Source organism: Anomalospiza imberbis, chromosome 11 (assembly GCF_031753505.1).
Source record: "Anomalospiza imberbis isolate Cuckoo-Finch-1a 21T00152 chromosome 11, ASM3175350v1, whole genome shotgun sequence".
Classification (NCBI taxonomy): Eukaryota; Metazoa; Chordata; class Aves; order Passeriformes; family Viduidae; genus Anomalospiza; species Anomalospiza imberbis.
This window is the reverse complement of record NC_089691.1, coordinates 1,338,344-1,408,653: the sequence shown is the minus strand read 5'-3', so window position 1 is coordinate 1,408,653 and position 70,310 is coordinate 1,338,344. Positions and strand designations below refer to the sequence as shown.

General features: G+C 55.0%; 1 long non-coding RNA gene across 1 annotated transcript; it reads right to left on the bottom strand.

The window, feature by feature from the left end:
* Window positions 1-16,173: 16,173 nt before the first annotated feature.
* On the bottom strand, window positions 16,174-30,303 carry LOC137480369 (uncharacterized). Its single transcript, XR_011002849.1, has 3 exons — window positions 30,103-30,303; window positions 29,238-29,309; window positions 16,174-16,315 (listed from the first exon to the last, which is right to left on the bottom strand). It is a non-coding gene; the product is annotated as an uncharacterized lncRNA (long non-coding RNA).
* Between the last annotated feature and the right edge of the window lie 40,007 nt (window positions 30,304-70,310).

The following is a 70,310-nucleotide window of genomic DNA, read 5'->3' as shown; positions in this document are numbered from 1 at the left end:
TGCCGCAACAGTTGTGCTCAGGGACTGATTGCCCGGTCGTTGTGTCAAACTCTATCCTTCCAACAAGTCGTCTAACTATGATCTAGCATTTATTTTCATTTGATTTGTCAAATCTCTCAGTTTCTGAAGTTGTTTGTGGATGGACACTGAATGGTCAGATAAGTTTATATACCACAGTCTTTCAAAATCTTCACAACTATGTCTATATGCTCGTACAAGAAAATTGATGGTGGTTCTGTTTTGTAAGGTTGTATGTTTAACAGCACTAACATCTGTCATGATGTCACTAATTGTAATGGAAGTAAGTACTGACTTCTTGACTAACGCCCTAACTGGTAGAATAGTTGTAATGCTTTACTTGAGGCAATTTGAGGTAGAAATAAAGCTGCTGTAATTCGTTTTGCAGGGCCCCAGGGACTGAAATTGTTATTACAGTTTTCTTTATAATGATGGGTAAATCTTTTTTTTTCTATGTTTTCTCTTGATAATTTTTTTGCCATTAGGTAGGTGCAATTTCAGTGAGCTGTCTGATGCTACATGGGTACGTGGGCTGCCTTTAACTTTTCAGGGAATGCCCTGTTAGGCTCGATTTCTATAAATGAGCCAATGTCTTTTTGGCAGTTGCTGTGGGGACTCATACCCTTAGAGGGCACTGGGGTAGTGCAATTGCACCACAAACTTGAGCTGCTGTGTATCCAGGATGATGGGGCGTAACACTTAATTGTGGATCTCCCTGGTACTGAAACTCAGCACAAAATTCTATTGCTAAAGAAGCAAGAACTTCGAATACTTGAGGTTCAGGGGGTGCTTTAAGAAGATCAGGGGCCTAAGGATGTTAATTGATTATGTGCTTTGTCGCGTTGGTAGCTTCACATTAATATTTGTCACAATCAGCTACTGGCCACTCTTAACTGGTATCGGTACACTGACTAAACGGGTCGCAAAGGGTTTGTCTGGGTTCCAATTGGTCAGACGTGGTGTCCGAGCCTGCTGACTTGGCTAAAGCAACCTAAACATTCATTTTTAGCTGATCTACAGACATAGCTGCACTGTAAAAGTAAGTAAGTAAAACAAATAAGTGCCAGTATATCATTTGATCAAACTCTATGTTCTTGTTCAGCTGCTTTTTGGTAAAAGCTTTCTCATATGGTTCTCACACAAATCTTTTAGCATTTGTTTAGGGACTGGCTAACTCTAAGGCTCTAAACTGACCCTCTAACAGTCAATTTTTAGAAATTTGGATATAGTTGAATTCTTTTTAACATGACGCACACCACGCTTCTGCCAAAAGAGCTCTGTGATATTAACAATTTTCACAGTCCAAGCATCCACATAAAACTCAAGATTTGTAGTTTTTGTGTGTTGAACAGGGAATGTCTGGCATGAACCACAGTCTCTGTGCGGCTCACGTCGGTGTGCTCGTTTCCCTGCTCGTGGAATTGTCGGTGAGCTCTTGTGTGTGATATGGTTTCACGTTTCTTGCTGGGACCCACTTAGGTCCGGCACCTGTGGAAACACAAGCATAGCCTTTGCCCCAGGTTGCTAGTGGCAATGGTCCTTCAATTTGTCCTGTCTCAGGGTTTCTGATTAAAACTGGAGGATTTACTTCCAATTTTGCCTGTGTGCTATTTGAAAAGTGCCTAAAAACTGGAGGATTAGGTTCTGCAAATGAGCTATTCAAAAAATGGAAGCCATATAAAGCTTTGCTCAACCTCATCTGAGGTGTTGCTTGGGCCTCTCCCCCTCTCTGTTGATCTCGAGTGCATTTTAGTGTGTGGTATCTTTTTAATAATTGCCTGACTTGTGGGGGACTGGGCAATTCTCATCCTTCAAAAATGTGGCCAATTTTGGAGCTATGTATGTGGGGCCATTGTCCGGTTTTACTTCTTGGGGTTCATCCGATGAAGCAAATGATTGCAGAAAATGTTGGCAAGCATGATTGGCTGTTTCCCCTGTGTGTGCAGAAGCAAAAACTGCACCTGAAAAAGCATCAGCAGACACACGAGTAGTTTTGAATTTTCCGGAAGATGGGCGTTTGGTTCTATCTATGGTTTGCCATAGCTGCAAACTTGGCAATCCTTGAGGGTTAACAGCTCCCGTAGAAACAGGAGGTTGTAGAAGTTGACAGTCAGGGCAAGCACCAATAACGGCTTTTGCTTGGCCCTTGGAGATGCGAAACATTTGCAAAAGTTCCTTCAGGGGGAGAGGACCTTGTTTGGGTGGTGGCAGCATCTGCACAGCAACAAGCTGGTAAAGCAGCTGTGACAGGGACTTTGCGCATGGACACGGAGATGGGAAATGTCTGGTACAGGTGTCCCAGACTGAGGTGTTTGGCCGTTCCTGTGAAGCTGCAGAGGGACGCCGTTTGAGAGAGGAGGAGGCTGAGGCTCCAGTTGCAGCTGGAACAGAGAGACCCTCCTGCACAGCAGGAGATTCCCGCTGTGCTCAAAGTTTGCCTCTGAAGACTGAGAGGTGAGCTTGTCAGAAATCCCTGAAAACAACTGGGAAAAGGTTTTAAGTTGGTTGCTGCCACAAGGTACAAATCTCCAGTGGGAAATGAGCCTCTCCAGTATGCTGGGTGTCTTGGGATGAATTAGTTCATCTAAGAGTAAAGATGACCAATTAAATGTAATTTTAGTTTTTATTCTAGAAGTTTAAAAGTGTTCTAAATTTTTCTGAATTCTAAATCTACTTTGAAGAATACTGAGATTTGTGGAAAAAAAGGAAGAACTATTTAAGGATTTTTTCCTACAAAAAAATATTTCTGAATATTTCTAAAAATTTCTAATGTGTAAAAATGAAAAACAAGGACAAAATGGGGTCCCTATTTCTCAGGAGCCCCATGTGGGGCTGCTGCCTGCCCAACCCGGCCGTGCCCAGACAAGCAGCTCTGCCAGTGCTGGTGGCAGCACACAGACACCTGAGCTGAAGCACAAAGACGTTGCGGAACTCAGGCCCTTCCCTGTCAGGAGGGCTGCGCCTCCTGTCCTGGCTGGTGAACAGGGCCAGCGCAATCGGGGACAGAGGGTCTTGTTCTGGGTGGTGGTGGTGGCAGCATGTCCTGAGCAATAATAATACACATGTGGCAGGGACAATGGACATGGGCTTCGAGATGCAGGATGACAGGTACAGTTTGCCCTGACTGAAGGTTTTGGCCGGTTTTGTGAAGCTGCAGAGGCGCTCCTGTGCAGAGAGAAGCGGCTGAGGCCCCCGGCTGCCAGCGGCACACTGGGACCCTCCTGCACAGCAGGGCCCAGAGCTGGCAAGGCTCCCCAGCACGGCTGGAGCTGCTGGCACAGCTTGGCCCAGCTGGACAGCTGCCCCTCAAGGCCCCGGCGAGCAGGGGACGGCTCTGGGCAGGCTCCCTGGCCAGGAGCGGGCCCCAGAGCGCGTCTGCCTTTCGAGGGCGATCTCGTCCCCGCTCTTTCTCCTCCCCACCTTGCCTTGCCTCTGCCCTGTGCCCCTGGGGCTGCTCTTGGCCAGAATTAATAATCCGTGATTGTTCTGTCAGGAAAGGGACATGGAGAAGTTGCTCCAGCATGCACCATGATCTTCACACTGTGACCAGCCAGCACTTTCAGTCAATCCATATCTCGATCCCAGTGTAGACGGGAACGCGGTCCAGAACCGTTTTCATGCTGTGCTGGGTTCCCGGCGTGCTTTAGGGAACTGGGCAATGCAAGGAGCTCCTTCGTCAGTGCGAGAAGGCACGGCCTGACTTGTAGCCTCCTGTGCCCCAGAGAACCGCCGTGGCTGTAAAGGTGTTTGGCTGCAGCACAAGGCCAGGGCGTAGCGAGGCCCTTGTCGTGCCCCCGGCGTTGCTCAGCAGCCCCATCGGAGCCCGGGGCCGCGGCCGTTCACCGCCGGGGCCGGAGCTGGCCCGACAAGGGCGCGGCGGATACCGGAAACCCCGCCCGGCCCCCAAGGATGGGCTCTGGCCGCCCGCCGGACCCGCAGGCTGGGCCCAAGGCTTTGCAGGAAGCTTCCTGCTGACTTTGCAGCACCTCGACCGGGAGTGTCCCTTTGCTGTGCTGAGAAAACTGGAAAACCCCCTCTAGTTTAACCCCGGTGCACACCTCCTGAGGGATCCCTGCACAGCGTAGCAGAGACTATCAATACTCCTTTGTGCCTCAGGAGGCACACCAAAGCAGAGACCCCAAAAGAGCCCTGTGTGCCTCATGAGGGATTCCTGCACCCCTCAGCAGAGACCCCAAAAGAGCCCTGTGTGCCTCACGAGGAATCCGTGCACACCAATGCAGAAACCCCAAGCCAGCCTTGTGTGCCTCACAGAAGAACCCAGCCTCCTGCCCACCTTCGGAAGGACTCAGCTCCTCTCCAGGCCTTGACGGCAAGCACTAACCCGCCACGTTAATGACGAGGAACTCAAGGCCCTGCCAGCCTTACAGAGGTCTCCAGTCACCTGTATGCCACAGCAGAGATCCCAAATCGCCTAAGAACCTCATGAGGAACCCCTGCCACGTGCACTGCTTACAAAGGACCCAAAGCCCCGCATGTCTTACTGCAAAACCCTGCACCCACAACACCCCCCCCACCTCGTGGGCCCCATGACGGAGCCCGGTCGTCTGCCAGCCTTACAGGGGTCCCCCCATCACCTGCATGCCATAGAAAAGCCAGGCCTGCCATTAACCCTAGCCAGCAGCGTGTTCCCTGACAGAAACCAATTCCCTCCTGGGCATCCCCCAGTGTTGTGGGGCCGGCAGCATCTGTGGGAGCAGTGGGGAGCGTGAGCCCGCGCTGTGCTGCGCTGCTGAGCTGGCAGCACGGTGGATACGGCCAGGACGTTCTCTGCTTCCCCCAGAGCTGGGGCCTGCAGGCACCTTGCCGCCCCTCGGCACAGGCTGTGCCACCCAGCAAAGCCCAGCCGGCCGGGAGGAGAGCCCGGGGCCAGCGCAGCTGCTTGGGCAGTCGCTGCTTGGAGGGACCCGGGCCAAACCCATCCCTGAGCAGCCCCTGCCAGCCCTGGCCCTTCCTGCCCCGTGACAGCTCCCCCAGCCCCAGGGGACAGAGTCAGGCCCTGTCAGGAGCCAGTGCAGCCCCTGCCCAGTCAGGAGCCAGGGCTGGCTCTGGCCCTGGGCTCGCAGCAGGGCTCCCGCTCGGGGCTGCTCCTGTGCCTTGGGCCTCTGGGCGCTCAGGGCCAGCTGCGGGAGCTGGCCTCCCTGCAGACACACCTTTAACTCAACAGCCACAGAAGCTCCTGTCATCTCTGCAGATCTGCGCGGGCAGCACGGAGCCGCAGGAGCGCTGAGGGGATGGCGCAGGGTGAGGGCACACACGTGCATGGTTCTGTCCTGGCACCTGCAGCCATGGCCCCCTGGCCGAGCTTTGGGCTCTGAGCTGGCGGCTCTCCCAGGGGGAAAGGCCTTGACCTACCCTCACCATATCCCAAAGGCTCAGTCCTGAACATGGGTTAGGAAGCCAGATCACTTTCACCAACAGCTTCAGCTGCAAAGAAAGGCAGGACAGAACAGCTCCTGTGACTCTGCTGAAGATTCTCCTTCAGGCCAGAGTGGCAGTGAGTGCCCCTGGGTGATTGGTGCCCTCCAAGGCACTCCCTCAGCTCTGCCTTCCACTCAGGAGCAGGGGCAGGGGGGACCATGTGCCTGCGGTGGCCCCACACTGGGATGGAAGGAGCCCCTTGCAGGGCAGTCAGGGGAGAAAGGACTCCCTGGAGCTGCCAGCAGCTCTAAACCCAGCCCCAGCCTGGGCCAGGGCTTGGCAGCAGCAGCAGGAGCAGCTCAGGCTCCCTGGGGCCAGCAAAGGAGCTGCGAAAGGCACAGCCCCGGGGCACAGCCCTGGACCCGGCCCCTTCCCTCTCTGCTCTTCTCCGTGGCTGCACAGAGCACCCGGAAGGACACACTGGCATTGCACCTGGGTGGAAGATGGAGAGCTAAATGCTCCTTCCTCCCACTGACAGCGATCCTGTGGGATCCCTCAGGGCTCTAGAAAGGAGCAAGGCATGTTTTCCAGATTCCTTCAGCCATGTGATTATGTTAAAGGAAATGGCTCCTGAATTAGCTGTTGCCACATTTACACTGGTTTTTCTCTCAGGAAAGGCACAGGGTGAACTTGCCTGCAGCATTCTCCAACATTTTCAAGCTCTCATCCAGCAGGGCATCCAGACATTGCAAGTTACCATCCCAATCTAGAAGGGAGCACAGATCAGAACCATTTCCATGAGGTGCTGGGGTTTCCTTCTGCCTTTGGCAACTGGGCACTGCAAGGGGCTCGGGTAAGGCCAAGGCAGCCAGATGTGAATGGACATGGCCAAAGCTGCACAGCGGCCTGGGGAGCTCTGGGCTGGCTCCTGGCCATTCCCCACCCTCTTTCCCTGCCCTATGTAACATTTCTGGGGAGGAAAATGGGGCTGCCCAGGGTCCCCGGGGTCTCTCTTCCTCCCACAGCAGAAACCCTCCCTAAAGCCCTGGGGAAAAGCATCCCCCAGCGCTTCCCGGGGAGCAGGGAGCGCTATCCCAGGAAAGGGGAGCCAGGCTTCCGGCTCACCTGCTTCCCACGGAGCAGCCTGGGCAGCCCTGGCAGGCAGGGCCACGGCCAGGAGGAGCAGGAGGAAGAGGCGCAGAGCAAGGGCCATGCTGCCTTGCCCTCTGCCAGTCCCGCAGCTCTTGCTGCCACCGCTGTCCTCACACCGCTGTCCCAGTGTCGGCACCACTGCTGCCAGCGCCGCTGCTGCCGCAACAGTTGTGCTCAAGGACTGATTGCCCGGTCGTTGTGTCAAACTCTATCCTTCCAACAAGTCGTCTAACTATGATCTAGCATTTATTTTCATTTGATTTGTCAAATCTCTCAGTTTCTGAAGTTGTTTGTGGATGGACACTGAATGGTCAGATAAGTTTATATACCACAGTCTTTCAAAATCTTCACAACTATGTCTATATGCTCGTACAAGAAAATTGATGGTGGTTCTGTTTTGTAAGGTTGTATGTTTGATAGCACTAACATCTGTCATGATGTCACTAATTGTAATGGAAGTAAGTACTGACTTCTTGACTAACGCCCTAACTGGTAGAATAGTTGTAATGCTTTACTTGAGGCAATTTGAGGTAGAAATAAAGCTGCTGTAATTCGTTTTGCAGGGCCCCAGGGACTGAAATTGTTATTACAGTTTTCTTTATAATGATGGGTAAATCTTTTTTTTTCTATGTTTTCTCTTGATAATTTTTTGCCATTAGGTAGGTGCAATTTCAGTGAGCTGTCTGATGCTACATGGGTACGTGGGCTGCCTTTAACTTTTCAGGGAATGCCCTGTTAGGCTCGATTTCTATAAATGAGCCAATGTCTTTTTGGCAGTTGCTGTGGGGACTCATACCCTTAGAGGGCACTGGGGTAGTGCAATTGCACCACAAACTTGAGCTGCTGTGTATCCAGGATGATGGGGCGTAACACTTAATTGTGGATCTCCCTGGTACTGAAACTCAGCACAAAATTCTATTGCTAAAGAAGCAAGAACTTCGAATACTTGAGGTTCAGGGGGTGCTTTAAGAAGATCAGGGGCCTAAGGATGTTAATTGATTATGTGCTTTGTCGCGTTGGTAGCTTCACATTAATATTTGTCACAATCAGCTACTGGCCACTCTTAACTGGTATCGGTACACTGACTAAACGGGTCGCAAAGGGTTTGTCTGGGTTCCAATTGGTCAGACGTGGTGTCTGAGCCTGCTGACTTGGCTAAAGCAACCTAAACATTCATTTTTAGCTGATCTACAGACATAGCTGCACTGTAAAAGTAAGTAAGTAAAACAAATAAGTGCCAGTATATCATTTGATCAAACTCTATGTTCTTGTTCAGCTGCTTTTTGGTAAAAGCTTTCTCATATGGTTCTCACACAAATCTTTTAGCATTTGTTTAGGGACTGGCTAACTCTAAGGCTCTAAACTGACCCTCTAACAGTCAATTTTTACAAATTTGGATATAGTTGAATTCTTTTTAACACGACGCACACCACGCTTCTGCCAAAAGAGCTCTGTGATATTAACAATTTTCACAGTCCAAGCATCCACATAAAACTCAAGATTTGTAGTTTTTGTGTGTTGAACAGGGAATGTTTGGCATGAACCACAGTCTCTGTGCGGCTCACGTCGGTGTGCTCGTTTCCCTGCTCGTGGAATTGTCGGTGAGCTCTTGTGTGTGATATGGTTTCACGTTTCTTGCTGGGACCCACTTAGGTCCGGCACCTGTGGAAACACAAGCATAGCCTTTGCCCCAGGTTGCTAGTGGCAATGGTCCTTCAATTTGTCCTGTCTCAGGGTTTCTGATTAAAACTGGAGGATTTTCTTCCAATTTTGCCTGTGTGCTATTTGAAAAGTGCCTAAAAACTGGAGGATTAGGTTCTGCAAATGAGCTATTCAAAAAATGGAAGCCAGATAAAGCTTTGCTCAACCTCATCTGAGGTGTTGCTTGGGCCTCTCCCCCTCTCTGTTGATCTCGAGTGCATTTTAGTGTGTGGTATCTTTTTAATAATTGCCTGACTTGTGGGGGACTGGGCAATTCTCATCCTTCAAAAATGTGGCCAATTTTGGAGCTGTGTATGTGGGGCCATTGTCCGGTTTTACTTCTTGGGGTTCATCCGATGAAGCAAATGATTGCAGAAAATGTTGGCAAGCATGATTGGCTGTTTCCCCTGTGTGTGCAGAAGCAAAAACTGCACCTGAAAAAGCATCAGCAGACACACGAGTAGTTTTGAATTTTCCGGAAGATGGGCCTTTGGTTCTATCTATGGTTTGCCATAGCTGCAAACTTGGCAATCCTTGAGGGTTAACAGCTCCCGTAGAAACAGGAGGTTGTAGAAGTTGACAGGGCAAGCACCAAAAACGGCTTTTGCTTGGCCCTTGGAGATGCAAAACATTTGCAAAAGTTCCTTCAGGGGGAGAGGACCTTGTTTGGGTGGTGGCAGCATCTGCACAGCAACAAGCTGGTAAAGCAGCTGTGACAGGGACTTTGCGCATGGACACGGAGATGGGAAATGTCTGGTACAGGTGTCCCAGACTGAGGTGTTTGGCCGTTCCTGTGAAGCTGCAGAGGGATGCCGTTTGAGAGAGGAGGAGGCTGAGGCTCCAGTTGCAGCTGGAACACAGAGACCCTCCTGCACAGCAGGAGATTCCCGCTGTGCTCAAAGTTTGCCTCTGAAGACTGAGAGGTGAGCTTGTCAGAAATCCCTGAAAACAACTGGGAAAAGGTTTTAAGTTGGTTGCTGCCACAAGGTACAAATCTCCAGTGGGAAATGAGCCTCTCCAGTATGCTGGGTGTCTTGGGATGAATTAGTTCATCTAAGAGTAAAGATGACCAATTAAATGTAATTTTAGTTTTTATTCTAGAAGTTTAAAAGTGTTCTAAATTTTTCTGAATTCTAAATCTACTTTGAAGAATACTGAGATTTGTGGAAAAAAAGGAAGAACTATTTAAGGATTTTTTCCTACAAAAAAATATTTCTGAATATTTCTAAAAATTTCTAATGTGTAAAAATGAAAAACAAGGACAAAATGGGGTCCCTATTTCTCAGGAGCCCCATGTGGGGCTGCTGCCTGCCCAACCCGGCCGTGCCCAGACAAGCAGCTCTGCCAGTGCTGGTGGCAGCACACAGACACCTGAGCTGAAGCACAAAGACGTTGCGGAACTCAGGCCCTTCCCTGTCAGGAGGGCTGCGCCTCCTGTCCTGGCTGGTGAACAGGGCCAGCGCAATCGGGGACAGAGGGTCTTGTTCTGGGTGGTGGTGGTGGCAGCATGTCCTGAGCAATAATAATACACATGTGGCAGTGACAATGGACACGTGCTTCGAGATGCAGGATGACAGGTACAGTTCTCCCAGACTGAGGTGTTTGGCCGGTCTTGTGAAGCTGCAGAGGCGCTCCTGTGCAGAGAGGAGCGGCTGAGGCCCCCGGCTGCCAGCGGCACACTGGGACCCTCCTGCACAGCAGGGCCCAGAGCTGGCAAGGCTCCCCAGCACGGCTGGAGCTGTTGGCACAGCTTTGCCCAGATGGACAGCTGCCCCTCAAGGCCCCGGCGAGCAGGGGACGGCTCTGGGCAGCCTCCGCGGCCAGGAGCGGGCCCCAGAGCGCGTCTGCCTTTCGAGGGCGATCTCGTCCCCGCTCTTTCTCCTCCCCACCTTGCCTTGCCTCTGCCCTGTGCCCCTGGGGCTGCTCTTGGCCAGAATTAATAATCCGTGATTGTTCTGTCAGGAAAGGGACATGGAGAAGTTGCTCCAGCATGCACCATGATCTTCACACTGTGACCAGCCAGCACTTTCAGTCAATCCATATCTCGATCCCAGTGTAGACGGGAGCGCAGTCCAGAACCGTTTTCATGCTGTGCTGGGTTCCCTGCGTGCTTTAGGGAACTGGGCAATGCAAGGAGCTCCTTCGTCCGTGCGAGAAGGCACGGCCTGACTTGTAGCCTCCAGTGCCCCAGAGAACCGCCGTGGCTGTAAAGGTGTTTGGCTGCAGCACAAGGCCAGGGCGTAGCGAGGCCCTTGTCGTGCCCCCGGCGTTGCTCAGCAGCCCCATCGGAGCCCGGGGCCGTGGCCATTCACCGCCGGGGCCGGAGCTGGCCCGACAAGGGCGCGGCGGATACCGGAAACCCCGCCCGGCCCCCAAGGATGGGCTCTGGCCGCCCGCCGGACCCGCAGGCTGGGCCCAAGGCTTTGCAGGAAGCTTCCTGCTGACTTTGCAGCACCTCGACCGGGAGTGTCCCTTTGCTGTGCTGAGAAAACTGGAAAACCCCCTCTAGTTTAACCCCGGTGCACACCTCCTGAGGGATCCCTGCACAGCGTAGCAGAGACTATCAATACTCCTTTGTGCCTCAGGAGGCACACCAAAGCAGAGACCCCAAAAGAGCCCTGTGTGCCTCACGAGGAATCCGTGCACACCAATGCAGAAACCCCAAGCCAGCCTTGTGTGCCTCACAAAAGAACCCAGCCTCCTGCCCACCTTCGGAAGGACTCAGCTCCTCTCCAGGCCCTGACGGCAAGCACTAACCCGCCACGTTAATGACGAGGAACTCAAGGCCCTGCCAGCCTTACAGAGGTCTCCAGTCACCTGTATGCCACAGCAGAGATCCCAAATTGCCTAAGAACCTCATGAGGAACCCCTGCCACGTGCACTGCTTACAAAGGACCCAAAGCCCCGCATGTCTTACTGCAAAACCCTGCACCCACAACACCCCCCGCCACCTCGTGGGCCCCATGACGGAGCCCGGTCATCTGCCAGCCTTACAGGGGTCCCCTCATCACCTGCATGCCATAGAAAAGCCAGGCCTGCCATTAACCCTAGCCAGCAGCGTGTTCCCTGACAGAAACCAATTCCCTCCTGGGCATCCCCCAGTGTTGTGGGGCCGGCAGCATCTGTGGGAGCAGTGGGGAGCGTGAGCCCGCGCTGTGCTGCGCTGCTGAGCTGGCAGCACGGTGGATACGGCCAGGACATTCTCTGCTTCCCCCAGAGCTGGGGCCAGCAGGCACCTATGGGGAGAGAACTGGCAGAGGGATCTACAGGGTCATAATAGGTTTCTTCATAGATGTGTTAAAAACAGGCGAATCAGAGCCAGAGTATTTTAAAAAGCCTGGGCCTGTTTATTAAAAACAAAGACAACCAAGGACGAGGCCCCAGGATAAGCCCAGGACCTCAGCGGCAAGTCAGAATCACAAAAAGCAACAAGTGTCTGTGCACAGGGCACAGGGTGTTTCTTTAGATACAAAGTCCACAGAAAGACCCCGGGTGGCCAGCACCTGGGGCTGTTAAAGTCTCTGGACGCTGACGATTGGTGCGTTCTTGATCCCTTTGCTGATTGGCCCTCTTTCTGCTCGCTGGTTGGTCCATAAGGTGGTGCATTCCTGGCCAATCATTTTGGAATTTCGAGGCACTATTGGCTGGTCAATCCCTCCAATCGCAGGCTGAACTGGTGATATCACTCTTCGATGCACCTCGTCTCCTCCCCCTGGTTGGCAACCATGCACATCCACTTAACTCACAGTACATATTTAACTTTGTGGAACTGTTCACTACATTAACAATTCATTACATTAGCTGGCAATTCCTTATGACTCATTTGAAACAATTACCCATCATCAACCCCACCTACTAAAGCAAGTTTATTTATAATAGATGGATGTTCTGGGCTCCTCTACTCAGAACTCTAGAAAGGGCTGACCAGGCCCTTATTACTGCTGGAGGTGCTGCTCAGGCTGTCTGGAGTGAGGTGCAGCCAGTGACGTAAATAAACTGGCCAGGAGACCTTGTGCTCCTTTCTTGATAAGGCCTTTATTAAAAGATAGCCTAAGGGGTGGGGTACGGGGTTCGCGACGCCCTAGAGGAGGGATAGGCGATCCTGTCAATTACGGCAGGATCGGAGTCTTCACCCTCAGGGGATACGTCCAGAGACTCGCTTATAGCTCATTGGTCTAAGGGGGTGAGTCCGTTCAGACCTCTCTCAATTCATGGCGACCGGCTCCAGGGGTGCTGAAGGCCAGCTCCGATTCCCTGACATCTCCCTGTCCTGGAGATGTTGATTGTTGGGCTGTCCTTGCTTTTGTTTGCGGTCTGGGTCCAGTTCTAGTCCTTGGCTGGAGTCTGGCCATTAACATGCAGCACATGCTAAGCCTTCTGGGAACCAGGAAGTCACCTCAGGGAGCAGCGGCCGAACTACCCGACGCCATGAAGGGGATACAGAGGGCCCAACCCGTCAGGCACAAAGGGGTTTCAACAAAAAAGGGGGGGGCTAACCCCAGGGCATATACATACAGTGAAGCTAGAGGGATACAGCCGGAGTGGGGACTGGGCACAAGGGCAGACACACCAAGTAGGAGAAACATGAACAGGGGTGAAATTAGTAAACACATTCAAGCGAACTGTGGAACAAGCAGACGAATGATTTTAAACTGTGGAATAAACAGAACAATGGTCCAACGGTTAAACATACAACCCAACGGTCAAATCCCGAATGTATTCCTAACAGCCACCATCTTCCATCTCCTGTCCAGAGGGGTGACTGTGGAAAGAGAGGAGCGGCTGAGGCCCCCGGCTGCCAGTGGCACACTGGGACCCTCCTGCACAGCAGGGCCCAGAGCTGGCAAGGCTCCCCAGCACGGCTGGAGCGGCTGGCACAGCTTGGCCCAGCTGGACAGCTGCCCCTCAAGGCCCCGGCGAGCAGGGGACGGCTCTGGGCAGGCTCCCTGGCCAGGAGCGGGCCCCAGAGCGCGTCTGCCTTTCGAGGGCAATCTCGTCCCCGCTCTTTCTCCTCCCCACCTTGCCTTGCCTCTGCCCTGTGCCCCTGGGGCTGCTCTTGGCCAGGCAGCCTCAGTGGGAGCCAGCACTGGCTGCAGCCCCAGCGGGCCCCCCAGGACAAGGCCCAGCAATGAAGAGGCCAATGAAAGCACTGGGCAGCAGCAGAACCCTCAGCAGAGCTCTTTGGACAACCATGGACCGGCCACAACTCCACTGCAGCTTCACTGGAAATGTTTCCCATCCATATTAGACTTTTAAAGAAGCTGTTTGAGAGAAAGGTGATATAAACACTCACCATTTTCTCTTCCAGCAACACCAGATTCCAACACAGCACAACAATAAGATAAGCTCCAAAAAAAGTAGACCTGCCATTAACGGTAGCAAACAGTGTGTTTCCCAATAGCAGCCTTGTCTGAGGCCGTTCTGGGAATCGGGAACACGTGTTGTGGTGCCGGCTGCATCTGTGGGAGCAATGGGGAGCGTGAGCCCGCGCTGTGCTGCGCTGCTGAGCTGGCAGCACGGTGGATACGGCCAGGACGTTCTCTGCTTCCCCCAGAGCTGGGGCCTGCAGGCACCGTGCCGCCCCTCGGCACAGGCTGTGCCACCCAGCAAAGCCCAGCCGGCCGGGAGGAGAGCCCGGGGCCAGCGCAGCTGCTTGGGCAGTCGCTGCTTGGAGGGACCCGGGCCAAACCCATCCCTGAGCAGCCCCTGCCAGCCCTGGCCCTCCCTGCCCCGTGACAGCTCCCCCAGCCCCAGGGGACAGAGTCAGGCCCTGTCAGGAGCCAGTGCAGCCCCTGCCCAGTCAGGAGCCAGGGCTGGCTCTGGCCCTGGGCTCGCAGCAGGGCTCCCGCTCGGGGCTGCTCCTGTGCCTTGGGCCTCTGGGCGCTCAGGGCCAGCTGCGGGAGCAGCTGCCGCGGGAGGGGCGTTGGTGCCCGAGTCCCGATTCCCCGGGGCTGGGAATGAGCTCCAGAGGCCTCGAAGCCGAGGCGCCTCCAGCTTTGGCTGCTGCCGGGCCGTGCAAGGGCAGGGCCTGGGGGAAGAGCTGCTGCCACACAGCCCTGCCGAGGGCTGAGCCCGGCTGAGCCCGGCACAGCAATTACCTCCTGTGCCTGTGCCCGTGCCTGTGCCCGTGCCTGGCATCGCCTTCCTTCCTCCAGCAGAGGTGGGCACTGAGCCACTGCTTCCTCCGGGATGCGCCTCCTTCTGCAGAGATGTTGTGTCCTTCCCTTGAGAAAGGAAAAAGGACAGCAGGATCAGATGGAAGAGATCCTGATTTGGATGCTGGCATTTTCAGGACGTCATGCTTGTCAAATATGTGCAGAACGTTCAGAAAATGTCTTCGCTTTTGGGGCAGGGCCAGGGCTGGCCCTTTCCCAAACAGGCCTGAGCCGCAGGAGCGCTTAGTGGATGGCGCAGGGCGAGGGCACACACGTGCATGGTTCTGTCCTGGCACCTGCAGTGATGCTAGGGCATTGACACTGTTTGGAAAAGCACATGGAGATCTTGCCTTCAGCATTCTCCAAGAGTTTCCGGGCATCATCCAGCAGGGCATCCAGATAATGCAATCTGCGATCCCAATCTAGAAAGGAGCACAGATCAGAACCATTTCCATGGTGTGCACGGGTCTCCTTCAGCCTTCGGGAACTGGGCACTGCAAGGCAGTTGGGTACGGCCGTGGGAGCCCGGTGGCAATAGACACGGCCAGAGGTGCACAGGGGCCTGGGGAGCTCTGGGCTGGCTCCTGGTCACTCTCCATCCTCTTTGTAGGCCCAGTGCAACATCCCTGGAGGGGTGGCTGGACCAGCCCAGGGGGCACTGGGGCTCACTCACTCCCACAGCTGAAAGTCTTGCTAAAGCACCAGTGAAAAAATGCAGCAGGCAGCATCATATTCATCCCTGCCTCCCTCCTGCCATCTCTCTCTCCATCCTGAACTTCCTCTCTGTCTCTATTCCTCTTTCCCCGGGAATTGCTCCCCCGACCCAACAGGACAAAGCCAGTCCCTCTCAGGACACACTGGAGCCTTGCTCTCGCCCTCTGCCCTTTCCCCACCATGGGCACCCCGTGCAGTCTCTCCCAGGTTTAGGGACATCTCTCCCACGGAGGGACCCCAGCAGGACTGCTCAGTACCCGAGTGCCCTGAGCATAACAATTCCTCTGGGCTGTGCCGGTCTTGTCCCAGCTGTGCCCGCACTGCCAAACAGCAGAGAGGGCAGCTCAAGCCTCAGCAGGGCTCAGCAGGCCCAGAGGCACAGCAATTACCTCCTGTGCCTGTGCCTGGCATCGCCTCCCTTCCTGCAGCAGAGGCTGCCAATGAGCCACTGCTTCCTCCGGGAAACTCAGCCTTCAGCACAGCCTCTCCATCCACTTCTGGAGAAAGGAAGAGGGACAGCTGGATCAGGTGGGGCTGTTCCCCACTGGGAAGGTGGCAACTTCAGGAGCCAAGGCTTGCCAAAGACATGGTTAAGAATTAGGAAATCCCTATAACTTTTTGGGTGGGCCAGGTCCCTCCCTTCTCCGTACAGGCACCCCTCCTAATCTGCCTGGAGACTGGGAAATTGCAGGGGATCTCAGGCCCATGCTGCAGTTTGGGCTCCCTGTCATCTGGTGCCAAATGCCTTCCTGCAGAGGCTGGGGAGAAGCTGCAGCCAGGCCAGGCTGGCAAACAGCCCTGCAGGCCGTGAAAGCAGCAGCAGGGCAGCCAGTCTGCCATGGATCCCTTCCCGCTGTGCCGGGCACGGCGTGTCCAGATGTGCAGGGAAAGCCCCCAGCTGCTGAGTCCCAGGGGAAGGCCCAGGGACATAGACACACCTTGTCCGTTCCGCAGTTCCTTCAGCATTTGCCTCATGTGTTGGGATGGCTCATGGGGTTTCTTGTGTCCTGTAGCTTTGTTCTTTCCCGTTGGTGGACCTTAGAGGAACATAGTTCCGTTTCCCAGGAATGGATCCCACAAAGCCAGTGCTCAGCCTGTGGGGTCAGCAGGGACACACTACTCACCCCTGTGACGGGAGCTGGGCTTGCGTGCAACATCCACCAAAGGACCTGGGAAATTCCTCCCTGCAGACACACCTGTAACTCAACAGCCACAGAAGCTCCTGTCATCTCTGCAGATCTGCACGGGCAGCACGGAGCCGCAGGAGCGCTGAGGGCATGGCGCAGGGCGAGGGCACACACGTGCATGGTTCTGTCCTGGCACCTGCAGCCATGGCCCCCTGGTCGAGCTCTGGGCTCTGAGCTGGCGGCTCTCCCCGGGGGAAAGGCCTTGACCTACCCTCACCATATCCCAAAGGCTCAATCCTGAACGTGGGTTGGGAAGCCAGATCACTTTCACCAACAGGGTTATCTGCAAAGAAAGGCAGGACAGAACAGCTCCCGTGGCACTGTAGGAGATCCTCAGGCTGCACCAAGGCTCAGCCCTGGGGCACAGCCCTGGGCCCGGCCCCTTCCCTCTCTGCTCTACTCTGTGGCTGCACAGAGCACACGGAAGCACACACTGGCAATGCACACGGGAGGAAGATGGACAGCTAAATGCTCCTTCCTCCCACTGACAGCGATCCTGTGGGATCACTCAGGGCTTGAGAAGGGAGCAGGGCAGGTTTTCCCAATCTCAACAACCTTCAGACTGTTAAGGTAAATGGCACATGAGTGAGGTGCTGCCACACTGACACTGATTATTCTCTCAGGAAAAGGACATTGAGAACTTGCCTGCAGAATTTTCCATGGATTTCACACTGTCTTGTGCTAGGCCTCCCAGATAAGCCATGTCACGATCCCAATCTAGAGAGGAGCAGAGATCCGAACCATTTCCATGGTGTGCTGGAGTCCCCCTCTGCCTCAGGGAAATGGGCACTGCGAGGGGGTCGGGTAAGGCCATGGGAGCCAGATGTGAATGGCCATGGCCAAAGATGCACAGGGGCCTGGGGAGCTCTGAACTGGCTCCTGGCAACTCTCCACCCTCTTTGCAGGCCCTGTGCCACATCCCTGGAGGAGTGGCTGGACCTGCCCGGGGCCCATGGTGGTTCTGTCCCTCCCACAGGGGAAACCGCCACTAAATCCCTGAGGTAATCTGCAGCAGGCAGTGCCACAACTCTCCCTTCTTGCCTATCTCTGCTTGGTCAGCTCAGGCAGGCCAAGGAACAGTCAGACCCTCTCACACAGGTCAGGGCCTTGGGGAAGAGCTTCTGCCACACAGCCTCACCAAGGGCTGAGCCCAGCACAGCAATTACCTCCCGTGACTGTGCCCATGCCTGGAATCGCCTCCCTCCCTTCAGGAAATGCTGCCTTCCATAAAGCCTCTCTGTCCATCCCTTGAGAAAGGAAGAGGCACAGCTGGATCAGATGGAGCCATTACACATCGGGAAGGTGGAAACTTCAGGAGGCAATACTTGTCAAAGACATGGAAAAGGATCAGGATAAGGCCCGGGCACTTGGGGCTGTGACAGGGCTCTCTCTTTTCCAAACCACCACCCCTCCTGATCTTCCTGGGCACTGGGAAATTGCAGGGGATCTCAGGGAGTGCATGGCCCATGGTGCAGTTTGGGCTCCCTGTCAGCTGGTGCCAAATGCCTTCCTGAAGAGGCCGGGGAGAAGCTGCAGCCAGGCCAGGCTGGCAAACAGCCCTGCAGGCCGTGAAAGCAGCAGCAGGGCAGCCAGGCTGCCCTGGATCCCTTCCCGCTGTGCCGGGCACGGCGTGTCCAGATGTGCAGGGAAAGCCCCCGGCTGCTGAGTCCCAGGGGAAGGCTGAGGAAAATGCTCTCACCATTTCCTCCCTGCAGCAATCCTTTCAGCATTTGCCTCATGTATTCGGATGGCCCATGGGGTTTCTTGTGTCCTGTAGCTTTGTTCTTTCCCGTTGGAGGACCTTAGGGCAACATAGTTCCGTTTCCCAGGAATGGATCCCACAAAGCCAGTGCTCAGCCTGTGGGGTCATCAGGGAAACACTACTCACCCCTGCGACGGGAGCTGGGCTTGCGTGCAGTAACCAGCAAAGGACCTGGGACAGCCCTCCCTCCCTGCAGACACACCTGTAACTCAACAGCCACAGAAGCTCCTGTCATCTCTGCAGATCTGCACGGGCAGCACGGAGCCGCTGGAGAACTCGTGAGGGGATGGCGCAGGGCGAGGGCACACACGTGCATGGTTCTGTCCTGGCACCTGCAGCCATGGCCCCCTGGCCGAGCTTTGGGCTCTGAGCTGGCAGCTCTCCCAGGGGGAAAGGCCTTGACCTACCCTCACCATATCCCAAAGGCTCAATCCTGAAAGTGGGTTGGGAAGCCAGATCACTTTCACCAACAGGGGAATCTGCAAAGAAAGGCAGGACAGAACAGCTCCTGTGACTCTGCTAAAGTTTCTCCTTCAGGCCAGAGTGGCAGTGAGTGTCCCTGGGTGATTGGTACCCTCCAAGGCACTCCCTCAGCTCTGCCTTCCACTCAGCAGCAGGGGCAGGGGGACCATGTGCCTGCGGTGGCCCCACACTGGGATGGAAGGAGCCCCTTGCAGGGCAGTCAGGGGAGAAAGGACTCCCTGGAGCTGCCAGCAGCTCTAAACCCAGCCCCAGCCTGGGCCAGGGCTTGGCAGCAGCAGCAGGAGCAGCTCAGGCTCCCTGGGGCCAGCAAAGGAGCTGTGAAAGGCACAGCCCCGGGGAACAGCCCTGGACCCGGCCCCTTCCCTCTCTGCTCTTCTCCGTGGCTGCACAGAGCACCCGGAAGGACACACTGGCATGGCACCTGGGTGGAAGATGGAGAGCTAAATGCTCCTTCCGCCCACTGATAGCGATCCTGTGGGATCCCTCAGGGCTCTAGAAAGGAGCAAGGCATGTTTTCCAGATTCCTTCAGCCATGTGATTATGTTAAAGGAAAGGGCTCTTGAGTTAGCTGTTGCCACATTTACACTGGTTTTTCTCTCAGGAAAGGCACAGGGTGAACTTGCCTGCAGCATTCTCCAACATTTTCAAGCTCTCATCCAGCAGGGCATCCAGACATTGCAAGTTACCATCCCAATCTAGAAGGGAGCACAGATCAGAACCATTTCCATGAGGTGCTGGGGTTTCCTTCTGCCTTTGGCAACTGGGCACTGCAAGGGGCTCGGGTAAGGCCAAGGCAGCCAGATGTGAATGGACATGGCCAAAGCTGCACAGCGGCCTGGGGAGCTCTGGGCTGGCTCCTGGCCATTCCCCACCCTCTTTCCCTGCCCTATGTAACATTTCTGGGGAGGAAAATGGGGCTGCCCAGGGTCCCCGGGGTCTCTCTTCCTCCCACAGCAGAAACCCTCCCTAAAGCCCTGGGGAAAAGCATCCCCCAGCGCTTCCCGGGGAGCAGGGAGCGCTATCCCAGGAAAGGGGAGCCAGGCTTCCGGCTCACCTGCTTCCCACGGAGCAGCCTGGGCAGCCCTGGCAGGCAGGGCCACGGCCAGGAGGAGCAGGAGGAAGAGGCGCAGAGCAAGGGCCATGCTGCCTTGCCCTCTGCCAGTCCCGCAGCTCTTGCTGCCACCGCTGTCCTGACACCGCTGTCCCAGTGTCGGCACCACTGCTGCCAGCGCCGCTGCTGCCGCAACAGTTGTGCTCAGGGACTGACTGCCCGGTCGTTGTGTCAAACTCTATCCTTCCAACAAGTCGTCTAACTATGATCTAGCATTTATTTTCATTTGATTTGTCAAATCTCTCAGTTTCTGAAGTTGTTTGTGGATGGACACTGAATGGTCAGATAAGTTTATATACCACAGTCTTTCAAAATCTTCACAACTATGTCTATATGCTCGTACAAGAAAATTGATGGTGGTTCTGTTTTGTAAGGTTGTATGTTTGACAGCACTAACATCTGTCATGATGTCACTAATTGTAATGGAAGTAAGTACTGACTTCTTGACTAACGCCCTAACTGGTAGAATAGTTGTAATGCTTTACTTGAGGCAATTTGAGGTAGAAATAAAGCTGCTGTAATTCGTTTTGCAGGGCCCCAGGGACTGAAATTGTTATTACAGTTTTCTTTATAATGATGGGTAAATCTTTTTTTTTCTATGTTTTCTCTTGATAATTTTTTGCCATTAGGTAGGTGCCATTTCAGTGAGCTGTCTGATGCTACATGGGTACGTGGGCTGCCTTTAACTTTTCAGGGAATGCCCTGTTAGGCTCGATTTCTATAAATGAGCCAATGTCTTTTTGGCAGTTGCTGTGGGGACTCATACCCTTAGAGGGCACTGGGGTAGTGCAATTGCACCACAAACTTGAGCTGCTGTGTATCCAGGATGATGGGGCGTGACACTTAATTGTGGATCTCCCTGGTACTGAAACTCAGCACAAAATTCTATTGCTAAAGAAGCAAGAACTTCGAATACTTGAGGTTCAGGGGGTGCTTTAAGAAGATCAGGGGCCTAAGGATGTTAATTGATTATGTGCTTTGTCGCGTTGGTAGCTTCACATTAATATTTGTCACAATCAGCTACTGGCCACTCTTAACTGGTATCGGTACACTGACTAAACGGGTCGCAAAGGGTTTGTCTGGGTTCCAATTGGTCAGACGTGGTGTCTGAGCCTGCTGACTTGGCTAAAGCAACCTAAACATTCATTTTTAGCTGATCTACAGACATAGCTGCACTGTAAAAGTAAGTAAGTAAAACAAATAAGTGCCAGTATATCATTTGATCAAACTCTATGTTCTTGTTCAGCTGCTTTTTGGTAAAAGCTTTCTCATATGGTTCTCACACAAATCTTTTAGCATTTGTTTAGGGACTGGCTAATTCTAAGGCTCTAAACTGACCCTCTAACAGTCAATTTTTACAAATTTGGATATAGTTGGATTCTTTTTAACACGACACACACCACACTTTTGCAACAAGAGCTCTGTGATATTAACAATTTTCACAGTCCAAGCATCCACATAAAACTCAAGATTTGTAGTTTTTGTGTGTTGAACAGGGAATGTCTGGCATGAACCACAGTCTCTGTGCGGCTCACGTCGGTGTGCTCGTTTCCCTGCTCGTGGAATTGTCGGTGAGCTCTTGTGTGTGATATGGTTTCACGTTTCTTGCTGGGACCCACTTAGGTCCGGCACCTGTGGAAACACAAGCATAGCCTTTGCCCCAGGTTGCTAGTGGCAATGGTCCTTCAATTTGTCCTGTCTCAGGGTTTCTGATTAAAACTGGAGGATTTTCTTCCATTTTTGCCTGTGTGCTATTTGAAAAGTGCCTAAAAACTGGAGGATTAGGTTCTGCAAATGAGCTATTCAAAAAATGGAAGCCATATAAAGCTTTGCTCAACCTCATCTGAGGTGTTGCTTGGGCCTCTCCCCCTCTCTGTTGATCTCGAGTGCATTTTTGTGTGTGTGGTATCTTTTTAATAATTGCCTGACTTGTGGGGGACTGGGCAATTCTCATCCTTCAAAAATGTGGCCAATTTTGGAGCTATGTATGTGGGGCCATTGTCCGGTTTTACTTCTTGGGGTTCATCCGATGAAGCAAATGATTGCAGAAAATGTTGGCAAGCATGATTGGCTGTTTCCCCTGTGTGTGCAGAAGCAAAAACTGCACCTGAAAAAGCATCAGCAGACACACGAGTAGTTTTGAATTTTCCGGAAGATGGGCCTTTGGTTCTATCTATGGTTTGCCATAGCTGCAAACTTGGCAATCCTTGAGGGTTAACAGCTCCCGTAGAAACAGGAGGTTGTAGAAGTTGACAGTCAGGGCAAGCACCAATAACGGCTTTTGCTTGGCCCTTGGAGATGCAAAACATTTGCAAAAGTTCCTTCAGGGGGAGAGGACCTTGTTTGGGTGGTGGCAGCATCTGCACAGCAACAAGCTGGTAAAGCAGCTGTGACAGGGACTTTGCGCATGGACACGGAGATGGGAAATGTCTGGTACAGGTGTCCCAGACTGAGGTGTTTGGCCGATCCTGTGAAGCTGCAGAGGGACGCCGTTTGAGAGAGGAGGAGGCTGAGGCCCCAGTTGCAGCTGGAACAGAGAGACCCTCCTGCACAGCAGGAGATTCCCGCTGTGCTCAAAGTTTGCCTCTGAAGACTGAGAGGTGAGCTTGTCAGAAATCCCTGAAAACAACTGGGAAAAGGTTTTAAGTTGGTTGCTGCCACAAGGTACAAATCTCCAGTGGGAAATGAGCCTCTCCAGTATGCTGGGTGTCTTGGGATGAATTAGTTCTTCTAAGAGTAAAGATGACCAATTAAATGTAATTTTAGTCTTTATTCTAGAAGTTTAAAAGTGTTCTAAATTATTCTGAATTCTAAATCTACTTTGAAGAATACTGAGCTTCTGTGGAATAAAGGAAGAACTATTTGAGGATTTTTTTCCTACAAAAAAATATTTCTGAATATTTCTAAAAATTTCTAATGTGTAAAAATGAAAAACAAGGACAAAATGGGGTCCCTATTTCTCAGGAGCCCCATGTGGGGCTGCTGCCTGCCCAACCCGGCCGTGCCCAGACAAGCAGCTCTGCCAGTGCTGGTGGCAGCACACAGACACCTGAGCTGAAGCACAAAGACGTTGCTGGACTCAGGCCCTTCCCTGTCAGGAGGGCTGCGCCTCCTGTCCTGGCTGGTGAACAGGGCCAGCGCAATCGGGGACAGAGGGTCTTGTTCTGGGTGGTGGTGGTGGCAGCATGTCCTGAGCAATAATAATACACATGTGGCAGTGACAATGGACACGTGCTTCGAGATGCAGGATGACAGGTACAGTTCTCCCAGACTGAGGTGTTTGGCCGGTCTTGTGAAGCTGCAGAGGCGCTCCTGTGCAGAGAGGAGCGGCTGAGGCCCCCGGCTGCCAGTGGCACACTGGGACCCTCCTGCACAGCAGGGCCCAGAGCTGGCAAGGCTCCCCAGCACGGCTGGAGCGGCTGGCACAGCTTGGCCCAGCTGGACAGCTGCCCCTCAAGGCCCCGGCGAGCAGGGGACGGCTCTGGGCAGGCTCCCTGGCCAGGAGCGGGCCCCAGAGCGTGTCTGCCTTTCGAGGGCGATCTCGTCCCCGCTCTTTCTCCTCCCCACCTTTCCTTGCCTCTGCCCTGTGCCCCTGGGGCTGCTCTTGGCCAGAATTAATAATCCGTGATTGTTCTGTCAGGAAAGGGACATGGAGAAGTTGCTCCAGCATGCACCATGGTCTTCACACTGTGACCAGCCAGCACTTTCAGTCAATCCATATCTCGATCCCAGTGTAGACGGGAGCGCAGTCCAGAACCGTTTTCATGCTGTGCTGGGTTCCCGGCGTGCTTTAGGGAACTGGGCAATGCAAGGAGCTCCTTCGTCAGTGCGAGAAGGCACGGCCTGACTTGTAGCCTCCAGTGCCCCAGAGAACCGCCGTGGCTGTAAAGGTGTTTGGCTGCAGCACAAGGCCAGGGCGTAGCGAGGCCCTTGTCGTGCCCCCGGCGTTGCTCAGCAGCCCCATCGGAGCCCGGGGCCGCGGCCATTCACCGCCGGAGCCGGAGAGCCCGGGGCCAGCGCAGCTGCTTGGGCAGTCGCTGCTTGGAGGGACACGGGCCAAACCCATCCCTGAGCAGCCCCTGCCAGCCCTGGCCCTCCCTGCCCTGTGACAGCTCCTCCAGCTCAAGAACACATAGCCAGGCCCTCTCAGGACACACTGGAGCCTTGCTCATGCCCTCTGCCCTTTCCGCACCATGGGCACCCCGTGCAATCTCTCCCAGGTTTTGGGACATCTCTCCCACGAAGGTTCCCCTGCAGGACTGCTCAGTACCCAAGTGCCAGGAACATAACAATTCCCGTGGGCTGGGCTGAGCTGGTCTTGTCCCGGCTGGGCAAGAGTAAACATTATGAATTAAAAACAATTTTTTTTTTTGTTTGTATTGCCAAAGTGTCAGAAGATTCTAGGTATCTGCAACTGTAAAACTCCTTTGACAAACACAGAACTCTTGAAGTAAAGTGGAACAAATATCTGGGGTCTCCATTCTATGAAAAACTTTTATTAGATGCTACAAATGAAACACTTATATAACTTTTTCAAAATGCAAAACAAAGATAACATGAGGTTGCTGTTAGCCCCAGGAGCCCCATGCCTGGCTGCTGCCTGTCCACCAGACAAGCAGCTGCGCCAGTGCTGGAGGTAGCACACAGACACATGAGCTGAAGCCCAAATATGTTGCTGGAATCAAGCCTGTGACAGATGAGTAATGTGATAGTTGACTCTCACAATTAAAAGACAAATATAATGTATGTATGTAAAGAGAAGTTTTACAGAGTTCTGTTTTACCCCCCTTTGTGTTGTTCTCATGGAGCGACCTGAGTTCGGGACATTGAAGAGGGTCACCTTGTTACAAGAGCAGCACCTGAGCTCCAATTGAGATGTAAGGAAGTAAACTCCACCGCTGGACAGCAAAAAAGGAGTTGATGGACAGAACTTTAAGAAGGGCAAAAGAATTAAAAGGCAAAACCTCCATTGTGTGGATGAGCACATGGACAGGGAAAATCCACTACGCCGGGCACTCTAATATTTTATGTATTCAGTCTCCGGTTGTATTTTTAATAAATTTTTAATAAACCTCCTACATTTTTAGCAGTCAGTATAACTTTTCTAACAAACCATTCCCTGGTTGGAGGGCTGCACCTCTTGCCCTGGCAGGACAGCAGGGCCAGTCCCTTCTGGGAGAGAGGGTCCTGTTCTGGGCGGTAGTTGCAGTGTACTTCCATCAAAAGGCTCGTAATGGAGCGGTGGAAGGGACAATAGACACTGGTAAGGAGGTGCAGGATGACAGGTCCAGTTCTCCCAGACTGAGGTGTTTGGCCGGTCTTGTGAAGCTGCAGAGGCGCTCCTGTGCAGAGAGGAGCGGCTGAGGCCCCCGGCTGCCAGCGGCACACTGGGACCCTCCTGCACAGCAGGGCCCAGAGCTGGCAAGGCTCCCCAGCACGGCTGGAGCGGCTGGCACAGCTTGGCCCAGCTGGACAGCTGCCCCTCAAGGCCCCGGCGAGCAGGGGACGGCTCTGGGCAGGCTCCCTGGCCAGGAGCGGGCCCCAGAGCGCGTCTGCCTTTCGAGGGCGAACCCGTCCCCGCTCTTTCTCCTCCCCACCTTGCCTTGCCTCCGCCCTGTGCCCCTGGGGCTGCTCTTGGCCAGGCAGCCTCAGTGGGAGCCAGCACTGGCTGCAGCCCCAGCGGGCCCCCCAGGCCAAGGCCCAGCAATGAAGAGGCCAATGAAAGCCCTGGGCAGCAGCAGAACCCTCAGCAGAGCTCTTTGGACAACCACGGACCGGCCACAACTCCACTGCAGCCTCACTGGGAACGTTCCCTGTCTACATTAGGCTTTCAAAAGAAACTATTTGAAAGAATGATGAACAAAACACCCACCATTTTCTCTTCCAGCAACACCAGATTCCAACACAGCATAAAATAAAGACCAGCTCCAAAAGAAACAGGCCTGCCATTAACCCTAGCCAGCAGCCTGTTCCCTTACAGACACCCGTTCCAATGTCCTTCTGGGAATCGGGAACCCGTGTTGTGGGGCCGGCTGCATCTGTGGGAGCAATGGGGAGCATGAGTCCGTGCTGTGCTGCACTGCTGAGCTGGCAGCACGGTGGATACGGCCAGGACGTCCTCTGCTTCCCCCAGAGCTGGGGCCTGCAGGCACCTTGCCGCCCCTCGGCACAGGCTGTGCCACCCAGCAAAGCCCAGCCGGCCGGGAGGAGAGCCCGGGGCCAGCGCAGCTGCTTGGGCAGTCGCTGCTTGGAGGGACCCAGGCCAAACCCATCCCTGAGCAGCCCCTGCCAGCCCTGGCCCTCCCTGCCCCGTGACAGCTCCCCCAGCCCCAGGGGGCAGAGTCAGGCCCTGTCAGGAGCCAGTGCAGCCCCTGCCCAGTCAGGAGCCAGGGCTGGCTCTGGCCCTGGGCTCGCAGCAGGGCTCCCGCTCGGGGCTGCTCCTGTGCCTTGGGCCTCTGGGCGCTCAGGGCCAGCTGCGGGAGCAGCTGCCGCGGGAGGGGCCTTGGTGCCCGAGTCCCGATTCCCCGGGGCTGGGAACGAGCTCCAGAGGCCTCGAAGCCGAGGCGCCTCCAGCTTTGGCTGCTGCCGGGCCGTGCAAGGGCAGGGCCTGGGGGAAGAGCTGCTGCCACACAGCCCCGCTGAGGGCTGAGCCCGGCTGAGCCCGGCACAGCAATTACCTCCTGTGCCTGTGCCCGTGCCTGTGTCCGTGCCTGGCATTGCCTTCCTTCCCCCAGCAGAGGTGGGCACTGAGCCACTGCTTCCTCCGGGATGCGCCTCCTTCTGCAGAGATGTTGTGTCCACCACTTGAGAAAGGAAAAAGGACAGCAGGATCAGATGGAATCATCCACCATTCAGGGAGGGGGCATCTTCAGGAGGCAAAGCTTTTCAAAGTCATAGTTAAGGATCAGAAAAACATCGGGGTTTTTGAGACTGGGCCAGTACCCTCCCACCTCCAAACAGCTGCTGTGACTGAGCAGAACTCCTGAGGGGATGGCGCAGGGCGAGGGCACACACGTGCATGGTTCTGTCCTGGCACCTGCAGCCCAGCTTTGGGCTCTGAGCTGGCAGCTCTCCCAGGGGGAAAGGCCTTGACCTACCCTCACCATATCCCAGAGGCTCAGTCCTGAACGTGGGTTGGGAAGCCAGATCACTTTTAGCAACAGGTTCAGCTGCAAAGAAAGGCAGGACAGAACAGCTCCTGTGACTCTGCTGAAGATTCTCCTTCGGGCCAGAGTGGCAGTGAGTGCCCCTGGGTGATTGGTGCCCTCCAAGGCACTCCCTCAGCTCTGCCTTCCACTCAGCAGCAGGGGCAGGGGGACCATGTGCCTGCGGTGGCCCCACACTGGGATGGAAGGAGCCCCTTGCAGGACAGACAGGGGAGAAAGGACTCCCTGGAGCTGCCAGCAGCTCTAAACCCAGCCCCAGCCTGGGCCAGGGCTTGGCAGCAGCAGCAGGAGCAGCTCAGGCTCCCTGGGGCCAGCAAAGGAGCTGCGAAAGGCACAGCCCCGGGGAACAGCCCTGGGCCCGGCCCCTTCCCTCTCTGCTCTTCTCTGTGGCTGCACAGAGCACACGGAAGCACACACTGGCATTGCACACGGGAGGAAGTTGGACAGCTAAATGCTCCTTCCTCCCACTGACAGTGATCCTGTGGGATCCCTCAGGGCTTGAGAAGGGAGCCGGGCAAATTTTCCTGAATCCATCTGCCCTGAGAGTGCCTTAAGGGAAAGGGCAAATGTGTGAGCTCTGGCCTCCTTGTCTCTGCTTATTCTGACAAGATGGTACATTGAGAACTTGCCTCCAGCATTTCCCAAGAGTCTCAAGCCATAATCCAGCAGGGCTTCCAGATAATCCGTGTCCTGATCCCAGTCTAGAAGGGAGCTAAGATCAGAGCCATTTCCATGGTGTGTTGGGATCCCCTACTCACTCACAGAACTGGGCACTGCAAGGGGGTCAGGTAAGTCTGTGGGAGCCAGATGAGAATGGAGATGGCCAAAACTGCACAGGGGCCTGGGGAGCTCAGGGCTGGCTGCTGGTCAACCCCCATCCTCTTTGCAGGCCCAGTGCAGCATCCCTGGAGAGGAAACTGGAGCAGCCCACGGCCCATGGGGATTCTCTCACTTGTACAAAGGAAACTTTCTTTTAATCCCTTGGGAAAACTGCAGCAGGCAGTGCCGCAAATATCCCTCCCCAACGCCCTCCCTCCCTCCCTCCCTCCTGTCCTACCAACCACCCGCCCTCCTTCTGCTGGCACACCTGCCCCAGCCCAAGGGCACATAGCCAGGCCCTCTCAGGACACACTGGAGCCGTGCTCTCGCCCTCTGCCCTTTCCCCACCATGGGCACCCCGTGCAGTCTCTCCCAGGTTTAGGGACGTGTCTCCCACGGAGGGACCCCAGCAGGACTGCTCAGTACCCGAGTGCCCTGAGCATAACAATTCCTCTGGGCTGTGCCGGTCTTGTCCGGGCTGTTCCCGCACTGCCAAGCAGCAGAGAGGGCAGCTCAAGCCTCAGCAGGGCTCAGCAGGCCCAGAGGCACAGCAATTACCTCCTGTGCCTGTGCCTGGCATCGCCTCCCTTCCTGCAGCAGAGGCTGCCAATGAGCCACTGCTTCCTCCGGGAAACTCAGCCTTCAGCACAGCCTCTCCATCCACTTCTGGAGAAAGGAAGAGGGACAGCTGGATCAGGTGGGACTGCTGCCCATTGTGGAGGTGGCATCTTCAGGAGGCAATGCTTGTGAAAGGCAAGCATGGTTAAGGATCAGGAAATCCCTATAAAATTTCTGGGTAGGCTACGACCCACTCCCTCCTCCAAACCACTGCTCCTCCTAATCTGCCTGGGGACTGGGAAATTGCAGGGGATCTCAGGGAGTGCATGGTCCATGCTGCAGTTTGCGCTCCCTGTCAGCTGGTGCCAAATGCCTTCCTGCAGAGGCTGGGGAGAAGCTGCAGCCAGGCCAGGCTGGCAAACAGCCCTGCAGGCCGTGAAAGCAGCAGCAGGGCAGCCAGGCTGCCCTGGATCCCTTCCCGCTGTGCCGGGCACGGCGTGTCCAGATGTGCAGGGAAAGGCCCCGGCTGCTGAGTCCCAGGGGAAGGCTGAGGAAAATGCTCTCACCATTTCCTCCCTGCAGCAATCCTTTCAGCATTTGCCTCATGTATTCGGATGGCCCATGGGGTTTCTTGTGTCCTGTAGCTTTGTTCTTTCCCGTCGGAGGACCTTCAAGCAACATAGTTCCGTTTCCCAGGAATGGATCCCACAAAATCATTGTTTAGCCTGTGGGGTCACCAGGGACACGCTACTAACCCCTGCGACGGGAGCTGGGCTTGCTTGCAACATCCACCAAAGGACCTGGGAAAGTCCTCCCTGCAGACACACCTGTAACACAACAGCCACAGAAGCTCCTGTCATCTCTGCAGATCTGCACGGGCAGCACGGAGCCGCAGGAGAACTCGTGAGGGGATGGCGCAGGGCGAGGGCACACACGTGCATGGTTCTGTCCTGGCACCTGCAGCCATGGCCCCTTGGCCGAGCTTTGGGCTCTGAGCTGGCAGCTCTCCCAGGGGGAAAGGCCTTGACCTACCCTCACCACCTCCCAGAGGCTCAGTAATGGGTATGGGTTGGGAAGCTGCACCACCTTCACCAACAGCTTCAGCTGCAAAGAAAGGCAGGACAGAACAGCTCCCGTGGCGCTGTAGGAGATCCTCAGGCTGCACCAAGGCTCAGCCCCGGGGCACAGCCCTGGGCCCGGCCCCTTCCCTCTCTGCTCTTCCCCGTGGAGGAAGAGCTCATGGAAGCACACACAGGCAATGCATACGGGAGGAAGGTGGACAGCTAAATGCTCCTTCCTCCCACTGACAGCGATCCTGTGGGATCACTCAGGGCTCCAGAAAGGAGCAGGCCAAGGCTTCCAGAATCCTTCAACCCCGACTTAACCCTAATGAAAATGGCAGATGAGTGAACTCTTGCCTCCTTGACTCTGATTATTCTGTCAGTAAAAAGAGAAAGTTAGAACTTCTCTCCAGCATTCTCCATGATCTTTAAAGTGTCCTTCATCAGCACTTGGAAATAATTCAATTTGCGATCCAAATCTAGAGGGAAGCAGCGACCAGACCCATTTCCACGGTGTGCTGGGATCCCTTCTGCATTGGGGAACTGGGCACTGCAAGGGGGTCAGGTATGGCTATGGGATCCAGATTTGAATGGACATGGCCAAAGCTGCATAGGGGCTTGGGAAACTCTGGGCTGGCTCCTGGTCACACCCCACCCTCTTTCCCTGCCCTGTGTGACATTTCTGGAGAGGAAAATGGGGCTGCCCAGGGTCCCCGGGGTCTCTCTCCCTCCCACAGCAGAAACCCTCCCTAAAGCCCAGGGAAAAGCATCCCCCAGTGCTTCCCGGGGAGCAGGGAGCGCTGTCCCGGGAAAGGGGAGCCAGGCTGCCGGCTCACCTGCTCCCCGCGCTTGCAGCGGAGCAGCCTGGGCAGCCCTGGCAGGCAGGGCCACGGCCAGGAGGAGCAGGAGGAAGAGGCGCAGAGCAAGGGCCATGCTGCCTTGCCCTCTGCCAGTCCCGCAGCTCTTGCTGCCACCGCTGTCCTGACACCGCTGTCCCAATGTCAGCACCACTGCTGCCAGCGCCGCTGCTGCCACAGCAGTTGTGCTCAAGGACTGACTGCTCGGACGTTGTGGTGCTGTGCAACCACGGGGCTCTGGCACCTCTGTGACCTCAGAGCCTGCTGTGACCTCAGCCTGCTGTGACCCCAGAGCCTGCTGTGACCTCATGGCCTTGGCTGTACCCCCAGAGTGTACCCCCATCTATATAAACGGACTGCCCTGACTGTAAATGTTTTGTTTCATCAAAGGGCCATTTCTCAGCAAAACCTTTGTTTTGCCAGCTGACATTGCTGGCCAGGCTGTGTGCCTGAAGCTGCTCAGAATTCACAGAATTCATACAAAATTCACAGAATGACCATGTTGGAAGAGACCTTCAAGATCATCGAGTCCAACCCATGTCCCAGTACTTGAACTAAATCATGGCACCGAGTGCCACGTCCAGTGTTTTTTTAAACACGTCCAGGGACGGTGACTCCACCACCTCCCCGGGCAGGCCATGCCTGTACTTTATCACTCTTTCCGTGAAAAACCTTTTCCTAACGTCCAATCTACATTTCCCTTGGTGCAGCTTGAGGCTGTGTCCTCTGGTTCTGTCAGTTGCTGCTTGGAGAAAGAGCCCAACCCCACCTGAGCACAGCCACCTTTCAGGAAGTTGTAGAGTGATAAGGCCACCCTTGAGTCTCCTTTTCTCCAGGCTGGACACCGCCAGCTCCCTCAGCTGCTCCTCACAGGGCTTGTGTTCCTGGCCCCTCACCAGCCTCGTTGCCTCCTCTGGATGTGCTCGAGTGTGTCAATGTCCGTCCCAAACGGAGGGCCCAGAACCGGACACGGCACTCAAGGTGTGCCCTGACCAGCGCCAAGCACAGGGGCAGAATGATCTCCCTGCTCCTGCTGATCCAGGCCAGGAGCCATTGGCCTTCTTGGCCACCAGGGCACACTGCTGGCTCATGTTCAGCCGGCTGTCGACCAGTTCCCCCCAGGTCCCTTTCTGCCTGGGCACTGCCCAGCCACACCGTCCCCAGCCTATAACGCCGCAGGGGGTTATTGTGGCCAAAATGCAGGAGTGGGTACTTGGACTTACTAAACTTCATCCTACTGGACTCTGCCCATCCATCCAGCCGTTCCAGGTCTCCCTGCAGAGCCCTCCTGCCTTCCAACAGATCGACACACACTCCCAGCTTGGTGTTGTCTGCAGATTTACTGATGAAAGACTCAATCCCCTCATCCATGGGGTCAATAGAAACATTGAACAGAGCTGGCCCCAGCACAGAGCCCTGGAGGACACCAGTGCTGGCTGGCTGCCAGCTGGAATGCAGCACCGCTCCCCACCACTCTCTGGGCCCGGCCATCCAGCCAGTTCTGAACCCAGCTCAGAGTGCTCCTGTCCCAGCCGTGGGCTGCAGCTCTTCCAGGAGTGTGCTGTGGGAGACAGTGTCAAAGGCCGTGCTGGAGTCCAAACAGACAACATCCACAGCCTTTCCTGCATCCAGCAGGTGGGTCACTTGGTCATAAAAGGAGATCAGGTTGGTCAGACATGACCTACCCCTCCTAAACCCTTGCTGGCTGGGTCTGATACCCTGGCCATCCTGTAGATGCTGTGTGATGACACTCGGTATAAACTGTTCCATGACCTTACCGGGTACTGAGGTCAGGCTGAGTGGCCTGTAATTACCAGGATCCTCCTTCCTGCCCTTGTTGTGAATGGGTGTGACACTGTGCAGCTTCCAGCCATCTGAAACCTCACCAGTGAGCCAGGACTGCTGGTAAATGATGGAGAGTGGCTTTGCAAGCTCATCTGCCAACTCCCTCATCACCCTGGGCTGCATCCTATCTGTTCCCATGGATTTATGAACGTCTAAACAGCTCAGCAGTTCTGACTGCCTCCTCCTGGATAACAGGGGGCCCATTCTGCTCCCTGGCTCCATCAACCAACCCAGGAGGACAGCTGTCCTGGGGACAAGTCATTCCCACTAAGGACTGAGGCAAAGAAGGCGTTAAGCACCTCTGCCTTCTCCTGATCTGCAGTTACTAAGTTCCCTCCCACATCTAATAAAGAACAAAGGTTGGTCTTACCCTTCCTTTTACCAGTGATGCATTTGCGAAAACAGTTTTATTACCCTTTACAGAAGTTGTCATTTTAAGTTCAAACTGAGCTTTGGCCTCCCTAATTTTTTTTTCCTACATGCTTTAGCAACCCCCTTAAATTCTTCCGGAGAGACCCGACCCTCCTTCCAAAGATGATACATCCTCCTTTTATTCCTAAATTCCTCCAAAACCTCCTTGCCCATCCAGGCTGGGCATTTGCCTCGTCGACTCATCTTTCGGCACCCAGGGGCGCCCTGCTCCTGTGCCCTCAAGATCTCTGTTTGGAAGCATGCCCACTTTTCCTGGACTCCTTTGTTTTTAAGGGCTGCTTCCCAAGGAACTCTCTGAACAAGTCTCCGAAACAGGCCAAAGTCTGCCCTCTGGAAGTCCAATGTAAAAGTCTTATTGACGTTCCTCCTGATTTCACAAAATAGCAAGACATCTTGATACCACGGTGTTCCCATGTCTGAGACGTAACATAAGGCAGACCACTCGTGTTTCCTCAGAAAAACAGCCTTGTTTATTGTCCGGAGCTTTCTTTTATAGCCCATTCAAAGCTCCCAGGTCGAGACAGCTCATTGGTCTATCTGTGTGCCCCGAGACTCTGAACCTATACAATGCCTGCATCCTAGGAGAGCTCCCACTGGCTGTGTGCTTCTGTCAGTCAAACACAGAGGCCGGTACACGGAGCTGAGCTGGACTGCTTATTATAACTTGATTAATGCTGACTACAGATCAGCTTGCCATGCAACAAATTCTATCATTTCATGATCACTGTGGCCCAAGCAGCCTCCAACCACCACATCTCTCCCCAGTCCACCTCCATTTGCAAACAGCAGATCTAACATAGTTCCTCCCCTGGGGGGCTCGCCCACCAGCTGCAACAAGCAGTTGTCCTCCACACACTCTACAGATTTCCTGGGCTGCTTTTTTTCTGCTGTATTGAGTTCCCAGCAGATGTCTGGCAAGTTGAAGTCGCCTACAAGAACAAGGGCTGATGATCCTGAAACATTCTCTAGCTGCTTATAGAATGAGTTGTCCACCTCTTCTTCCTGCCTGGGTGGATGATAACAGACTCTCAGTAGGATGTCAGCCTTGTTGGCCTTCCCCCTAATTCTTACCATAGGCATTCAACATTCTGCCAATTAGTTCCAATATCCATGGTGTCCAAAGCCTCCCTTTTTTATTCTTTAAATAAAGGGCCACCCCTCCACCTCTTCTCCCTCTCGTGTCTCTCCTGAAGAGCTTGTAGCTATCCAGGGCAGTGCTCCAGCCATGTGAGTCATCCCACCCTGTTTCTGTGATGGCAATCATAGCATAGCTCTGCAGCTCTGCTGCTGCACCATGGCCTCCAGCTCTTCTTGTTTGTTGCCCATGCTGTGTGCATTGGTGTGCATGCACCTCAGCTGGGCTGCTGATTCCATCCCTAACTCAGGCTTACCATCCTTGGGCCTGCTTCCAGAGAGCCCAGCTATATCCCCTTCCCCCTTGAAACCTAGTTTAAAGCCCTCTCAACAAGGTCTGCTAGCTCATCAGCTAAAAGCCTTCTGCCTTTAACAGAGAGATGGAGAGCATCTGGTTGCAGCAGGCCAGGTGCCATAAAAGTTGCCCCATGATCAAAGAATCCAAAATTCTGCTGCTGACACCAACCCTTGCAACACTCATTGATAGTTTGAGCTCTCCTGTTCCTTTCACCGTTTTTCCCAGCCACCAAAGGGTCTGAGGAAAGGACTACCTGTGCCCCCGTCCCATCAACCACTTGTCCCAGTGCCCTAAAGTCCCTTTTAATTGTCCTGACACTCCTCTTTTCAATCTCATCGCTGCCAGCCTGGAGTATCAGCAGTGGGTAATAATCAGAGGACTGAATCAGCCCAGGCAGTGTCTCAGTGATCTTTCGTCCCCGGGCCCCAGGGAGGCAGCAGACCTCCCTGTGGGGTGGGTTCGGTCGACGTACGGGGCCCCCTGCTCCCCTCAGAAGGGAATCAGCCACTACAATTACCCTTCTTATCTTTTGATATTAGAGGTAGTGATCCATCTTATAGGTTAATGATAACTGGGAGGCTCACTGGGCAGATAAGCTTCTTCTAAATCATCTGGCTGAGTCTCTAGATCCAGGGGCGCATACCTATTTTGAAGTGGCACCTGGCAAGAGGATGGGGGTCGGGAGGAATTTTTATCATACCCTCCCTGGGCAGGGACCCATTTCCACTCTCCTTCATCTACCAGGTGCCCCTCTATTGCCTGACAGTGAGAGGCATGGGAGTCCTCTGACTCTTGCTGGGCCTCCCTTAAGGATGGAAGGGCTGAACTCCACCAATCTATTTCCCTTTCTCTTTCGCTGATACTCCTGAGTCTTTCAACTTGCTCCCTAAGCTCGGCCACCAGTGAAAGGAGATTGTTCACCTGTTCACACCGCAGGCAGGTTTTCTCCACAACTCCCCCTGAATCCACCGCTGAGCTCAAACACTCTGCACAGGAATGGGTCTGGACAGATGCATCCTTTTTGGAGGGTTCCATCTGATTACATACACTCGTATTATCTACACTTTTCAATCACGTAAAAACCATTACTACCAGTAACCCCAAAACCAATCAACCAACAGAAACGCTGCAAACAACACACAGTAAACCTGACTAGAAAGAAAAGCTGCAACCCTTCCTGCTTGCCCTGCCTGTGCCAACTGCCTCGCGAACTGCCCTTCAGAGGCGAGCCACAGCCCTGTTTGCCCGCTCCTGTTCGCCGCGCTCCCTAGAGGCCTCTTTTAACCAGCCCGCTACCCAAGGAGGGAGGAAGCCACACCCCGTCCCTGTGACTCACAGGCTCTTGATGGCTTCCCTCTTTTCCTGGGCATGCCACTGGAGGAGCTGCAGGCCCAGATGATCCCACTGAAGGAAATGGGCCCTCAGCCCAGGGACGCTCAGCATGGGTTCGCCCAGCCCCTCGGGGCCCCGCTGCTGCTCACAGCAGCCCCTGCCTGGCTCCTGCCTGCCCTCACCGTGGGCATCCACGGCTGCTCCTGGGCATGGAGCTCAGCCAGAGCTGGTGCCGGCTGGGCTTTGCTGGTGGTACCACCCGGACACTGGGGTGACAGCTCCATGTCTTTATGGTAACAGAGGAGTTGGGCCAAGCCCTACTCACCTTCAGTAAGGGCCTGAGAGCGGGGCCAGTGCCTTCAGGGGTAGAGGACCTTGTTTGGGTGGTGGCAGCATCCGCACAGCAGCAAGTTGATAAAGCAGCTGTGACAGGGACATTACGCATGGGCATGGCGATGTGCGATTAGAGGTCCAGTTCTCCCTTAGGTGTTTGGCAGGACATGTGAAGGGGGAAGGATATGACTGTGAAAGAGGCCATGGCAAGTGACACAGTGAACAGAGTCTATGCTGTACCTATCATGCACTGCTTGTGTCCATGCTGCGAGCAGAAAATCCTTGAGACTCATCAAAGTGGATTCAGGGCATGTGTTCCTGTCTTGCTTTGAAGCTCTACAGGTTCGGTGGGGACCGTGAGCCCGCGCTGTGCTGTACTGCTGAGCTGGTAGCACGGTGGATACGGCCAGGACGTTCTCTGCTTCCCCCAGAGCTGGGGCCTGCAGGCACCTTGCCGCCCCTCGGCACAGGCTGTGCCACCCAGCAAAGCCCAGCCGGCCGGGAGGAGAGCCCGGGGCCAGCGCAGCTGCTTGGGCAGTCGCTGCTTGGAGGGACCCGGGCCAAACCCATCCCTGAGCAGCCCCTGCCAGCCCTGGCCCTCCCTGCCCTGTGACAGCTCCTCCAGCCCAAGGACACATAGCCACGCCCTCTCAGGACACACTGGAGCCTTGCTCTCGCCCTCTGCCCTTTCCCCACCATGGGCACCCCGTGCAGTCTCTCCCAGGTTTTGGGACATCTCTCCCACGGAGGTTCCCCAGCAGGACTGCTCAGTACCCAAGTGCCCGGAGCATAACAATTCCCGTGGGCTGGGCTGGTCTTGTCCCGGCTGGGCAAGAGTAAACATTATGAATTAAAAACAATTTTTTTTTTTTGTTTGTATTGCCAAAGTGTCAGAAGATTCTAGGTATCTGCAACTGTAAAACTCCTTTGACAAACACAGAACTCTTGAAGTAAAGTGGAACAAATATCTGGGGTCTCCATTCTATGAAAAACTTTTATTAGATGCTACAAATGAAACACTTATATAACTTTTTCAAAATGCAAAACAAAGATAACATGAGGTTGCTGTTAGCCCCAGGAGCCCCATGCCTGGCTGCTGCCTGTCCACCAGACAAGCAGCTGCGCCAGTGCTGGAGGTAGCACACAGACACATGAGCTGAAGCCCAAATATGTTGCTGGAATCAAGCCTGTGACAGATGAGTAATGTGATAGTTGACTCTCACAAGTAAAAGACAAATATAATGTATGTATGTAAAGAGAAGTTTTACAGAGTTCTGTTTTACCCCCCTTTGTGTTGTTCTCATGGAGCGACCTGAGTTCGGGACATTGAAGAGGGTCACCTTGTTACAAGAGCAGCACCTGAGCTCCAATTGAGATGTAAGGAAGTAAACTCCACCGCTGGACAGCAAAAAAGGAGTTGATGGACAGAACTTTAAGAAGGGCAAAAGAATTAAAAGGCAAAACCTCCATTGTGTGGATGAGCACATGGACAGGGAAAATCCACTACGCCGGGCACTCTAATATTTTATGTATTCAGTCTCCGGTTGTATTTTTAATAAATTTTTAATAAACCTCCTACATTTTTAGCAGTCAGTATAACTTTTCTAACAAACCATTCCCTGGTTGGAGGGCTGCACCTCTTGCCCTGGCAGGACAGCAGGGCCAGTCCCTTCTGGGAGAGAGGGTCCTGTTCTGGGTGGTAGTTGCAGTGTACTTCCATCAATAGGCTCGCAATGCAGCGGTGGAAGGGACAATAGACACTGGTAAGGAGGTGCAGGATGACAGGTCCAGTTCTCCCAGAATGAGGTGTTTGGCTGGTCTTGTGAAGCTGCAGAGGCGCTCCTGTGCAGAGAGGAGCGGCTGAGGCCCCCGGCTGCCAGCGGCACACTGGGACCCTCCTGCACAGCAGGGCCCAGAGCTGGCAAGGCTCCCCAGCACGGCTGGAGCGGCTGGCACAGCTTGGCCCAGCTGGACAGCTGCCCCTCAAGGCCCCGGCGAGCAGGGGACGGCTCTGGGCAGGCTCCCTGGCCAGGAGCGGGCCCCAGAGCGCGTCTGCCTTTCGAGGGCGAACCCGTCCCCGCTCTTTCTCCTCCCCACCTTGCCTTGCCTCCGCCCTGTGCCCCTGGGGTTGCTCTTGGCCAGGCAGCCTCAGTGGGAGCCAGCACTGGCTGCAGCCCCAGCGGGCCCCCCAGGCCAAGGCCCAGCAATGAAGAGGCCAATGAAAGCCCTGGGCAGCAGCAGAACCCTCAGCAGAGCTCTTTGGACAACCACGGACCGGCCACAACTCCACTGCAGCCTCACTGGGAACGTTCCCTGTCTACATTAGGCTTTCAAAAGAAACTATTTGAAAGAATGATGAACAAAACACCCACCATTTTCTCTTCCAGCAACACCAGATTCCAACACAGCATAAAATAAAGACCAGCTCCAAAAGAAACAGGCCTGCCGTTAACCCTAGCCAGCAGCCTGTTCCCTTACAGACACCCGTTCTGATGTCCTTCTGGGAATCGGGAACCCGTGTTGTGGTGCCGGCTGCATCTGTGAGACCAATGGGGAGCGTGAGCCCGCGCTGTGCTGCGCTGCTGAGCTGGCAGCATGGTGGATACGGCCAGGACGTCCTCTGCTTCCCCCAGAGCTGGGGCCTGCAGGCACCTTGCCGCCCCTCGGCACAGGCTGTGCCACCCAGCAAAGCCCAGCCGGCCGGGAGGAGAGCCCGGGGCCAGCGCAGCTGCTTGGGCAGTCGCTGCTTGGAGGGACCCGGGCCAAACCCATCCCTGAGCAGCCCCTGCCAGCCCTGGCCCTCCCTGCCCCGTGACAGCTCCCCCAGCCCCAGGGGACAGAGCCAGGCCCTGTCAGGAGCCAGTGCAGCCCCTGCCCAGTCAGGAGCCAGGGCTGGCTCTGGCCCTGGGCTCGCAGCAGGGCTCCCGCTCGGGGCTGCTCCTGTGCCTTGGGCCTCTGGGCGCTCAGGGCCAGCTGCGGGAGCAGCTGCCGCGGGAGGGGCCTTGGTGCCCGAGTCCCGATTCCCCGGGGCTGGGAATGAGCTCCAGAGGCCTCGAAGCCGAGGCGCCTCCAGCTTTGGCTGCTGCCGGGCCGTGCAAGGGCAGGGCCTGGGGGAAGAGCTGCTGCCACACAGCCCCGCTGAGGGCTGAGCCCGGCTGAGCCCGGCACAGCAATTACCTCCTGTGCCTGTGCCCGTGCCTGTGTCCGTGCCTGGCATCGCCTTCCTTCCTCCAGCAGAGGTGGGCACTGAGCCACTGCTTCCTCCGGGATGCGCCTCCTTCTGCAGAGATGTTGTGTGCATCACTTGAGAAAGGAAAAAGGACAGCAGGATCAGATGGAATCATCCACCATTCAGGGAGGGGGCATCTTCAGGAGGCAAAGCTTTTCAAAGTCATGGTTAAGGATCAGAAAAACATCGGCGTTTTTGAGACTGGGCCAGTACCCTCCCACCTCCAAACAGCTGCTGTGACTGAGCAGAACTCCTGAGGGGATGGCGCAGGGCGAGGGCACACACGTGCATGGTTCTGTCCTGGCACCTGCAGCCGAGCTTTGGGCTCTGAGCTGGCAGCTCTCCCAGGGGGAAAGGCCTTGACCTACCCTCACCATCTCCCAGAGGCTCAGTCCTGAATGTGGGTTGGGAAGCCAGATCACTTTTAGCAACAGGTTCAGCTGCAAAGAAAGGCAGGACAGAACAGCTCCTGTGACTCTGCTGAAGATTCTCCTTCAGGCCAGAGTGGCAGTGAGTGCCCCTGGGTGATTGGTGCCCTCCAAGGCACTCCCTCAGCTCTGCCTTCCACTCAGCAGCAGGGGCAGGGGGACCATGTGCCTGCGGTGGCCCCACACTGGGATGGAAGGAGCCCCTTGCAGGGCAGTCAGGGGAGAAAGGACTCCCTGGAGCTGCCAGCAGCTCTAAACCCAGCCCCAGCCTGGGCCAGGGCTTGGCAGCAGCAGCAGGAGCAGCTCAGGCTCCCTGGGGCCAGCAAAGGAGCTGCGAAAGGCACAGCCCCGGGGCACAGCCCTGGGCCCGGCCCCTTCCCTCTCTGCTCTTCTCCGTGGCTGCACAGAGCACACGGAAGCACACACTGGCATTGCACACGGGAGGAAGTTGGACAGCTAAATGCTCCTTCCTCCCACTGACAGCGATCCTGTGGGATCCCTCAGGGCTTGAGAAGGGAGCCGGGCAAATTTTCCTGAATCCATCTGCCCTGAGAGTGCCTTAAGGGAAAGGGCAAATGTGTGAGCTCTGGCCTCCTTGTCTCTGCTTATTCTGACAAGATGGTACATTGAGAACTTGCCTCCAGCATTTCCCAAGAGTCTCAAGCCATAATCCAGCAGGGCTTCCAGATAATCCGTGTCCCGATCCCAGTCTAGAAGGGAGCAAAGATCAGAGCCATTTCCATGGTGTGTTGGGATCCCCTACTCACTCACAGAACTGGGCACTGCAAGGGGGTCAGATAAGTCTGTGGGAGCCAGATGAGAATGGAGATGGCCAAAACTGCACAGGGGCCTGGGGAGCTCAGGGCTGGCTGCTGGTCAACCCCCATCCTCTTTGCAGGCCCAGTGCAGCATCCCTGGAGAGGAAACTGGAGCAGCCCACGGCCCATGGGGATTCTCTCACTTGTACAAAGGAAACTTTCTTTTAATCCCTTGGGAAAACTGCAGCAGGCAGTGCCGCAAATATCCCTCCCCAACGCCCTCCCTCCCTCCCTCCCTCCTGTCCTACCAACCACCCGCCCTCCTTCTGCTGGCACACCTGCCCCAGCCCAAGGGCACATAGCCAGGCCCTCTCAGGACACACTGGAGCCGTGCTCTCACCCTCTGCCCTTTCCCCACCATGGGCACCCCGTGCAGTCTCTCCCAGGTTTAGGGACGTGTCTCCCACGGAGGGACCCCAGCAGGACTGCTCAGTACCCGAGTGCCCTGAGCATAACAATTCCTCTGGGCTGTGCCGGTCTTGTCCGGGCTGTTCCCGCACTGCCAAGCAGCAGAGAGGGCAGCTCAAGCCTCAGCAGGGCTCAGCAGGCCCAGAGGCACAGCAATTACCTCCTGTGCCTGTGCCTGGCATCGCCTCCCTTCCTGCAGCAGAGGCTGCCAATGAGCCACTGCTTCCTCCGGGAAACTCAGCCTTCAGCACAGCCTCTCCATCCACTTCTGCAGAAAGGAAGAGGGACAGCTGGATCAGGTGGGACTGCTGCCCATTGTGGAGGTGGCATCTTCAGGAGGCAATGCTTGTGAAAGGCAAGCATGGTTAAGGATCAGGAAATCCCTATAAAATTTCTGGGTAGGCTACGACCCACTCCCTCCTCCAAACCACTGCTCCTCCTAATCTGCCTGGGGACTGGGAAATTGCAGGGGATCTCAGGGAGTGCATGGCCCATGCTGCAGTTTGGGCTCCCTGTCAGCTGGTGCCAAATGCCTTCCTGCAGAGGCTGGGGAGAAGCTGCAGCCAGGCCAGGCTGGCAAACAGCCCTGCAGGCCGTGAAAGCAGCAGCAGGGCAGCCAGGCTGCCCTGGATCCCTTCCCGCTGTGCCGGGCACGGCATGTCCAGATGTGCAGGGAAAGCCCCCGGCTGCTGAGTCCCAGGGGAAGGCTGAGGAAAATGCTCTCACCATTTCCTCCCTGCAGCAATCCTTTCAGCATTTGCCTCATGTATTCGGATGGCCCATGGGGTTTCTTGTGTCCTGTAGCTTTGTTCTTTCCCGTCGGAGGACCTTCAAGCAACATAGTTCCGTTTCCCAGGAATGGATCCCACAAAATCATTGTTTAGCCTGTGGGGTCACCAGGGACACGCTACTCACCCCTGCGACGGGAGCTGGGCTTGCGTGCAACATCCACCAAAGGACCTGGGAAAGTCCTCCCTGCAGACACACCTGTAACTCAACAGCCACAGAAGCTCCTGTCATCTCTGCAGATCTGCACGGGCAGCACGGAGCCGCAGGAGAACTCGTGAGGGGATGGCGCAGGGCGAGGGCACACACGTGCATGGTTCTGTCCTGGCACCTGCAGCCATGGCCCCCTGGCCGAGCTTTGGGCTCTGAGCTGGCAGCTCTCCCAGGGGGAAAGGCCTTGACCTACCCTCACCACCTCCCAGAGGCTCAGTAATGGGTATGGGTTGGGAAGCTGGACCACCTTCACCAACAGCTTCAGCTGCAAAGAAAGGCAGGACAGAACAGCTCCCGTGGCGCTGTTGGAGATCCTCAGGCTGCACCAAGGCTCAGCCCCGAGGCACAGCCCTGGGCCCGGCCTTTTCCCTCTCTGCTCTTCTCCGTGGCTGCACAGAGCTCATGGAAGCACACACAGGCAATGCATACGGGAGGAAGGTGGACAGCTAAATGCTCCTTCCTCCCACTGACAGCGATCCTGTGGGATCACTCAGGGCTCCAGAAAGGAGCAGGCCAAGGCTTCCAGAATCCTTCAACCCCGACTTAACCCTAATGAAAATGGCAGATGAGTGAACTCTTGCCTCCTTGACTCTGATTATTCTGTCAGTAAAAAGAGAAAGTTAGAACTTCTCTCCAGCATTCTCCATGATCTTTAAAGTGTCCTTCATCAGCACTTGGAAATAATTCAATTTGCGATCCAAATCTAGAGGGAAGCAGCGACCAGACCCATTTCCACGGTGTGCTGGGATCCCTTCTGCATTGGGGAACTGGGCACTGCAAGGGGGTCAGGTAAGGCTAAGGGATCCAGATTTGAATGGACATGGCCAAAGCTGCATAGGGGCTTGGGAAACTCTGGGCTGGCTCCTGGTCACACCCCACCCTCTTTCCCTGCCCTGTGTGACATTTCTGGAGAGGAAAATGGGGCTGCCGGGGTCCCCGGGGTCTCTCTCCCTCCCACAGCAGAAACCCTCCCTAAAGCCCAGGGAAAAGCATCCCCCAGTGCTTCCCGGGGAGCAGGGAGCGCTGTCCCGGGAAAGGGGAGCCAGGCTGCCGGCTCACCTGCTCCCCGCGCTTGCAGCGGAGCAGCCTGGGCAGCCCTGGCAGGCAGGGCCACGGCCAGGAGGAGCAGGAGGAAGAGGCGCAGAGCAAGGGCCATGCTGCCTTGCCCTCTGCCAGTCCCGCAGCTCTTGCTGCCACCGCTGTCCTGACACCGCTGTCCCAGTGTCAGCACCACTGCTGCCAGCGCCGCTGCTGCCACAGCAGTTGTGCTCAAGGACTGACTGCTCGGACGTTGTGGTGCTGTGCAACCACGGGGCTCTGGCACCTCTGTGACCTCAGAGCCTGCTGTGACCTCAGCCTGCTGTGACCCCAGAGCCTGCTGTGACCTCATGGCCTTGGCTGTACCCCCAGAGTGTACCCCCATCTATATAAACGGACTGCCCTCACTGTAAATGTTTTGTTTCATCAAAGGGCCATTTCTCAGCAAAACCTTTGTTTTGCCAGCTGACATTGCTGGTCAGGCTGTGTGCCTGAAGCTGCTCAGAATTCACAGAATTCATACAAAATTCACAGAATGACCATGTTGGAAGAGACCTTCAAGATCATCGAGTCCAACCCATGTCCCAGTACTTGAACTAAATCATGGCACCGAGTGCCACGTCCAGTGTTTTTTTAAACACGTCCAGGGACGGTGACTCCACCACCTCCCCGGGCAGGCCATGCCTGTACTTTATCACTCTTTCCGTGAAAAACCTTTTCCTAACGTCCAATCTACATTTCCCTTGGTGCAGCTTGAGGCTGTGTCCTCTGGTTCTGTCAGTTGCTGCTTGGAGAAAGAGCCCAACCCCACCTGAGCACAGCCACCTTTCAGGAAGTTGTAGAGTGATAAGGCCACCCTTGAGTCTCCTTTTCTCCAGGCTGGACACCGCCAGCTCCCTCAGCTGCTCCTCACAGGGCTTGTGTTCCTGGCCCCTCACCAGCCTCGTTGCCTCCTCTGGATGTGCTCGAGTGTGTCAATGTCCGTCCCAAACGGAGGGCCCAGAACCGGACACAGCACTCAAGGTGTGCCCTGACCAGCGCCAAGCACAGGGGCAGAATGATCTCCCTGCTCCTGCTGATCCAGGCCAGGAGCCATTGGCCTTCTTGGCCACCAGGGCACACTGCTGGCTCATGTTCAGCCGGCTGTCAACCAGTTCCCACCAGGTCCCTTTCTGCCTGGGCACTGCCCAGCCACACCGTCCCCAGCCTATAACGCCGCAGGGGGTTATTGTGGCCAAAATGCAGGAGTGGGTACTTGGACTTACTAAACTTCATCCTACTGGACTCTGCCCATCCATCCAGCCGTTCCAGGTCTCCCTGCAGAGCCCTCCTGCCTTCCAACAGATCGACACACACTCCCAGCTTGGTGTTGTCTGCAGATTTACTGATGAAAGACTCAATCCCCTCATCCATGGGGTCAATAGAAACATTGAACAGAGCTGGCCCCAGCACAGAGCCCTGGAGGACACCAGTGCTGGCTGGCTGCCAGCTGGAATGCAGCACCGCTCCCCACCACTCTCTGGGCCCGGCCATCCAGCCAGTTCTGAACCCAGCTCAGAGTGCTCCTGTCCCAGCCGTGGGCTGCAGCTCTTCCAGGAGTGTGCTGTGGGAGACAGTGTCAAAGGCCATGCTGGAGTCCAAACAGACAACATCCGCAGCCTTTCCTGCATCCACCAGGTGGGTCACTTGGTCATAAAAGTATATCAGGTTGGTCAGACATGACCTACCCCTCCTAAACCCTTGCTGGCTGGGTCTGATACCCTGGCCATCCTGTAGATGCTGTGTGATGACACTCGGTATAAACTGTTCCATGACCTTACCGGGTACTGAGGTCAGGCTGACTGGCCTGTAATTACCAGGATCCTCCTTCCTGCCCTTGTTGTGAATGGGTGTGACACTGTGCAGCTTCCAGCCATCTGGAACCTCACCAGTGAGCCAGGACTGCTGGTAAATGATGGAGAGTGGCTTTGCAAGCTCATCTGCCAACTCCCTCATCACCCTGGGCTGCATCCCATCTGTTCCCATGGATTTATGAACGTCTAAACAGCTCAGCAGTTCTGACTGCCTCCTCCTGGATAACAGGGGGCCCATTCTGCTCCCTGGCTCCATCAACCAACCCAGGAGGACAGCTGTCCTGGGGACAAGTCATTCCCACTAAGGACTGAGGCAAAGAAGGCGTTAACCACCTCTGCCTTCTCCTGATCTGCAGTTACTAAGTTCCCTCCCACATCTAATAAAGAACAAAGGTTGGTCTTACCCTTCCTTTTACCAGTGATGCATTTGCGAAAACAGTTTTATTACCCTTTACAGAAGTTGTCATTTTAAGTTCAAACTGAGCTTTGGCCTCCCTAATTTTTTTTTCCTACATGCTTTTAGCAACCCCCTTAAATTCTTCCGGAGAGACCCGACCCTCCTTCCAAAGATGATACATCCTCCTTTTATTCCTAAATTCCTCCAAAACCTCCTTGCCCATCCAGGCTGGGCATTTGCCTCGTCGACTCATCTTTCGGCACCCAGGGGCGCCCTGCTCCTGTGCCCTCAAGATCTCTGTTTGGAAGCATGCCCACTTTTCCTGGACTCCTTTGTTTTTAAGGGCTGCTTCCCAAGGAACTCTCTGAACAAGTCTCCGAAACAGGCCAAAGTCTGCCCTCTGGAAGTCCAATGTAAAAGTCTTATTGACGTTCCTCCTGATTTCACAAAATAGCAAGACATCTTGATACCACGGTGTTCCCATGTCTGAGGCGTAACATAAGCAGACCACTCGTGTTTCCTCAGAAAAACAGCCTTGTTTATTGTCCGGAGCTTTCTTTTATAGCCCATTCAAAGCTCCCAGGTCGAGACAGCTCATTGGTCTATCTGTGTGCCCCGAGACTCTGAACCTATACAATGCCTGCATCCTAGGAGAGCTCCCACTGGCTCTGAGCTTCTGCCAGTCAAACACAGAGGCTGGTACACGGAGCAGAGCTGGACTGCTTATTATAACTTGATTAATGCTGACTACAGATCAGCTTGCCATGCAACAAATTCTATCATTTCATGATCACTGTGGCCCAAGAAGCCTCCAACCACCACATCTCTCCCCAGTCCACCTCTATTTGCAAACAGCAGATCTAACATGGTCCCTCCCCTGGGGGGCTCGCCCACCAGCTGCAACAAACAGTTGTCCTCCACACACTCTACAGATTTCCTGGGCTGCTTTTTTTCTGCTGTATTGAAGTCCCAGCAGATGTCTGGCAAGTTGGAGTCGCCTACAAGAACAAGGGCTGATGATCCTGAAACATTCTCTAGCTGCTTATAGAATGAGTTGTCCACCTCTTCTTCCTGCCTGGGTGGATGATTACAGACTCTCAGTAGGATGTCAGCCTTGTTGGCCTTCCCCCTAATTCTTACCATAGGCATTCAACATTCTGCCAATTAGTTCCAATATCCATGGTGTCCAAAGCCTCCCTTTTTTATTCTTTAAATAAAGGGCCACCCCTCCACCTCTTCTCCCTCTCGTGTCTCTCCTGAAGAGCTTGTAGCTATCCAGGGCAGTGCTCCAGCCATGTGAGTCATCCCACCCTGTTTCTGTGATGGCAATCATAGCATAGCTCTGCAGCTCTGCTGCTGCACCATGGCCTCCAGCTCTTCTTGTTTGTTGCCCATGCTGTGTGCATTGGTGTGCATGCACCTCAGCTGGGCTGCTGATTCCATCCCTAACTCAGGCTTACCATCCTTGGGCCTGCTTCCAGAGAGCCCAGCTATATCCCCTTCCCCCTTGAAACCTAGTTTAAAGCCCTCTCAACAAGGTCTGCTAGCTCATCAGCTAAAAGCCTTCTGCCTTTAACAGAGAGATGGAGAGCATCTGGTTTACAGCAGGCCAGGTGCCATAAAAGTTGCCCCATGATCAAAGAATCCAAAATTCTGCTGCTGACACCAACCCTTGCAACACTCATTGATAGTTTGAGCTCTCCTGTTCCTTTCACCGTTTTTCCCAGCCACCAAAGGGTCTGAGGAAAGGACTACCTGTGCCCCCGTCCCATCAACCACTTGTCCCAGTGCCCTAAAGTCCCTTTTAATTGTCCTGACACTCCTCTTTTCAATCTCATCGCTGCCAGCCTGGAGTATCAGCAGTGGGTAATAATCAGAGGACTGAATCAGCCCAAGCAGTGTCTCAGTGATCTTTCGTCCCCGGGCCCCAGGGAGGCAGCAGACCTCCCTGTGGGGTGGGTTCGGTCGACGTACGGGGCCCCCTGCTCCCCTCAGAAGGGAATCAGCCACTACTATTACCCTTCTTATCTTTTTGATATTAGATCCATCTTATAGATTAATGATAACTGGGAGGCTGACTGGGCAGATAAGCTTCTTCTAAATCATCTGGCTGAGTCTCTAGATCCAGGGGCGCATACCTATTCTGAAGTGGCACCTGGCTAGGGGATGGGGGTCGGGAGGAATTTTTATCATACCCTCCCTGGGCAGGGACCCATTTCCACTCTCCTTCATCTACCAGGTGCCCCTCTATTGCCTGACAGTGAGAGGCATGGGAGTCCTCTGACTCTTGCTGGGTCTCCCTTAAGGATGGAAGGGCTGAACTCCACCAATCTATTTCCCTTTCTCTTTCGCTGATACTCCTGAGTCTTTCAACTTGCTCCCTAAGCTCGGCCACCAGTGAAAGGAGATTGTTCACCTGTTCACACCGCAGGCAGGTTTTCTCCACAACTCCCCCTGAATCCACCGCTGAGCTCAAACACTCTGCACAGGAATGGGTCTGGACAGATGCATCCTTTTTGGAGGGTTCCATCTGATTACATACACTCGTATTATCTACACTTTTCAATCACGTAAAAACCATTACTACCAGTAACCCCAAAACCAATCAACCAACAGAAACGCTGCAAACAACACACAGTAAACCTGACTAGAAAGAAAACCTGCAACCCTTCCTGCTTGCCCTGCCTGTGCCAACTGCCTCGCGAACTGCCCTTCAGAGGCGAGCCACAGCCCTGTTTGCCCGCTCCTGTTCGCCGCGCTCCCTAGAGGCCTCTTTTAACCAGCCCGCTACCCAAGGAGGGAGGAAGCCACACCCCGTCCCTGTGACTCACAGGCTCTTGATGGCTTCCCTCTTTTCCTGGGCATGCCACTGGAGGAGCTGCAGGCCCAGATGATCCCACTGAAGGAAATGGGCCCTCAGCCCAGGGACGCTCAGCATGGGCTCGCCCAGCCCCTCGGGGCCCCGCTGCTGCTCACAGCAGCCCCTGCCTGGCTCCTGCCTGCCCTCACCGTGGGCATCCACGGCTGCTCCTGGGCATGGAGCTCAGCCAGAGCTGGTGCCGGCTGGGCTTTGCTGGTGGTACCACCCGGACACTGGGGTGACAGCTCCATGTCTTTATGGTAACAGAGGAGTTGGGCCAAGCCCTACTCACCTTCAGCAAGGGCCTGAGAGCGGGGCCAGTGCCTTCAGGGGTAGAGGACCTTGTTTGGCTGGTGGCAGCATCCGCACAGCAGCAAGATGATAAAGCAGCTGTGACAGGGACATTACGCATGGGCATGGAGATGTGCGATTAGAGGTCCAGTTCTCCCTTAGGTGTTTGGCAGGACATGTGAAGGGGGAAGGATATGACTGTGAAAGAGGCCATGGCAAGTGACACACTGAACAGAGTCTATGCTGTACCTATCATGCACTGCTTGTGTCCATGCTGCGAGCAGAAAATCCTTGAGATTCATCAAAGTGGATTCAGGGCATGTCTTCCTGTCTTGCTTTGAAGCTCTACAGGTTCGGTGGGGAGCGTGAGCCCGCTCTGTGCTGCACTGCTGAGCTGGCAGCACGGTGGATACGGCCAGGACGTTCTCTGCTTCCCCCAGAGCTGGGGCCTGCAGGCACCTTGCCGCCCCTCGGCACAGGCTGTGCCACCCAGCAAAGCCCAGCCGGCCGGGAGGAGAGCCCGGGGCCAGCGCAGCTGCTTGGGCAGTCGCTGCTTGGAGGGACCCGGGCCAAACCCATCCCTGAGCAGCCCCTGCCAGCCCTGGCCCTCCCTGCCCTGTGACAGCTCCTCCAGCCCAAGGGCACATAGCCAGGCCCTCTCAGGACACACTGGAGCCTTGCTCTCGCCCTCTGCCCTTTCCCCACCATGGGCACCCCGTGCAGTCTCTCCCAGGTTTTGGGACGCATCTCCCCCAGAGGTTCCCCGGCAGGACTGCTCAGTACCCAAGTGCCCGGAGCATAACAATTCCCGTGGACTGGGCTGGTCTTGTCCCGGCTGGGCAAGAGTAAACATTATGAATTAAAAACAATTTTTATGTTTGTATTGCCAAAGTGTCAGAAGATTCTAGGTATCTGCAACTGTAAAACTCCTTTGACAAACACAGAACTCTTGAAGTAAAGTGGAACAAACATCTGGCGTCTCCATTCCATGAAAAACTTTTATTAGATGCTACAAATGAAAAACTTATCTAAATGTTTCAAAATGCAAACCAAAGATAACATGAGGTTGTTGTTAGCCTCAGGAGCCCCATGCCTGGCTGCTGCCTGTCCACCAGACAAGCAGCTGCGCCAGTGCTGGAGGTAGCACACAGACACATGAGCTGAAGCCCAAATATGTTGCTGGAATCAAGCCTGTGACAGATGAGTAATGTGATAGTTGACTCTCACAATTAAAAGACAAATATAATGTATGTATGTTAAGAGAAGTTTTACAGAGTTCTGTTTTACCCCCCTTTGTGTTGTTCTCATGGAGCGACCTGAGTTCGGGACATTGAAGAGGGTCACCTTGTTACAAGAGCAGCACCTGAGCTCCAATCGAGATGTAAGGAAGTAAACTCCACCACTGGACAGTAAAAAAGGAGTTGATGGACAGAACTTTAAGAAGGGCAAAATAATTAAAAGGCAAAACCTCCATTGTGCGGATGAGCACATGGAGGGGAAAATCCTCTATGCTGGGCACTCTAATATTTTATGTATTCAGTCTCCGGTTGTATTTTTAATAAATTTTTAATAAACCTCCTGCATTTTTAGCAGTCAGTATAACTTTTCTGACGAACCATTCCCTGGTTGGAGGGCTGCACCTCTTGCCCTGGCAGGACAGCAGGGCCAGTCCCTTCTGGGAGAGAGGGTCCTGTTCTGGGTGGTAGTTGCAGTGTACTTCCATCAAAAGGCTCGTAATGGAGCGGTGGAAGGGACAATAGACACTGGTAAGGAGGTGCAGGATGACAGGTCCAGTTCTCCTAGACTGAGGTGTTTGGCTGTTCTTGTGAAGCTGCAGAGGCGCTCCTGTGCAGAGAGGAGCGGCTGAGGCCCCCGGCTGCCTTTGGCACACTGGGACCCTCCTGCACAGCAGGGCCCAGAGCTGGCAAGGCTCCCCAGCACGGCTGGAGCGGCTGGCACAGCTTGGCCCAGCTGGACAGCTGCCCCTCAAGGCCCCGGCGAGCAGGGAACGGCTCTGGGCAGGCTCCCTGGCCAGGAGCGGGCCCCAGAGCGCGTCTGCCTTTCAAGGGCAATCTCGTCCCCGCTCTTTCTGCTCCCCACCTTGCCTTGCCTCTGCCCTGTGCCCCTGGGGCTGCTCTTGGCCAGGCAGCCTCAGTGGGAGCCAGCACTGGCTGCAGCCCCAGCGGGCCCCCCAGGACAAGGCCCAGCAATGAAGAGGCCAATGAAAGCCCTGGGCAGCAGCAGAACCCTCAGCAGAGCTCTTTGGACAACCACAGACCGGCCACAACTCCACTGCAGCCTCACTGGAAATGTTTCCCATCCATATTAGATTTTTAAAGAAGCTGTTTGAGGGAAAGGTGATAAAAACACTCACCATTTTCTCTTCCAGCCACACCAGATTCCAACACAGCATAAAATGAAGACCAGCTCCAAAAAAAGCAGACCTGCCATTAACGGTAGCAAACAGTGTGTTTCCCAATAGCAACCATGTCTGAGGCCGTTCTGGGAATCGGGAACCCGTGTTGTGGTGCCAGCTGCATCTGTGGGAGCAGTGGGGAGCGTGAGCCAGCGCTGTGCTGCGCTGCTGAGCTGGCAGCACAGTGGATACGGCCAGGACGTTCTCTGCTTCCCCCAGAGCTGGGGCCTGCAGGCACCTTGCCGCCCCTCGGCACAGGCTGTGCCACCCAGCAAAGCCCAGCCGGCCGGGAGGAGAGCCCGGGGCCAGCACAGCTGCTTGGGCAGTCGCTGCTTGGAGGGACCCGGGCCAAACCCATCCCTGAGCAGCCCCTGCCAGCCCTGGCCCTCCCTGCCCTGTGACAGCTCCCCCAGCCCCAGGGGACAGAGTCAGGCCCTGTCAGGAGCCAGTGCAGCCCCTGCCCAGTCAGGAGCCAGGGCTGGCTCTGGCCCTGGGCTCGCAGCAGGGCTCCCGCTCGGGGCTGCTCCTGTGCCTTGGGCCTCTGGGCGCTCAGGGCCAGCTGCGGGAGCAGCTGCCGCGGGAGGGGCGTTGGTGCCCGAGTCCCGATTCCCCGGGGCTGGGAATGAGCTCCAGAGGCCTCAAAGCCGAGGCGCCTCCAGCTTTGGCTGCTGCCGGGCCGTGCAAGGGCAGGGCCTGGGGGAAGAGCTGCTGCCACACAGCCCTGCCGAGGGCTGAGCCCGGCTGAGCCCGGCACAGCAATTACCTCCTGTGCCTGTGCCCGTGCCTGTGCCCGTGCCTGGCATTGCCTTCCTTCCTCCAGCAGAGGTGGGCACTGAGCCACTGCTTCCTCCGGGATGCGCCTCCTTCTGCAGAGATGTTGTGTGCATCACTTGAGAAAGGAAAAAGGACAGCAGGATCAGATGGAACCATCCACCATTCAGGGAGGGGGCATCTTCAGGAGGCAAAGCTTTTCAAAGTCATGGTTAAGGATCAGACAAACATCGGGGTTTTTGAGACTGGGCCAGCACCCTCCCACCTCCAAACAGCTGCTGTGCCTGAGCAGAACTCGTGAGGGGATGGCGCAGGGCGAGGGCACACACGTGCATGGTTCTGTCCTGGCACCTGCAGCCCAGCTTTGGGCTCTGAGCTGGCAGCTCTCCCAGGGGGAAAGGCCTTGACCTACCCTCACCATCTCCCAGAGGCTCAGTAATGGCTATGGGTTGGGAAGCTGCACCACCTTCACCAACAGCTTCAGCTGCAAAGAAAGGCAGGACAGAACAGCTCCCGTGGCGCTGTAGAAGATCCTCAGGCTGCACCAAGGCTCAGCCCTGGGGCACAGCCCTGGGCCCGGCCCCTTCCCTCTCTGCTCTTCTCCGTGGCTGCACAGAGCTCATGGAAGCACACACTGGCATTGCACACGGGAGGAAGATGAACAGCTAAATGCTCCTTCCTCCCACTGACAGCGATCCTGTGGGATCACTCAGGGCTTGAGAATGGAGCAGGGCAGGTTTTCCCAGTCTCAACAAACTTCAGACTGTTAAGGGAAATGGCACATGAGTGAGGTCTTGCCACACTGACACTGATTATTCTCTCAGGAAAAGGACATTGAGAACTTGCCTGCAGAATTTTCCATGGGTTTCACACTGTCTTGTGCTAGGCCTCCCAGATAAGCCATGTCACGATCCCAGTCTAGAGAGGAGCAGAGATCAGAACCATTTCCATGGTGTGCTGGAGTCCCCCTCTGCCTCAGGGAAATGGGCACTGCGAGGGGGTCGGGTAAGGCCATGGGAGCCAGATGTGAATGGCCATGGCCAAAGATGCACAGGGGCCTGGGGAGCTCTGGACTGGCTCCTGGCAACTCTCCACCCTCTTTGCAGGCCCTGTGCCACATCCCTGGAGGAGTGGCTGGACCTGCCCGGGGCCCATGGTGGTTCTGTCCCTCCCACAGAGGAAACCGTCACTAAATCCCTGAGGTAATCTGCAGCAGGCAGTGCCACAACTCTCCCTTCTTGCCTATCTCTGCTCGGTCAGCTCAGGCAGGCCAAGGAACAGTCAGACCCTCTCACACAGGTCAGGGCCTTGGGGAAGAGCTTCTGCCACACAGCCTCACCAAGGGCTGAGCCCAGCACAGCAATTACCTCCCGTGACTGTGCCCATGCCTGGAATCGCCTCCCTCCCTTCAGGAAATGCTGCCTTCCATAAAGCCTCTCTGTCCATCCCTTGAGAAAGGAAGAGGCACAGCTGGATCAGATGGAGCCATTACACATCGGGAAGGTGGAAACTTCAGGAGGCAATACTTGTCAAAGACATGGAAAAGGATCAGGATAAGGCCCGGGCACTTGGGGCTGTGACAGGGCTCTCTCTTTTCCAAACCACCACCCCTCGTGATCTTCCTGGGCACTGGGAAATTGCAGGGGATCTCAGGGAGTGCATGGCCCATGGTGCAGTTGGGGTTCCTGTCAGCTGGTGCCAAATGCCTTCCTGAAGAGGCCGGGGAGAAGCTGCAGCCAGGCCAGGCTGGAAAACAGCCCTGCAGGCCGTGAAAGCAGCAGCAGGGCAGCCAGGCTGCCCTGGATCCCTTCCCGCTGTGCCGGGCACGGCGTGTCCAGATGTGCAGGGAAAGCCCCCGGCTGCTGAGTCCCAGGGGAAGGCTAAGGAAAATGCTCTCACCATTTCCTCCCTGCAGCAATCCTTTCAGAATTTGCCTCATGTGTTCGGATGGCCCATGGGGTTTCTTGTGTCCTGTAGCTTTGTTCTTTCCCATTGGAGGACCTTAGGGCAACATAGTTCCGTTTCCCAGGAATGGATCCCACAAAGCCAGTGCTCAGCCTGTGGGGTCACCAGGGAAACACTACTCACCCCTGCGACGGGAGCTGGGCTTGCGTGCAGTAACCAGCAAAGGACCTGGGACAGCCCTCCCTGCAGACACACCTGTAACTCAACAGCCACAGAAGCTCCTGTCATCTCTGCAGATCTGCACGGGCAGCACGGAGCCGCAGGAGAACTCGTGAGGGGATGGCGCAGGGCGAGGGCACACACGTGCATGGTTCTGTCCTGGCACCTGCAGCCATGGCCCCCTGGCCGAGCTTTGGGCTCTGAGCTGGCGGCTCTCCCAGGGGGAAAGGCCTTGACCTACCCTCACCATATCCCAAAGGCTCAATCCTGAAAGTGGGTTGGGAAGCCAGATCACTTTCACCAACAGGGGTATCTGCAAAGAAAGGCAGGACAGAACAGCTCCTGTGACTCTGCTGAAGATTCTCCTTCAGGCCAGAGTGGCAGTGAGTGTCCCTGGGTGATTGGTGCCCTCCAAGGCACTCCCTCAGCTCTGCCTTCCACTCAGGAGCAGGGGCAGGGGGACCATGTGCCTGCGGTGGCCCCACACTGGGATGGAAGGAGCCCCTTGCAGGGCAGTCAGGGGAGAAAGGACTCCCTGGAGCTGCCAGCAGCTCTAAACCCAGCCCCAGCCTGGGCCAGGGCTTGGCAGCAGCAGCAGGAGCAGCTCAGGCTCCCTGGGGCCAGCAAAGGAGCTGTGAAAGGCACAGCCCCGGGGAACAGCCCTGGGCCCGGCCCTTTCCCTCTCTGCTCTTCTCCGTGGCTGCACAGAGCACACGGAAGCACACACTGGCATTGCACACGGGAGGAAGTTGGACAGCTAAATGCTCCTTCCTCCCACTGACAGCGATCCTGTGGGATCCCTCAGGGCTCTAGAAAGGAGCAAGGCATGTTTTCCAGATTCCTTCAGCCATGTGATTATGTTAAAGGAAATGGCTCCTGAGTTAGCTGTTGCCACATTTACACTGGTTTTTCTCTCAGGAAAGGCACAGGGTGAACTTGCCTGCAGCATTCTCCAACATTTTCAAGCTCTCATCCAGCAGGGCATCCAGACATTGCAAGTTACCATCCCAATCTAGAAGGGAGCACAGATCAGAACCATTTCCATGAGGTGCTGGGGTTTCCTTCTGCCTTTGGCAACTGGGCACTGCAAGGGGCTCGAGTAAGGCCAAGGCAGCCAGATGTGAATGGACATGGCCAAAGCTGCACAGCGGCCTGGGGAGCTCTGGGCTGGCTCCTGGCCATTCCCCACCCTCTTTCCCTGCCCTATGTAACATTTCTGGGGAGGAAAATGGGGCTGCCCAGGGTCCCCGGGGTCTCTCTTCCTCCCACAGCAGAAACCCTCCCTAAAGCCCTGGGGAAAAGCATCCCCCAGCGCTTCCCGGGGAGCAGGGAGCGCTATCCCAGGAAAGGGGAGCCAGGCTTCCGGCTCACCTGCTTCCCACGGAGCAGCCTGGGCAGCCCTGGCAGGCAGGGCCACGGCCAGGAGGAGCAGGAGGAAGAGGCGCAGAGCAAGGGCCATGCTGCCTTGCCCTCTGCCAGTCCCGCAGCTCTTGCTGCCACCGCTGTCCTGACACCGCTGTCCCAGTGTCGGCACCACTGCTGCCAGCGCCGCTGCTGCCGCAACAGTTGTGCTCAGGGACTGATTGCCCGGTCGTTGTGTCAAACTCTATCCTTCCAACAAGTCGTCTAACTATGATCTAGCATTTATTTTAATTTGATTTGTCAAATCTCTCAGTTTCTGAAGTTGTTTGTGGATGGACACTGAATGGTCAGATAAGTTTATATACCACAGTCTTTCAAAATCTTCACAACTATGTCTATATGCTCGTACAAGAAAATTGATGGTGGTTCTGTTTTGTAAGGTTGTATGTTTGACAGCACTAACATCTGTCATGATGTCACTAATTGTAATGGAAGTAAGTACTGACTTCTTGACTAACGCCCTAACTGGTAGAATAGTTGTAATGCTTTACTTGAGGCAATTTGAGGTAGAAATAAAGCTGCTGTAATTCGTTTTGCAGGGCCCCAGGGACTGAAATTGTTATTACAGTTTTCTTTATAATGATGGGTAAATCTTTTTTTTTCTATGTTTTCTCTTGATAATTTTTTGCCATTAGGTAGGTGCCATTTCAGTGAGCTGTCTGATGCTACATGGGTACGTGGGCTGCCTTTAACTTTTCGGGGAATGCCCTGTTAGGCTCGATTTCTATAAATGAGCCAATGTCTTTTTGGCAGTTGCTGTGGGGACTCATACCCTTAGAGGGCACTGGGGTAGTGCAATTGCACCACAAACTTGAGCTGCTGTGTATCCAGGATGATGGGGCGTAACACTTAATTGTGGATCTCCCTGGTACTGAAACTCAGCACAAAATTCTATTGCTAAAGAAGCAAGAACTTCGAATACTTGAGGTTCAGGGGGTGCTTTAAGAAGATCAGGGGCCTAAGGATGTTAATTGATTATGTGCTTTGTCGCGTTGGTAGCTTCACATTAATATTTGTCACAATCAGCTACTGGCCACTCTTAACTGGTATCGGTACACTGACTAAACGGGTCGCAAAGGGTTTGTCTGGGTTCCAATTGGTCAGACGTGGTGTCTGAGCCTGCTGACTTGGCTAAAGCAACCTAAACATTCATTTTTAGCTGATCTACAGACATAGCTGCACTGTAAAAGTAAGTAAGTAAAACAAATAAGTGCCAGTATATCATTTGATCAAACTCTATGTTCTTGTTCAGCTGCTTTTTGGTAAAAGCTTTCTCATATGGTTCTCACACAAATCTTTTAGCATTTGTTTAGGGACTGGCTAACTCTAAGGCTCTAAACTGACCCTCTAACAGTCAATTTTTACAAATTTGGATATGGTTGAATTCTTTTTAACACGACGCACACCACGCTTCTGCCAAAAGAGCTCTGTGATATTAACAATTTTCACAGTCCAAGCATCCACATAAAACTCAAGATTTGTAGTTTTTGTGTGTTGAACAGGGAATGTCTGGCATGAACCACAGTCTCTGTGCGGCTCACGTCGGTGTGCTCGTTTCCCTGCTCGTGGAATTGTCGGTGAGCTCTTGTGTGTGATATGGTTTCACGTTTCTTGCTGGGACCCACTTAGGTCCGGCACCTGTGGAAACACAAGCATAGCCTTTGCCCCAGGTTGCTAGTGGCAATGGTCCTTCAATTTGTCCTGTCTCAGGGTTTCTGATTAAAACTGGAGGATTTTCTTCCATTTTTGCCTGTGTGCTATTTGAAAAGTGCCTAAAAACTGGAGGATTAGGTTCTGCAAATGAGCTATTCAAAAAATGGAAGCCATATAAAGCTTTGCTCAACCTCATCTGAGGTGTTGCTTGGGCCTCTCCCCCTCTCTGTTGATCTCGAGTGCATTTTTGTGTGTGTGGTATCTTTTTAATAATTGCCTGACTTGTGGGGGACTGGGCAATTCTCATCCTTCAAAAATGTGGCCAATTTTGGAGCTATGTATGTGGGGCCATTGTCCGGTTTTACTTCTTGGGGTTCATCCGATGAAGCAAATGATTGCAGAAAATGTTGGCAAGCATGATTGGCTGTTTCCCCTGTGTGTGCAGAAGCAAAAACTGCACCTGAAAAAGCATCAGCAGACACACGAGTAGTTTTGAATTTTCCGGAAGATGGGCCTTTGGTTCTATCTATGGTTTGCCATAGCTGCAAACTTGGCAATCCTTGAGGGTTAACAGCTCCCGTAGAAACAGGAGGTTGTAGAAGTTGACAGGGCAAGCACCAATAACGGCTTTTGCTTGGCCCTTGGAGATGCGAAACATTTGCAAAAGTTCCTTCAGGGGGAGAGGACCTTGTTTGGGTGGTGGCAGCATCTGCACAGCAACAAGCTGGTAAAGCAGCTGTGACAGGGACTTTGCGCATGGACACGGAGATGGGAAATGTCTGGTACAGGTGTCCCAGACTGAGGTGTTTGGCCGTTCCTGTGAAGCTGCAGAGGGACGCCGTTTGAGAGAGGAGGAGGCTGAGGCTCCAGTTGCAGCTGGAACACAGAGACCCTCCTGCACAGCAGGAGATTCCCGCTGTGCTCAAAGTTTGCCTCTGAAGACTGAGAGGTGAGCTTGTCAGAAATCCCTGAAAACAACTGGGAAAAGGTTTTAAGTTGGTTGCTGCCACAAGGTACAAATCTCCAGTGGGAAATGAGCCTCTCCAGTATGCTGGGTGTCTTGGGATGAATTAGTTCTTCTAAGAGTAAAGATGACCAATTAAATGTAATTTTAGTTTTTATTCTAGAAGTTTAAAAGTGTTCTAAATTTTTCTGAATTCTAAATCTACTTTGAAGAATACTGAGATTTGTGGAAAAAAGGAAGAACTATTTAAGGATTTTTTCCTACAAAAAATATTTCTGAATATTTCTAAAAATTTCTAATGTGTAAAAATGAAAAACAAGGACAAAATGGGGTCCCTATTTCTCAGGAGCCCCATGTGGGGCTGCTGCCTGCCCAACCTGGCCGTGCCCAGACAAGCAGCTCTGCCAGTGCTGGTGGCAGCACACAGACACCTGAGCTGAAGCACAAAGACGTTGCTGGACTCAGGCCCTTCCCTGTCAGGAGGGCTGCGCCTCCTGTCCTGGCTGGTGAACAGGGCCAGCGCAATCGGGGACAGAGGGTCTTGTTCTGGGTGGTGGTGGTGGCAGCATGTCCTGAGCAATAATAATACACATGTGGCAGTGACAATGGACACGTGCTTCGAGATGCAGGATGACAGGTCCAGTTCTCCCAGACTGAGGTGTTTGGCCGGTCTTGTGAAGCTGCAGAGGCGCTCCTGTGCAGAGAGGAGCGGCTGAGGCCCCCGGCTGCCAGCGGCACACTGGGACCCTCCTGCACAGCAGGGCCCAGAGCTGGCAAGGCTCCCCAGCACGGCTGGAGCGGCTGGCACAGCTTGGCCCAGCTGGACAGCTGCCCCTCAAGGCCCCGGCGAGCAGGGGACGGCTCTGGGCAGGCTCCCTGGCCAGGAGCGGGCCCCAGAGCGCGTCTGCCTTTCGAGGGCGATCTCGTCCCCGCTCTTTCTCCTCCCCACCTTTCCTTGCCTCTGCCCTGTGCCCCTGGGGCTGCTCTTGGCCAGAATTAATAATCCGTGATTGTTCTGTCAGGAAAGGGACATGGAGAAGTTGCTCCAGCATGCACCATGATCTTCACACTGTGACCAGCCAGCACTTTCAGTCAATCCATATCTCGATCCCAGTGTAGACGGGAGCGCAGTCCAGAACCGTTTTCATGCTGTGCTGGGTTCCCTGCGTGCTTTAGGGAACTGGGCAATGCAAGGAGCTCCTTCGTCAGTGCGAGAAGGCACGGCCTGACTTGTAGCCTCCTGTGCCCCAGAGAACCGCCGTGGCTGTAAAGGTGTTTGGCTGCAGCACAAGGCCAGGGCGTAGCGAGGCCCTTGTCGTGCCCCCGGCGTTGCTCAGCAGCCCCATCGGAGCCCGGGGCCGCGGCCATTCACCGCCGGGGCCGGAGAGCCCGGGGCCAGCGCAGCTGCTTGGGCAGTCGCTGCTTGGAGGGACACGGGCCAAACCCATCCCTGAGCAGCCCCTGCCAGCCCTGGCCCTCCCTGCCCTGTGACAGCTCCTCCAGCTCAAGAACACATAGCCAGGCCCTCTCAGGACACACTGGAGCCTTGCTCATGCCCTCTGCCCTTTCCGCACCATGGGCACCCCGTGCAATCTCTCCCAGGTTTTGGGACATCTCTCCCACGAAGGTTCCCCTGCAGGACTGCTCAGTACCCAAGTGCCAGGAACATAACAATTCCCGTGGGCTGGGCTGAGCTGGTCTTGTCCCGGCTGGGCAAGAGTAAACATTATGAATTAAAAACAATTTTTTTTTTTGTTTGTATTGCCAAAGTGTCAGAAGATTCTAGGTATCTGCAACTGTAAAACTCCTTTGACAAACACAGAACTCTTGAAGTAAAGTGGAACAAATATCTGGGGTCTCCATTCTATGAAAAACTTTTATTAGATGCTACAAATGAAACACTTATATAACTTTTTCAAAATGAAAAACAAAGATAACATGAGGTTGCTGTTAGCCCCAGGAGCCCCATGCCTGGCTGCTGCCTGTCCACCAGACAAGCAGCTGCGCCAGTGCTGGAGGTAGCACACAGACACATGAGCTGAAGCCCAAATATGTTGCTGGAATCAAGCCTGTGACAGATGAGTAATGTGATAGTTGACTCTCACAAGTAAAAGACAAATATAATGTATGTATGTAAAGAGAAGTTTTACAGAGTTCTGTTTTACCCCCCTTTGTGTTGTTCTCATGGAGCGACCTGAGTTCGGGACATTGAAGAGGGTCACCTTGTTACAAGAGCAGCACCTGAGCTCCAATTGAGATGTAAGGAAGTAAACTCCACCGCTGGACAGCAAAAAAGGAGTTGATGGACAGAACTTTAAGAAGGGCAAAAGAATTAAAAGGCAAAACCTCCATTGTGTGGATGAGCACATGGACAGGGAAAATCCACTACGCCGGGCACTCTAATATTTTATGTATTCAGTCTCCGGTTGTATTTTTAATAAATTTTTAATAAACCTCCTACATTTTTAGCAGTCAGTATAACTTTTCTAACAAACCATTCCCTGGTTGGAGGGCTGCACCTCTTGCCCTGGCAGGACAGCAGGGCCAGTCCCTTCTGGGAGAGAGGGTCCTGTTCTGGGTGGTAGTTGCAGTGTACTTCCATCAAAAGGCTCGTAATGCAGCGGTGGAAGGGACAATAGACACTGGTAAGGAGGTGCAGGATGACAGGTCCAGTTCTCCCAGAATGAGGTGTTTGGCTGTTCTTGTGAAGCTGCAGAGGCGCTCCTGTGCAGAGAGGAGCGGCTGAGGCCACCGGCTGCCAGCGGCACACTGGGACCCTCCTGCACAGCAGGGCCCAGAGCTGGCAAGGCTCCCCAGCACGGCTGGAGCGGCTGGCACAGCTTGGCCCAGCTGGACAGCTGCCCCTCAAGGCCCCGGCGAGCAGGGGACGGCTCTGGGCAGGCTCCCTGGCCAGGAGCGGGCCCCAGAGCGCGTCTGCCTTTCAAGGGCAATCTCGTCCCCGCTCTTTCTCCTCCCCACCTTTCCTTGCCTCCGCCCTGTGCCCCTGGGGCTGCTCTTGGCCAGGCAGCCTCAGTGGGAGCCAGCACTGGCTGCAGCCCCAGTGGGCCCCCCAGGACAAGGCCCAGCAATGAAGAGGCCAATGAAAGCACTGGGCAGCAGCAGAACCCTCAGCAGAGCTCTTTGGACAACCACGGACCGGCCACAACTCCACTGCAGCCTGACTGGGAACGTTCCCTGTCTACATTAGGCTTTCAAAAGAAACTATTTGAAAGAATGATGAACAAAACACCCACCATTTTCTCTTCCAGCAACACCAGATTCCAACACAGCATAAAATAAAGACCAGCTCCAAAAGAAACAGGCCTGCCGTTAACCCTAGCCAGCAGCCTGTTCCCTTACAGACACCCGTTCTGATGTCCTTCTGGGAATCGGGAACCCGTGTTGTGGTGCCGGCTGCATCTGTGGGAGCAATGGGGAGCATGAGTCCGTGCTGTGCTGCACTGCTGAGCTGGCAGCATGGTGGATACGGCCAGGACGTTCTCTGCTTCCCCCAGAGCTGGGGCCCGCAGGCACCTTGCCGCCCCTCGGCACAGGCTGTGCCACCCAGCAAAGCCCAGCCGGCTGGGAGGAGAGCCCGGGGCCAGCACAGCTGCTTGGGCAGTCGCTGCTTGGAGGGACCCGGGCCAAACCCATCCCTGAGCAGCCCCTGCCAGCCCTGACCCTCCCTGCCCCGTGACAGCTCCCCCAGCCCCAGGGGGCAGAGTCAGGCCCTGTCAGGAGCCAGTGCAGCCCCTGCCCAGTCAGGAGCCAGGGCTGGCTCTGGCCCTGGGCTCGCAGCAGGGCTCCCGCTCGGGGCTGCTCCTGTGCCTTGGGCCTCTGGGCGCTCAGGGCCAGCTGCGGGAGCAGCTGCCGCGGGAGGGGCCTTGGTGCCCGAGTCCCGATTCCCCGGGGCTGGGAACGAGCTCCAGAGGCCTCGAAGCCGAGGCGCCTCCAGCTTTGGCTGCTGCCGGGCCGTGCAAGGGCAGGGCCTGGGGGAAGAGCTGCTGCCACACAGCCCCGCTGAGGGCTGAGCCCGGCTGAGCCCGGCACAGCAATTACCTCCTGTGCCTGTGCCCGTGCCTGTGTCCGTGCCTGGCATTGCCTTCCTTCCCCCAGCAGAGGTGGGCACTGAGCCACTGCTTCCTCCGGGATGCGCCTCCTTCTGCAGAGATGTTGTGTCCACCACTTGAGAAAGGAAAAAGGACAGCAGGATCAGATGGAATCATCCACCATTCAGGGAGGGGGCATCTTCAGGAGGCAAAGCTTTTCAAAGTCATAGTTAAGGATCAGAAAAACATCGGGGTTTTTGAGACTGGGCCAGTACCCTCCCACCTCCAAACAGCTGCTGTGCCTGAGCAGAACTCCTGAGGGGATGGCGCAGGGCGAGGGCACACACGTGCATGGTTCTGTCCTGGCACCTGCAGCCCAGCTTTGGGCTCTGAGCTGGCAGCTCTCCCAGGGGGAAAGGCCTTGACCTACCCTCACCATATCCCAGAGGCTCAGTCCTGAACGTGGGTTGGGAAGCCAGATCACTTTGAGCAACAGGTTCAGCTGCAAAGAAAGGCAGGACAGAACAGCTCCTGTGACTCTGCTGAAGATTCTCCTTCAGGCCAGAGTGGCAGTGAGTGTCCCTGGGTGATTGGTGCCCTCCAAGGCACTCCCTCAGCTCTGCCTTCCACTCAGCAGCAGGGGCAGGGGGACCATGTGCCTGCGGTGGCCCCACACTGGGATGGAAGGAGCCCCTTGCAGGACAGACAGGGGAGAAAGGACTCCCTGGAGCTGCCAGCAGCTCTAAACCCAGCCCCAGCCTGGGCCAGGGCTTGGCAGCAGCAGCAGGAGCAGCTCAGGCTCCCTGGGGCCAGCAAAGGAGCTGCGAAAGGCACAGCCCCGGGGAACAGCCCTGGGCCCGGCCCTTTCCCTCTCTGCTCTTCTCCGTGGCTGCACAGAGCACACGGAAGCACACACTGGCATTGCACACGGGAGGAAGTTGGACAGCTAAATGCTCCTTCCTCCCACTGACAGCGATCCTGTGGGATCCCTCAGGGCTTGAGAAGGGAGCCGGGCAAATTTTCCTGAATCCATCTGCCCTGAGAGTGCCTTAAGGGAAAGGGCAAATGTGTGAGCTCTGGCCTCCTTGTCTCTGCTTATTCTGACAAGATGGTACATTGAGAACTTGCCTCCAGCATTTCCCAAGAGTCTCAAGCCATAATCCAGCAGGGCTTCCAGATAATCCGTGTCCTGATCCCAGTCTAGAAGGGAGCAAAGATCAGAGCCATTTCCATGGTGTGTTGGGATCCCCTACTCACTCACAGAACTGGGCACTGCAAGGGGGTCAGGTAAGTCTGTGGGAGCCAGAGGAGAATGGAGATGGCCAAAACTGCACAGGGGCCTGGGGAGCTCAGGGCTGGCTGCTGGTCAACCCCCATCCTCTTTGCAGGCCCAGTGCAGCATCCCTGGAGAGGAAACTGGAGCAGCCCACGGCCCATGGGGATTCTCTCACTTGTACAAAGGAAACTTTCTTTTAATCCCTTGGGAAAACTGCAGCAGGCAGTGCCGCAAATATCCCTCCCCAACGCCCTCCCTCCCTCCCTCCCTCCTGTCCTACCAACCACCCGCCCTCCTTCTGCTGGCACACCTGCCCCAGCCCAAGGGCACATAGCCAGGCCCTATCAGGACACACTGGAGCCGTGCTCTCGCCCTCTGCCCTTTCCCCACCATGGGCACCCCGTGCAGTCTCTCCCAGGTTTAGGGACGTGTCTCCCACGGAGGGACCCCAGCAGGACTGCTCAGTACCCGAGTGCCCTGAGCATAACAATTCCTCTGGGCTGTGCCGGTCTTGTCCGGGCTGTGCCCGCACTGCCAAGCAGCAGAGAGGGCAGCTCAAGCCTCAGCAGGGCTCAGCAGGCCCAGAGGCACAGCAATTACCTCCTGTGCCTGTGCCTGGCATCGCCTCCCTTCCTGCAGCAGAGGCTGCCAATGAGCCACTGCTTCCTCCGGGAAACTCAGCCTTCAGCACAGCCTCTCCATCCACTTCTGCAGAAAGGAAGAGGGACAGCTGGATCAGGTGGGACTGCTGCCCATTGTGGAGGTGGCATCTTCAGGAGGCAATGCTTGTGAAAGGCAAGCATGGTTAAGGATCAGGAAATCCCTATAAACTTTTTGGGTAGGCTACGACCCACTCCCTCCTCCAAACCACTGCTCCTCCTAATCTGCCTGGGGACTGGGAAATTGCAGGGGATCTCAGGGAGTGCATGGTCCATGCTGCAGTTTGCGCTCCCTGTCAGCTGGTGCCAAATGCCTTCCTGCAGAGGCTGGGGAGAAGCTGCAGCCAGGCCAGGCTGGCAAACAGCCCTGCAGGCCGTGAAAGCAGCAGCAGGGCAGCCAGGCTGCCCTGGATCCCTTCCCGCTGTGCCGGGCACGGCGTGTCCAGATGTGCAGGGAAAGGCCCCGGCTGCTGAGTCCCAGGGGAAGGCTGAGGAAAATGCTCTCACCATTTCCTCCCTGCAGCAATCCTTTCAGCATTTGCCTCATGTATTCGGATGGCCCATGGGGTTTCTTGTGTCCTGTAGCTTTGTTCTTTCCCGTCGGAGGACCTTCAAGCAACATAGTTCCGTTTCCCAGGAATGGATCCCACAAAATCATTGTTTAGCCTGTGGGGTCACCAGGGACACGCTACTAACCCCTGCGACGGGAGCTGGGCTTGCTTGCAACATCCACCAAAGGACCTGGGAAAGTCCTCCCTGCAGACACACCTGTAACACAACAGCCACAGAAGCTCCTGTCATCTCTGCAGATCTGCACGGGCAGCACGGAGCCGCAGGAGAACTCGTGAGGGGATGGCGCAGGGCGAGGGCACACACGTGCATGGTTCTGTCCTGGCACCTGCAGCCATGGCCCCCTGGCCGAGCTTTGGGCTCTGAGCTGGCAGCTCTCCCAGGGGGAAAGGCCTTGACCTACCCTCACCACCTCCCAGAGGCTCAGTAATGGCTATGGGTTGGGAAGCTGGACCACCTTCACCAACAGCTTCAGCTGCAAAGAAAGGCAGGACAGAACAGCTCCCGTGGCGCTGTAGGAGATCCTCAGGCTGCACCAAGGCTCAGGCCGGGGCACAGCCCTGGGCCAGCCCCTTCCCTCTCTGCTCTTCCCCGTGGCTGCACAGAGCTCATGGAAGCACACACAGGCAATGCATACGGGAGGAAGGTGGACAGCTAAATGCTCCTTCCTCCCACTGACAGCGATCCTGTGGGATCACTCAGGGCTCCAGAAAGGAGCAGGCCAAGGCTTCCAGAATCCTTCAACCCCGACTTAACCCTAATGAAAATGGCAGATGAGTGAACTCTTGCCTCCTTGACTCTGATTATTCTGTCAGTAAAAAGAGAAAGTTAGAACTTCTCTCCAGCATTCTCCATGATCTTTAAAGTGTCCTTCATCAGCACTTGGAAATAATTCAATTTGCGATCCAAATCTAGAGGGAAGCAGCGACCAGACCCATTTCCACGGTGTGCTGGGATCCCTTCTGCATTGGGGAACTGGGCACTGCAAGGGGGTCAGGTAAGGCTAAGGGATCCAGATTTGAATGGACATGGCCAAAGCTGCATAGGGGCTTGGGAAACTCTGGGCTGGCTCCTGGTCACACCCCACCCTCTTTCCCTGCCCTGTGTGACATTTCTGGAGAGGAAAATGGGGCTGCCGGGGTCCCCGGGGTCTCTCTCCCTCCCACAGCAGAAACCCTCCCTAAAGCCCAGGGAAAAGCATCCCCCAGTGCTTCCCGGGGAGCAGGGAGCGCTGTCCCGGGAAAGGGGAGCCAGGCTGCCGGCTCACCTGCTCCCCGGGCTTGCAGCGGAGCAGCCTGGGCAGCCCTGGCAGGCAGGGCCACGGCCAGGAGGAGCAGGAGGAAGAGGCGCAGAGCAAGGGCCATGGTGCCTTGCCCTCTGCCAGTCCCGCAGCTCTTGCAGCCACCGCTGTGCTCACACAGCTGTCCCAATGTCAGCACCACTGCTGCCAGCGCCGCTGCTGCCGCAACAGTTGTGCTCAAGGACTGACTGCTCGGTCGTTGTGGTGCTGTGCAACCACGGGGCTCTGGCACCTCTGTGACCTCAGAGCCTGCTGTGACCTCAGCCTGCTGTGACCCCAGAGCCTGCTGTGACCTCATGGCCTTGGCTGTACCCCCAGAGTGTACCCCCATCTATATAAACGGACTGCCCTGACTGTAAATGTTTTGTTTCATCAAAGGGCCATTTCTCAGCAAAACCTTTGTTTTGCCTGCTGACATTGCTGGTCAGGCTGTGTGCCTGAAGCTGCTCAGAATTCACAGAATTCATACAAAATTCACAGAATGACCATGTTGGAAGAGACCTTCAAGATCATCGAGTCCAACCCATGTCCCAGTACTTGAACTAAATCATGGCACCGAGTGCCACGTCCAGTGTTTTTTTAAACACGTCCAGGGACGGTGACTCCACCACCTCCCCGGGCAGGCCATGCCAGTACTTTATCACTCTTTCCGTGAAAAACCTTTTCCTAACGTCCAACCTATATTTCCCTTGGTGCAGCTTGAGGCTGTGTCCTCTGCCTCTGTCAGTTGCTGCCTGGAGAAAGAGCCCAACCCCACCTGAGCACAGCCACCTTTCAGGAAGTTGTAGAGTGATAAGGCCACCCTTGAGTCTCCTTTTCTCCAGGCTGGACACCGCCAGCTCCCTCAGCTGCTCCTCACAGGGCTTGTGGTCCTGGCCCCTCACCAGCCTCGTTGCCTCCTCTGGATGTGCTCGAGTGTGTCAATGTCCGTCCCAAACGGAGGGCCCAGAACCGGACACGGCACTCAAGGTGTGCCCTGGCCAGCGCCAAGCACAGGGGCAGAATGATCTCCCTGCTCCTGCTGATCCAGGCCAGGAGCCATTGGCCTTCTTGGCCACCAGGGCACACTGCTGGCTCATGTTCAGCCGGCTGTCGACCAGTTCCCCCCAGGTCCCTTTCTGCCTGGGCACTGCCCAGCCACACCGTCCCCAGCCTATAACGCCGCAGGGGGTTATTGTGGCCAAAATGCAGGAGTGGGTACTTGGACTTACTAAACTTCATCCTACTGGACTCTGCCCATCCATCCAGCCGTTCCAGGTCTCCCTGCAGAGCCCTCCTGCCTTCCAACAGATCAACACACACTCCCAGCTTGGTGTTGTCTGCAGATTTACTGGTGAAAGACTCAATCCCCTCATCCATGTGGTCAATAGAAACATTGAACAGAGCTGGCCCCAGCACAGAGCCCTGGAGGACACCACTGCTGGCTGGCTGCCAGCTGAATGCAGCACCGCTCACCACCACTCTCTGGGCCCGGCCATCCAGCCAGTTCTGAACCCAGCTCAGAGTGCTCCTGTCCCAGCCGTGGGCTGCAGCTCTTCCAGGAGTGTGCTGTGGGAGACAGTGTCAAAGGCCGTGCTGGAGTCCAAACAGACAACATCCGCAGCCTTTCCTGCATCCACCAGGTGGGTCACTTGGTCATAAAAGGAGATCAGGTTGGTCAGACATGACCTACCCCTCCTAAACCCCTGCTGGCTGGGTCTGATACCCTGGCCATCCTGTAGATGCTGTGTGATGACACTCGGTATAAACTGTTCCATGACCTTACCGGGTACTGAGGTCAGGCTGACTGGCCTGTAATTACCAGGATCCTCCTTCCTGCCCTTGTTGTGAATGGGTGTGACACTGTGCAGCTTCCAGCCATCTGGAACCTCACCAGTGAGCCAGGACTGCTGGTAAATGATGGAGAGTGGCTTTGCAAGCTCATCTGCCAACTCCCTCATCACCCTGGGCTGCATCCCATCTGTTCCCATGGATTTATGAACGTCTAAACAGCTCAGCAGTTCTGACTGCCTCCTCCTGGATAACAGGGGGCCCATTCTGCTCCCTGGCTCCATCAACCAACCCAGGAGGACAGCTGTCCTGGGGACAAGTCATTCCCACTAAGGACTGAGGCAAAGAAGGCGTTAACCACCTCTGCCTTCTCCTGATCTGCAGTTACTAAGTTCCCTCCCACATCTAATAAAGAACAAAGGTTGGTCTTACCCTTCCTTTTACCAGTGATGCATTTGCGAAAACAGTTTTATTACCCTTTACAGAAGTTGTCATTTTAAGTTCAAACTGAGCTTTGGCCTCCCTAATTTTTTTTTCCTACATGCTTTAGCAACCCCCTTAAATTCTTCCGGAGAGACCCGACCCTCCTTCCAAAGATGATACATCCTCCTTTTATTCCTAAATTCCTCCAAAACCTCCTTGCCCATCCAGGCTGGGCATTTGCCTCGTCGACTCATCTTTCGGCACCCAGGGGCGCCCTGCTCCTGTGCCCTCAAGATCTCTGTTTGGAAGCATGCCCACTTTTCCTGGACTCCTTTGTTTTTAAGGGCTGCTTCCCAAGGAACTCTCTGAACAAGTCTCCGAAACAGGCCAAAGTCTGCCCTCTGGAAGTCCAATGTAAAAGTCTTATTGACGTTCCTCCTGATTTCACAAAATAGCAAGACATCTTGATACCACGGTGTTCCCATGTCTGAGGCGTAACATAAGGCAGACCACTCGTGTTTCCTCAGAAAAACAGCCTTGTTTATTGTCCGGAGCTTTCTTTTATAGCCCATTCAAAGCTCCCAGGTCGAGACAGCTCATTGGTCTATCTGTGTGCCCCGAGACTCTGAACCTATACAATGCCTGCATCCTAGGGGAGCTCCCACTGGCTCTGAGCTTCTGCCAGTCAAACACAGAGGCTGGTACACGGAGCAGAGCTGGACTGCTTATTATAACTTGATTAATGCTGACTACAGATCAGCTTGCCATGCAACAAATTCTATCATTTCATGATCACTGTGGCCCAAGCAGCCTCCAACCACCACATCTCTCCCCAGTCCACCTCTATTTGCAAACAGCAGATCTAACATGGTCCCTCCCCTGGGGGGCTCGCCCACCAGCTGCAACAAACAGTTGTCCTCCACACACTCTACAGATTTCCTGGGCTGCTTTTTTTCTGCTGTATTGAGTTCCCAGCAGATGTCTGGCAAGTTGAAGTCGCCTACAAGAACAAGGGCTGATGATCCTGAAACATTCTCTAGCTGCTTATAGAATGAGTTGTCCACCTCTTCTTCCTGCCTGGGTGGATGATAACAGACTCTCAGTAGGATGTCAGCCTTGTTGGCCTTCCCCCTAATTCTTACCATAGGCATTCAACATTCTGCCAATTAGTTCCAATATCCATGGTGTCCAAAGCCTCCCTTTTTTATTCTTTAAATAAAGGGCCACCCCTCCACCTCTTCTCCCTCTCGTGTCTCTCCTGAAGAGCTTGTAGCTATCCAGGGCAGTGCTCCAGCCATGTGAGTCATCCCACCCTGTTTCTGTGATGGCAATCATAGCATAGCTCTGCAGCTCTGCTGCTGCACCATGGCCTCCAGCTCTTCTTGTTTGTTGCCCATGCTGTGTGCATTGGTGTGCATGCACCTCAGCTGGGCTGCTGATTCCATCCCTAACTCAGGCTTACCATCCTTGGGCCTGCTTCCAGAGAGCCCAGCTATATCCCCTTCCCCCTTGAAACCTAGTTTAAAGCCCTCTCAACAAGGTCTGCTAGCTCATCAGCTAAAAGCCTTCTGCCTTTAACAGAGAGATGGAGAGCATCTGGTTTACAGCAGGCCAGGTGCCATAAAAGTTGCCCCATGATCAAAGAATCCAAAATTCTGCTGCTGACACCAACCCTTGCAACACTCATTGATAGTTTGAGCTCTCCTGTTCCTTTCACCGTTTTTCCCAGCCACCAAAGGGTCTGAGGAAAGGACTACCTGTGCCCCCGTCCCATCAACCACTTGTCCCAGTGCCCTAAAGTCCCTTTTAATTGTCCTGACACTCCTCTTTTCAATCTCATCGCTGCCAGCCTGGAGTATCAGCAGTGGGTAATAATCAGAGGACTGAATCAGCCCAGGCAGTGTCTCAGTGATCTTTCGTCCCCGGGCCCCAGGGAGGCAGCAGACCTCCCTGTGGGGTGGGTTCGGTCGACGTACGGGGCCCCCTGCTCCCCTCAGAAGGGAATCAGCCACTACTATTACCCTTCTTATCTTTTTGATATTAGATCCATCTTATAGATTAATGATAACTGGGAGGCTGACTGGGCAGATAAGCTTCTTCTAAATCATCTGGCTGAGTCTCTAGATCCAGGGGCGCATACCTATTCTGAAGTGGCACCTGGCTAGGGGATGGGGGTCGGGAGGAATTTTTATCATACCCTCCCTGGGCAGGGACCCATTTCCACTCTCCTTCATCTACCAGGTGCCCCTCTATTGCCTGACAGTGAGAGGCATGGGAGTCCTCTGACTCTTGCTGGGTCTCCCTTAAGGATGGAAGGGCTGAACTCCACCAATCTATTTCCCTTTCTCTTTCGCTGATACTCCTGAGTCTTTCAACTTGCTCCCTAAGCTCGGCCACCAGTGAAAGGAGATTGTTCACCTGTTCACACCGCAGGCAGGTTTTCTCCACAACTCCCCCTGAATCCACCGCTGAGCTCAAACACTCTGCACAGGAATGGGTCTGGACAGATGCATCCTTTTTGGAGGGTTCCATCTGATTACATACACTCGTATTATCTACACTTTTCAATCACGTAAAAACCATTACTACCAGTAACCCCAAAACCAATCAACCAACAGAAACGCTGCAAACAACACACAGTAAACCTGACTAGAAAGAAAACCTGCAACCCTTCCTGCTTGCCCTGCCTGTGCCAACTGCCTCGCGAACTGCCCTTCAGAGGCGAGCCACAGCCCTGTTTGCCCGCTCCTGTTCGCCGCGCTCCCTAGAGGCCTCTTTTAACCAGCCCGCTACCCAAGGAGGGAGGAAGCCACACCCCGTCCCTGTGACTCACAGGCTCTTGATGGCTTCCCTCTTTTCCTGGGCATGCCACTGGAGGAGCTGCAGGCCCAGATGATCCCACTGAAGGAAATGGGCCCTCAGCCCAGGGACGCTCAGCATGGGCTCGCCCAGCCCCTCGGGGCCCCGCTGCTGCTCACAGCAGCCCCTGCCTGGCTCCTGCCTGCCCTCACCGTGGGCATCCACGGCTGCTCCTGGGCATGGAGCTCAGCCAGAGCTGGTGCCGGCTGGGCTTTGCTGGTGGTACCACCCGGACA